The sequence below is a fragment of the Nuphar pumila genome, chromosome 13, assembly GCF_984573655.1.
Source record: "Nuphar pumila chromosome 13, dmNupPumi1.hap1.1, whole genome shotgun sequence".
NCBI lineage: Eukaryota > Viridiplantae > Streptophyta > Magnoliopsida > Nymphaeales > Nymphaeaceae > Nuphar > Nuphar pumila.
Window position 1 is genome coordinate 2,860,354 of NC_143261.1, and position 72,089 is coordinate 2,932,442.

Here is a 72,089-nt window from a genome sequence, read left to right on the forward strand (position 1 = left end):
AAGTCACAAGAGAACCGACACAATCCATAGTGGAATGATGTTGAGTGTCCATCCGCACAAGTGATAGACACTTTGTTTTTCCTAAAAAAAAATGTGTAAACAATGTCAAAATTGCATAAAAAAGCCTTTAGTGGCCACGGACCGCCACTAAACCATCCTTCTAAAATGTCAACATGCGCTAGCCGCCAGAACTGCCGCTAAAACCCAAAAATGCATTTTTGGAGTCATTTCATCGTGATGGCCGTCCATAACACACGATGATGGACAGCCACCGTCGTTGCTTCGTAGCTGAGTACGAATTTCAAAGCGAGGCCTATCAACCAACAACAAAAAAACCACAGCAGTTTCAACCAAAAAAAGCAAGAACAATTTGCCGATATGCACCAAATCCAACTCTCTGTCTACACACTTACACAGCCACAACACCATGCTTCATGCAACTTCCCAAAGAAGAAACAAGCAGAGAAAGAGATTAAATACGTGACCAAAGGGAACGCTGGCGCAGCTGAGAGATGACAAGAAAGGAAGCAAATTAAATAGAAACAAGCAAAGAAACAAAGAGGTTAAGTATGTTACCAAAGGAGGGGACACCAAAACACATTTGAGAAACCAAAGGAAAGAAGAAAGAAAGAGAATCCCGCCCACACCACAGTGTAGGGCAATTCCCTTCGTAACAAGCAAAGCACATCTCTTTCACAGCTCACTTCACACACCACCAACGACAAGAGGAATCCCATCTCCGTAATCCCCTCACCAAAATCCTGGGCAATTCCCACCACCCCCAAGAGAGAGAGAGAGAGAGAGAGAGAGAGAGAGACCAAAACAACAAAAAGGAAGAGAGAGAAGTAGCAGCAGCAAAAAGGGGACGACCCAAATTCGTTACTCCCTTCTCCTCCGTACCCTCCATTCCCCCCTCCCCATCATTTCCTTTTTTTAGAGACAGAGAGAGAGAGAGATGTCTGCTTTTTTAATGGCGAAATAGTGCTTCAGATCGTCTCTCCCCCACTTGGGGGGATCCAAACACGCCGTCTCCGATCTGAAAGGGTCCTTCAATCAGAGAATCTGGCGTTCTCTTGCCTTAAATCCATTGTCAAGATTTGGTCTTTTGACTTCTGATTCCTTTTTCACTCTTCAATTCGTAGAAAGGACTCGAGAAGGAGGAGTGGTCGTTTGGTGGTCTGAGATGGACGAGCTGTCGCGGTACGGGCACAGCCCCGCGCACATGGCGGTGCTCCGGCGGGACCACGCGGCGCTGCGGCGCATCGTGGCAGCGCTGCCGCGGTTGCCTGAGGCCGGGCTGGTGACGACGGAGGAGGAGTCGGCGGCGGCGGAGCTCCGGGCGGACGCGGTCTCGGCGGTGGTGGACGTCCGCGAGGGGATCCCCGGCCGGGAGACGCCGCTGCACGTCTCCGTCCGGCTGGGCGACGCCGTGGCCACCGACATCCTGATGGCGGCCGGCGCCGACTGGAGCCTGCAGAACGAGCGGGGTTGGAGTCCGCTGCAGGAGGCCGTCTGCTCGCGGCAGGACGCCGTCGCGGCGGCGATCGCTCGCCACTACCAACCGCTCGCCTGGGCCAAGTGGTGCCGGCGGCTCCCCCGACTCGTCGCCGCCGCCGGCCGGATGCGCGACTTCTACATGGAGATCTCCTTCCACTTCGAGAGCTCTGTCATCCCCTTCATCAGCCGGATCGCCCCGTCCGACACCTACCGGATCTGGAAGCGCGGCGCCAACCTCCGGGCGGACATGACCCTCGCCGGCTTCGACGGCTTCCGAATCCAGCGGTCGGACCAGAGCTTCATCTTCTTTGGCGAGGGCGATGCCTCCGGCCGGATCCCCGCCGGTGCGCTCATCGTGCTGGCGCACCGCGAGAAGGAGGTCGCCAACGCGCTGGAGGGCGCAGGGGCGCGGCCGAGCGAGGCAGAGGTGGCGCGGGAGGTGGCGCTCATGGCGCAGACCAACATGTACCGGCCGGGGATCGACGTGACGAAAGCGGAGCTCGTGCCGCACCTCAACTGGCGGAGGCAGGACCGGACGGAGACGGTCGGGGCGTGGAAGGCGAGGGTCTACGAGATGCACCACGTCACGGTGAGCGTAAAGTCGAGGAAGGTCCCTGGGGCGATGACGGACGACGAGCTCTTTGCAGCGGCCGAGGAGGAGGATGCCGGTGCCGGCGGCAGGGCGGAGGATCTGCTCACCACGGAGGAGAGGATGCAGCTCGACTCTGCATTGAAGGCGGGTGGGAATTCGGATGAAGAGGAATGGGATGGCGACGGCGGTGCAGCCGCAGGGAGGGAGAGAAAGGGGTGGTTTGGGGGGAACGGCAAGAAATTGGCGGAGGACGGGGATCGGGCGGCGACCGGGAAGAAAGTGGGGAGCACGCCCAAAACGGCAACAATGACGAAGAAGAAGAAGAGTGGTGCTGCTGCTGCTGGTTTGGGTGATGGGAAGAATGAGAGCGAGTACAGAAAGGGGTTGAGGCCGGTGCTTTGGTTGACAGAAGATTTCCCGTTGAAGACGGAGGAGTTGTTACCGTTGCTCGATATCTTGGCTAACAAAGTGAAAGCCGTGAGGAGGTTGAGGGAGCTCTTTACCACCAAATTGCCGCCGGGAACGTTCCCCGTTAAGGTATCCTTCCCTTTTGCCTCTTGTTCTATTTTTTAATCCCTTTTTTTGTTTTCACTTCTTCCATGATCAAATTTGTGGCGTTTGGGTTATTTTCTTGGATTTTTGTTTGGTGAACTGATGATAATGATAATGGGAATCCTGTTGTTACATTGGAACACCATAATTTTGTTATTGAATCACTGTTCATTGGCTTGAAAATACAAATTTAGGAAGTGGGTTCCCAAATGTTTGTAGGTTTGCTTAAATGGCATTGGGAGACCATAATTTTGTTGCCGAACCATTGTGCGCTGGCATGGAAATAGAAATTTGGGAAGTTGGTTCCCAAAACTTTATTGGTTTGCTTAATTTTGGACGAACACTGTTAGATCTAGTGGATGGATTTGGTGTTGAATCCTCTAAATATTGAGGATATGAGATATTGTTGTTGAATTTCTTTCCCCTTTCCCGCCTTCCGTGTATAATGGGGTTAGAAGCTATCTGTTTTGTGTATGCCATGTACTGTACAGATTTTCAAGATATGGGATTTGGTCTTAGCAGAAGTGTTTTTTATTTCTCTTATTATGCATTAAAGTCATCCAAAGTAAGGAACCATCTTTTCTCTTTCCAGTATGATCATTTCAATCATATAGCATAAAGTCTTTGAGAAAGCGCATGAAGAGATGGAACTTCTTAGTTATGATGGGCATGTGTTCCAGTTAAACTATGCTTTCAAAGCCTTACCAGGTTGATTTTGTTTAATGATGTTTTATTGGGCCTTCAAGTTGACACCTTCTTGGTGCTAAATCAAAAAGTATATTGGTCTGATCTTGGAATGATTTTTCTGCCTCTGCTGATGCTGAAGTTGTAGAAATTGTTCAACCGTGTCACCTCTTTCCTGACACGAATTCCTGGGTTGGAAGCTTTAACTGTATTTTGAGTCAGCAGAATCTGGATGGAGAGCGTGAGAAAAATATCGAGAAATGTGTCAAGGTCAACTAAGCCTTGAGACTTGTGTTAAGCATGTTAATTAGAAGAAAGACAAGTAAATTTTTTGTGAGAAGAATCTCATAAGAAGTCACTCAAGTGTGATAGGAAACTGATGCTTTCTTGAATGAGTTTATTGTTAAAATGTAACATGTAATACATATATAATATATATATTAATAAAATAATATATAAATATATTTTTTATTTCTTCTATTTTTTCCTTTTCTTTTATTCTTTCTTTTTATTTTCTAGTTCATTTTGAACTAGTTGGTCAAGATCTAGTTAAATCTTGAACATTTTTATAGTCGTTGGACCTAGTCCAACGGCTACAAATAGAGTCATTGGACTAGGTTCGACGACTCTTAGGATGAGCTCTTCCCACCTCACTCTCCTCTTGTATATATATGGGTGACCACCTCCTTTGTATCTCCATGCTTTTTAAGCATTTCTTGTGAAGAAATAAATATTTATTATTTTAGTGTGTTCTTTCATTTTTACCCTTTTATGGGTTGTGCTTGAGGTGACTCCAATAGATACTCTTTTGAAGGTTTCTCGTGATTTTGTGGAAGACCACCATTTCATTTCATGGTATCAAAGCCTTGTAGAACTTTCGATCTTAAAGATTCTCGTTTCGTTTTCCGTGCTCCCCCCTGCAAAGAGTGTTTATCATCTTGTTCGTGACTCAAGGGATCATTTTAGAGAAGGAATGGACTTTGTTGGAAGCTTGGTTACGAAAGTGTGTGATTGTGCTCATTCATCTCTTCTCTTATCTTTCTCTTTCTCTTCTTTTTCTTCTCTCATCTATTCTTTCTTTTTTACACCCTTGTAAAAGATAGATGACAATGATAAGATCACCATCATACCCATGAAATTAAATGACACCAACTATGTAATGTGGGCTTTAATCATGAAGCAGTACATTTGAGGAAAAGGGTATGGGGTATAGTTGATGGTTCTGATTTGGAACCAAAACTAATTCTCATAAAAGTTGAGAATGACAAAGAAGTACCTCTCATGGAAGGAGAGAAGAACAAGGCATTGGTAACCTATGAGAAAAAGTGGAAAGAATGAAGAATAGGGCACGCCAAAATTATGTCATGGCTAATTAATAGCGTTGACATCAAAAAATGCTCTAGTCTTGTTAAATTTGAGCATGTCGATAAAGCTCGGGAATATCTTAAAAATATATATTCCCTCAAAGATATTGCACATATGTGCAATTTACAAGACAAAGTAACTATTAAAGAATATTATGATTAGTTATCCGAAGTTTGGGAGTAATTGGCTTTTCTTGAGCCAAAATGGTATTGTTTCGAAGATATTGAGCTTCGTCAAAAGCAACTCGATATAGAACATTTTTATCAATTTATAAACGGTTTAAGACCGAAATTTAAGTCGACCAAATCAGCTCTTCTATATCGTAGAAAAGTTTTCTCTATCATTGAAACGATAGAGGAACTAACTATGGAGGAAAACGAACTTAGGAAGAATACTTCAAAAACTGAAGATGACTGTTCTAGCTGTGTCTAGACTGAGTAACTATGTGCACACTTATAGGCCTCCTCACTTTGGTAGACAAGGTGGTGATTTTGACAAAAGAAAAGTCATTTGTCATCATTATCATGAATTGGGGCACTATAGGCCTCAATGTCCTAAGCTCAAGAGAAGATATGAAAAGAAGGTTGCTTCGGTCGGATCAAGATGCACCAGTTTCTATGGCTCAATTGATGAAAATTCTTCAACCTCTTCTTAAGGGAGCATCCACCTTAACTGAAGCCTCAACTAGAGTAGTTGTTTTATCATTCTCCGATCCCAATAACTTTCCTTGGCTCTTTGATTCTAGTGTTTATTTTCATATGACCCCAAATGTCAATAGCTTATCCAAATGTCTTAAAAGTAACTCAAGTGTGTCAAAAGTTTTCACAACTGATGGGACCTCTCTTGAAATAGAAGGAATAGAAAGTTTTGAAAAACTTCTTAAAACAAAAAAAAAAATTTATCCCAGAAGTTAGATATATCCGTAAACTGAATTTAAATATCTTTTCTAATTATGGGTGTAATATCTTCTTCTCTTCTCATGGTTGTTCGGTACAGGATCGTCAGTCAGGGAAGCTGATTGGGGAAGGCCATAGAGAATGATGACTCTATTACATAGATTTTTTGGAATTGCCTAAGAATGTTTTCTGTTATAATGTTTAGAAACTAGAGTTGGACTTATGGTACAAAAGATTTGGTCATCCTCGTATATCTAAAATCCAACATTTTTCAAGTTTAGGAAAATTTTGTAATTCTGAAAGTTTTACTTGTAAAGACTGTATCTTTGGCAAAATAAAAAAATTATCATTTCATGATAGAACTTTTGTTTCCTCTAGACCACTTGAATTAATACATTCGGATGTTTGGAGTCTTGCACCAGTTATTTCAAAAGGCGGATATGCATATTATGTTATTTTTGTCGATGACTATTCTAGGCATAGTTGAATTTACTTCCTTAAGTACAAATATGAGGTTTTTTCACATTTTCCAACATTTCATAAAATGGTTAAAAATAAATTTCAAAATGATATTTTCATTTTTCGCACTGATTGAAGCGGGGGAAATTATGTCCAAAAAATTCAAAGACTCTCAACTTACGTGGCATTACACATCAAAGGTCTTGTCTACATGCATCATAACAAAATGGCCTAGCCGAACGTAAATATCGACACATCATGGAAACTACTAGGACTTTACTAATAGCAAATCAAGTTCAAAAAGAGTTTTGGACGGAAGTTGCCCTAACTGCAACCTATCTTATTAATCGAATGTCATCTTCTTCTTTGAAAAATATAACTCCAATTAAAAAACTGAACTTATATCTTGATTATTCTAGATTAAGAGTCTTTGGATATTAGTGTTTTGTTTTCACTAATAAGAATGATAAACTCTCTCCCCGTGCGATTTTTTGTGCCTTCTTAGAATATGTCAATAATAAAAAAGGTTATAGGTGTTTTGATTTTCAAAATGAAAAATTATATGTATCAAGAAATATATTTTTCCTAGAGAAAGAATGTTTCTTTGAATTCGAAAAACCCCAAGGAAGTCACTGAATATTCCCTTTTAATAGATTTGACTTCAAAATCCTATGAATGAGATCTTGAATGTGACTTTGACAATGATCAAAGTCCTATTGTTGTTGAACACAAAGATGATACTGAAGAGCAAACAAATAGGGACGTTAGTCTACAATATTCAAGACGTAGAGGGTCAAATCTTCCATGTGCATTAGAAAAATATTTCGAAGTACCAACCAGAAGGTCATCTAGAATTTCTAGACCTCCTAAAAAATTTGTCATACAAATCATTTTTACTCGCATACAGGGCAATTATTGCATTAATACAATCATACGTAGAACCGTCATCCTATTTTCAAGCCAAAAACCATATAGAATGGGTAAAAGCCATGAAAACAGAATTGGACACATTAGAAAAGGCTAACACTTGGACCATTCAAGATATTCCTATAGGTAAAAAAACCTATAGGTTGTCGATGGGTCTACAAATTCAAAACCAAGAGTGATGGAACTCTTGAAAGGTATAAAGCCCGATTAGTGGCCAAAGGGTATGCCCAAGAGTATGGTATCGATTATGAAAAAACTTTTGCCCCAGTTGCTCGTATGACCACTATAAGAAGATTAATAGTTGTGGCCTCCATTAGAAAATGGTTCATATTTCAAATGGATGTCAAAAATGCTTTTCTCAATGGAAATCTAGTTGAGGAAGTGTACGTGGAATCCCCATTTGGTATTAGTATCCCTAAGGATTAAGCTCTTCGTTTAGAAAAAGTTTTTTATGGTCTTAAATAGGCATCAAAAGCCTGGTATGATATATTTAGTCATGTTATGATTGATATTGGTTTTCAATCTTGTTTGACTGACACTGCTTTGTTTATTAAGAATTCTGATGCAGGGATTATTCTTCTTCTTCTTTATGTGGATGACATGATCATTACTGAAGGCGACAAACAGAGAGTTGAAAACATTAAAAGCTTCTTAAAACTCATTTTGAAATGACTGATTTAGGTTTATTGAGATATTTCTTAGGAATTGAAGTTACTTATTCCTCTCGAGGGTATTTGATATCTCAATCTAAATTTGTTTTTGATATTGTTTTCAGGTTTAGCCTTACAGATGATAAGAAAGTGGACACTCCAGAAGTTGTCAACGTTAAACTGCGAATTGATGATGGAGAACCTCTCGATGATCCCACTCCTTACAGACAGCTTATCAGAGCACTTTCCTATCTTTCTATTACTAGACTAGACATAGCACACGTTGTACACACAGCTAGTCAGTTTCAGCATGCTCCTACCTTTGTTCATATGGAATCCGTTTTACGTATTATTAGATATATAAAGTCTTTTCTTTCACGAGGTCTTTTTTTGTCTGCTTCATCTTGGTTAGATTTAATTGCCTATACTGATGATGACTGGAGAGGTCATCCCAATAATCGACACTCAATCACTGGGTTTTGTGTTTTCTTAGGTGAATCCTTAATTTTGTGGCAGTGCAAAAAGCAGTAGAAGGTTTCTCTCTCGTCCACTAAAGCTGAATACTGAGCCATGGCAACCACGACCATGAAAATAGTTTGGCTCAGACGTCTGCTTGTTGATATAGGAGTTGAAGCAATACAAGCTTCACAAATGTGTTGTGACAACAAGAGTGCGATCTATATTACAAGCAACAGAACATTTCATGAACGCACCAAACATATTGAGTTGGACTGTCAATATGTCAGAGAGAAATATCTACATGAGACCATTGATCTATCATATGTTACATTAGAGTATCAATTAGCAGACTTCTTCACCAAACCTCTCGTTGCACTCAGATTTCACTTTCTCTTAAACAAACTTTCACTCATTGTACCGTAAGTTTGAGGGAGAGTGTTAAAATATAACATGTAATACATATATAATATATTTTGTATTTCTTTTATTTTTTCCTTCTTTTCTTTTATTCTTTCTTTTTATTTTAGTGTGTTCTAGTTCATTTAGCAGACTTCTTTTATTTTCTAGTTCATTTTGAACTAGTTGGTCTCGTTGGACCTAGTCCAATGGCTACAAATAGAGTCGTTGGACTAGGACCAAAGACTCTTAGGAAGAGCTCTTCCCACCTCACTCTTCTCTTGTATATATATGGGTGACCACCTCCTTTGTATCACAATGCTTTTTAAGTATCTCTTGTGAAGAAATAAACATTTATTATTTTAGTGTGTTCTTTCATTTTTACCTTTTTATGGATTGTGCTTGAGGTGTCTGCAATCGACACTCTTTTGAAGGTTTCTCGTGCTTTTGTGGAAGACCACCATTTCATTTCATTTATGTCCTATCCATATGGAAGGATGTAGAAGACAAATCAGACCAAATTGATCAAGGTTGAATTATCTTGGATGAGTTTGCCCAAATTAAGCCAAAAACTAATCCCATCCAGGTCACTTTGCTGGCTTACCTGGTTTCAAGTGTTGGACTTACAATTAGAGTATTGTAATGTTTACCAATTCCGATCTAATCAGATAAAAAATTAGAAGCTGGAAGGCAGGATATCTGCCTACAGAAAACCTCTGCCTGTGCAGATCTGCTTAGTTTTATATTTCAGTTTCAAACGAACCTTTTTCTTTGTTTCTGTTCTGTATTTTTAGTCAGTGAAATGGACTGGCCTAAAAGTTTGTCTTTAACTTTCTTCCTGCGTTTGAGACCTTTTGCTATTATTCTTCTCCTTGATAAAGTTGTTTCTCTCTCATCCAGTGTGCCTTCAACATAGAGTTGATCTGTGACTTCTTTTCTCTTGTTTGATTGCCTTTTGGCAGAGGGTGTTGGGCACCTAGTACAGTAAGATTTTCATATGCCATTCTCTTTGTTCCTCTCACTTTGTATTTTGTTTACTTTTTGCACCGTGCAATTCGTTCCTATTATTTATGAATTACGATAATTAACTTGTTATCCAATGCTGGTGGCAAGGAAATTGGGTTGTATAGTGTTGGAGATTATTGGAATCCCTTCCGGGTGTATAAAAGACCCAAGGGCCCTGTTAGTGTTGGCTGACTCTTGCTACCTGACTAAAGATATGGATGACTCAAAAAAAAAACTCCTTACTGTTGTAATATGAACTTGTTTTTATATCTTTGAACTGTTACTCTGAAACAGTTTACACAACTGCCACCTTGGGGTTGCTAAATTTTCTAAAGTTTTTTTCTTCTTTTTGATGTATTTCAGGTTGCTATTCCAATTGTACCCACCATTAGAGTTCTTGTCACCTTTACAAAGTTTGAGGAGCTTCAGCCAGTGGAGGAGTTCTCTACTCCTCTCTCCAGCCCTGCTCATTTTCAGGATTCCAAGACAAAGGATTCTGAATCTTCATCTTCATGGATCTCATGGATGAGAGGAAGTCGAGGGCAACCAAACAGCAGTTTGGCATCCACGGAGAGCCAATGGAGAGATGATGTAGATCCGTTTCTCATACCCACGGACTACACTTGGGTAGATGCTAAGGAGAAAAAGCGACGAATGAAAGCGAAGGCCAAGAACAAGAAGGGGAAGAAGCAGGCATCCAGGAATTCCGAGATGCTGCAAGCTAGTGACCTTGAAGATTAAACCCCTGCCTCATGTGCCACAACCATTAGACAGTTTATTTGGCTTTAATTATCAAGAAAGAATTCTGACCAGGAATTATCAAAAAATTGCTCCCCATGTGATATGGTAGAAGATCTGGATCAGTCTTCTGGTGGAGCTTAACTTAGGAGGTGATTCTGCCCCACCATTGCATGGATGCGAACTGATTAGTCATTTTTTTTTGCTGTTCTGCTTTCAAATCCCTCCTATGGATTGATGCCAAAATGCCATATGCCACAGTGGAACTTCTGTCTGATGGCCGTGGTCAATAGCACCCTCCATCTCACGAGATGGACCAACCGTTACACTTCGACTTTACATCATTTTGATATATGAAAGAGTGTAAACCGTTCATCTCAGTCATGATGTATTGCTGGCCATCCATCTGTGATTGTTGCATTTGTTATTTCTAGTGTACGACTACTGTTTGAAACGCCTTCTTCAGTATGTGAAATTTGCAATTCAAATTTGATCTTTCTTCCTGGTTGTTTCAGCTTGGTCATTTCGAAGACTCGTCTTGACAAGAGAATATCATGTAACCTTCTTTTTCTCTCATAAATCGATTTGAAAATTGGATGGACTAAAAGCTGGAAATTACTCTTTTCGTTTTCACATTGGGTACTTTGGGTGAGTAAAAATTATCGCAAAAAGCTGTAACAAAAACATGGGTACGATCCGATATGCGAGTTCTGCAAGTTTCTTTGAAAAGGATGTCATGAATACATGGATTTTTTTCAAATTTTTAATCAATAAAAACTTTTTTTTTGTTTTTATATATAAGGACTCATTTTTTATCATAATAATATTAAAAAGTATTTAAAACTGTTAATAAATATTTAAATAATGTTTGGAAGTGTTAGGATCATGTCAGCGTGTCCAACGCATTACAGGCACTCTAATGCCGTGTCACTGTGACACGTGAAAAGGATTTCTCATTAATGAAGGTTCTTGGAAAAGCATTGTAATTTTTCAAGAAAATATATTACTACATTTATGAAATTCATACCTTTAGATACAGTTGAAAAGCTTAGGGTGATGTTTGGATGATGCACACAACAGCATTGATAGACATGGCCATTAGACAGGGCATGCTTTAAAAAAGAAAAAACTTCCCAACCGGGGGAGGCAGGGCAGCCTTCTCTCACAAAAGGGCATTCTTTGGAGGCCAGATCAGCTGCAATGACATTGCACAACTGCATTGTGCTTCCACACCTGATCACTCTTCATTTGCTGTTGGATCATGTTTTCTCGACGAAAAAAATCAGTGCATTCATAATCATTAATTTTTGGAACGTTGAGAAAACCAGTATACGGTCAGTGATCCAAAAGCCGGCCCCCACTAAATACTTGTAGATCACATCTATGGTGTTAGATCTGAGGGAAAAAAATGTTTACCAAGTCTATTATAAACATAATGACCCTTTTATGTAAACAGCAAATTAGGGAATTTTTCAACTTCAGTTAGTTGCGGGCAACCAGTCTTCTAGGGATGAAACTGTGCACCCTTACAATTTTATTTTCAAGAACTGCTCTCAGTCTCTAAACGAAGCAGATGGCAACTTTGAGAAGCCATTGATGGACATGTCCACCTGCTGATTCAGAGTTCAGACACTGACACTGCTAAGTGCTGAGTTTTGATGCAATTGCAAACAACCAAAAAAAAGATGATGACAGGCTTCACATGGTCCAGTTCAGATGGCAGGCAGAGACTGGGAGCATAGTGACACCACTGTACCACTGTCATCTCAGATGCATCCGCAGACCTGAAGGAGACGTGGCAATGGGTTTTGTATAAGCAATGTCTAGGTAAATCTAAGTCATGGCACCATGATCAGATCGGCATCCAGTCCGGACCAATTCTATAAAATGGATCCAAAGAGATTCTTTTGGTACCATATCAAGACCCATACAACTGCATAAACGGTCTATAGTTAAAAAACAAAATACATAAACTTTTTCCTTCCCTTACTCTTTTTGGTGGGGCCTGGAAGAGAATGATGCGTGCCATGTTGCTTGGGCTTTATGCAAAGGGATGCACAACCCCCACATGCCTAGGGATGGCAGTGGACCCAGGCGGGGGACAAGGTCTCCACCCCCACCCGTCTCAAAATCCGGACCTCCATCCCCGCACGGGTTTGGATTTTAACCTTCATCCCCGTTTCATGTCTTCCATCCCTGGTCCAAACAGGGCGAGACAGGACCCCGTTTCTCCTCGGTCCATTGCCATCCTTAGAAGGATTGGGGACGGGATAGGGCGGGGCAAGGCGGGGATGGGGCAAAGAGTAAGTCCATCCCCACCTTCATCCTTGCACGAGTTTTGATTTTAACCTTCATCCCCGCCTCCATCCTTGTTTCATGTCCTGCATCCCCGGTCCAAACGGGGTGAGGCAGGGTGGGGCCCCGTTTTCCCCCGATTCACTGCCATCCCTACACATGCCTAACTCTCATCGCCCTTCAGCTTGAACACCTTAAGCCAAGGTGCCTAGCCGGTATGCACCCTGGCACTCTATCAGACAAGACAGAGAATGATAACTCCACCAAAACTTTCACCCATACCAGTTTATTTTTGTTCTTATCTAAGAGAGAGAGAGAGAGAGAGAGAGAGAGAGAGAGAGAGAGGTGAAAAAATTATAAAGATGAGGGGAAGAAGGATCTCTTTCTCAGATTTCCCTCTCATCTTCATATACTAGGGATGCAAAAGCACCCTTAATTCAAGGGAACTCCCCTCCCTTCCCCAAATCATCTAACCGCATATGGGCTGGCCTCTAATTGGTAAACCCTTCCCGCTGATCACGGGGGAGTACACCCACCTTCAACCTTGTGGCAAGGGAAAACACCCATGGGTTTCGAACATATAACGTGCTGTCAACTTGGTGACATTCACAAGTCGTTCCTACCAGATGAGCCGAGCCCTAGTTGGCAAAGACACCCTTAATTGACTTGTAAAATCTCTTGAGAAGTAAACAAATATGCCTTAAAGCATAGAAATTAAAGCTTTAATATTGCATTGAGAAAGCAAGACTTATTTGTTATTAGATTGCAGAAGAAAGCGTTAAAAATTACTGAAAAATCAGGCATACACAATAAGCTGACTAGCTTTTTTATGAATAATTTTTTAAAGAGAGGTTTTAAAATTTTATTAACACGTGTCATCTGCTGGTTAAAAATTGACCGATTCAGCTTCTATCCGAGTCTAAATTGGCCGACTCTGAATCGTTTTTTAAAATTGATTCAAATCCGATTCTGAAAGCATTGATATGCCCTTTTTAAACATAATTAGAAACTGGAGGATTGTATTGGACCCATATGGTCACATATTCACTTAAAGTTGGACGAAAGCAACCACATTCTAAGTTTGAGTGGGAGTCAAAGGGCAATTATCAATCAATTTTGACCCTCATGTCAAAGTAAACTTTTTAAGAAACATCTTTCAAGAATCACCTATCTTCTTAAATAAGATAAACTGTCGAGCAAACCTCGACTGTAACATGGTCAAGGATAGGGATGGCAGTGGATCGGGAAAAACATGAATCTGTCTGAACCTGTTCCGGGGCGGAGATCCGTTAATGAAATTGTTAATATATCTTTATTATATTATAAAATAACATTTTAATTATATATATATATATATTAATCCTAAGTTTCTACTTCTTAACCCTAAAAACATATCTTTTTTTTTTCTATTCTCTCCTTCCTCTAACTGCTCTAAAGAAAGACTATTTAAGTCCTGTACTGGACTAAATTGGGGATCCGTTCGAACCAGCCCTATTTGAGGCTGGGATGGAGGATATGGAACGGGGAATGAACCGGAGATGGAGGTGAAAATCAAAACCCACTACAGGAATGGACCGTGGATGAAGGGCAAAATTTTGAAATGGGGCGGGGATGGAGAGCTTGTCCCCCGCACCCGCCTCAGTACCCTTCCATCCCTAGCCAAGGATGGGGTCAATATTAAGATCAAAGCCAAAGCCTAAGCATGGGTAAATGTGATGAACCACTCGTGGCTTGGCTCATGTTAAACTCAGCTCGGCTCTTATAAGCTTGTTAATTAATAATAAATAATATATATAATGTCATAGAACCAAGATAAGTGAAGTGTCTAGCGTGCAAGCAATAAGTTTAGTGTTCAAATCCTACAGATTACAAGTTTGAAACAATTATTAATTTTGTAAATGAGCCAAGTTGAGCTTGGTTTAGTAAGTTTAGAGTCCAAAATTCTATTATTTTGAACACTGAAAAATATACTTTTATCTAAATAAGTTAGCTCGTGCTTGGCTCATTTAACTTGGGCTTTTCATGAGCTCAAGCTCGGCTCAGCTAGACACAAGAAATGAGCCTAGCTTGAACACCTTTTCTTCAGTTCTTTTGGTTTGTTTACCAGCCCTAAGCACGGGGCAAATGCAAATGCATTGGACTAGCGCCCATATGACCTTGCTCTCAGTGTTGACTCTAGCATATACTTTATATACTTCCTTTCATTGTTTACTATGTTTTAGCTTTGTAACTTGGCTTTGAAGGGAAGTCAATTTTCATAACTAATGTTGTAGAGTCAAAATAAAAGTAAACCATGCTTAGCTCACTAAAAAACAGATTGAAAAACACGAACTTTTAAAAAATCTCATCTTATCTCAATATAAATTTCAAAGATAACCCAGTTATTCAATTGCTTTGAAACTAATCCTACATCATTTTTTTCAAGATTTAATTAGATACCTATAATGTTGTAGGTAACTAAACCTATAACATCATAATCCATGTTCTACGTTGAAATATATACAAAAAGTATTTTCTTACTGTTTAAATATCTTTGTGTGTACAAAAAATAACATCCAAAAATATATCCATCGAGAGGTTTTATAACAAAATCATCCTAAACTCCAACACCCCCTTCGAACCTGAGCAAATCCAACATCAAATCCAATAATGTTTTCATGTTGGCAATGAAAGCAACTAAAAGAAAAGATTTTTTTTTCTTGAAATGAAAGAAATTCCTCTTCTTTTTTTTTTAATAACGTAGGAAGAGGATGGTCAAATCTACCTTCAAGAGATCTTTCAAACACGAAAAGACTACTCTTTTTTCGATGGGAAAGCTAGGGATAATCCTAGGGATGGCAGTGGACCAGGGCGGGGGCAGAGGCAGTGGACAGGGGTGGGGGACAAGGTCTCCACCCCCGCCCCGTCTCAAAATCCTGCCTTTCATCCCCGCATGGCTTTTGATTTTAACCTCCATCCCCGCCTCCATCCTCGTTTCATGTCCTCCGTCCCCGGTCCAAACAGTAGGTCCACTGCCATGATCTCTAAAGAAGAATTGAGGATGGGGTGGGGGGAAGCGTAAGTCCATCCACATTTTATGTCCTCCATCCCCGGTTCAAACAGGGCGAGCGGGACCCATTTCCCATGTGGATTCAAACTCGAGATTTTTCAGTTATTATAGTGTCACCTTACCATCTAACTAATCTCATTGAACCTCATGATTGCCTTGTCCTACCAAATAATATAAAAAATTTATAAACAAATAAAAAAGTTTGAACGATCATCTATCATCGACTTGGGGTTGGCATTATGAGTCTTATTTCTCCGTTCCTGTCTAAAACATGTATAAAAAAAATGCATGTAAATATATTGACCTATAAACAATGGCCAGGCTGACTCAGTGTCATTGCCAGGTTGTAGAAATTAAACATTACATGGAAACTAGTCGGTGACCAGATGACTTCAAAAACTTGGCCAGTCATTTTCAGCTGAATCCCTAAAGATGATCACAATTATTGAAGGAATGTCAGCAAATAATTTAATTATTGAGACAATGCACCAAACGATCGAATCTGTCGTATGTGACACATTTGATGTCTACTGCACCTCGACTGCTTGGATATGAACAGCAGAGGGATGGGCGAAGAGAGATGGCAGAAGTGACTTAGTGACCACACATGTGGATGCCTCATCATAGTACTTTTCTGTAGAATAAAGATTTATTTTTCTTTTTATGCTAACCCAGTTTTTAATTATGTCACAATGACACGTGGACACAAGGATGCCTGACGCATGGGTTCAGCTCATAAGTTTGATTTTATTTTTTTTTGGAAAATAAGACACGAGGACACGCACTGGTATCAAAAGGGGCACGACACCAAAATGTTGTATCCCTGTGACATAGGTGTGAACCCAGCCAGCTCTAATGCAAGCCTCTACTGATAAACCCTTGAAGTCCACCGCAACCCCCATCAGTATTCTCAGATCCGGCTTCACAGAAAATGATGCACACCCCAGGTATCAAACTTGTGAGTTATTTCAACCTGGATATATGCTTTTTAAGCTTACCAACCTAGCCAGATGTGCAGAGCACTTGGCAGTGGTGAAACAAAGCAGCTTCAAAGAATAATAGGTGGATAAATAAAAGTGCACAAGAGTCAAGCAGCAACACAAGTAAAAATATGTGGGGATGTGAACTGGTCGGAGTTGAGTTGGATATAATCAGATCTAGGTTAGTCTGACTCGAACTTGGATGCAAAATGCCTGTACTGGACTACCCCGTTCTGATCAAGTTATATGCCCTAATCAGGTACGTATTTACATATAACTGGGTCAGGCTTTGCCTGATCTTAAGTCTGGACTCACGTTCCAATTCGGATCCGGATGCAGAAATACTCCAACAGAATTGGAGTGCAATTAATAACTGGACACTAGCATTAAGGCTGTCAACGGGTCCAATTTTTATCAGGTACCCGACCCCAACCCGAATTCACGGGTATGGGCATGAAAAGTGCCAACCCGAATCCAACCCGTGCAATATGCGGCCAGGTTTGGGTCATTATTTTTGTGGGTACCCAACTCAATCTCGATTTTTTGCCAAGTATTTTATATATATTTAATAAAAATAAATTTCTAAAAATATGCGGGTCTAGGTTTGAGATTCTATTTTCGTGACTCAACAAAACCCAAACCTGGTTATTGGTTATATGGCAGGGCCTGGTTCAACCCTGACCCGAACAGTTAACTGTTTTAACTAGCATACCGAATTCAACTAAATGGATGCAGATTTGGTTAAATATCTGACCCGAACCCAGAACCGTTTACTGCTCTAAGGATATGCCACCTAAAGTGCTTTTGCCACATAGAAAACCGCCAATGAATAAACAAAAAGAAGCTTCATAAGAAAGATAGTGTGACATAGGAAAGCTTTCCCTCCACAACTGAGTTTCAGAAGTATGAAAGACATTATTTCTTTCTTGTTAAGAGGGAAAGTTTTCTGCCCATCATCATGTTCACCTCCACTACAAGAAACCCTTCTCTTTTTCAGAAAAGGCTGTTCCTACTAAACTTTTTTTTTATCTTTGATGACACTGATGACAAGTTTTTACCAACACCTTGACATACATTCAAGTTTGAAAAAACAGTTACCTCAATCGCGCGTGTGCCCTGTCATGTGTGCTACTTTATGTCTTGAGCTTCTTCTTTTTTTCATAGGCAAACTGGGGTTAGGCAGACCCCCACCAGTTACACAGCATACCATTGGGTTTTGAACTTGCAAAATTCAACACATGGTAACTTGCACTAATGGCTCCTACCAAACAAGAGGAGCCCCAGTTGGTCATGTCTTGAACTCTTAGACCTACTCACATCACACTGCTCCTCTAGTCTGAAGAGACTCGGATCATTGAGTTCTGAAGTCTGAACTATACCCTGGGACATGTTTGGCATGGCAAAACAACCACTTATCCAATACGTTGAGAGATTTCCTGGGCTCATTTAAATATGAAAGGTTTTTTACCATATGTAACCTGGGGAAACCACCTCCAGGACTGGAGACATGGTCGCCATTCTGGCAGCATAAAATGCCAGGGCTAGTACCCTCACACCCAGGGCCTATGCTTGCTTCAGCTTAAGCAAGAGGTTAGCGCCTGTGGGAATTGAACCCTAACGGTTGGTCTACCAGCTGAGGTCCGCTCCAACTATGCTAACGGCTTGGGGGTATTTAAAGATGATAGGTTGAAGTTCTATTCAATTGATAAAAATCAGTAGAGTTTCACCACGTCAGTAACAACTGTTATATCCGATCCTCTCACTCAATAATAATGCTACATAAGAAAGTCTGGGAGATTAACCGCCAGGACTTTTCCATTGTCAACCATTCCATCTCTCAGCATTGGACCTGTTTGCCCAGGCTCATAAGAGTGGCATCTCATGTGCGACAATTCTTTGGATTTTGAAAAGAATACATTACATTTATGTCCCTTCCAAGCAAAAGACTACAACAAATTAAGAGAAGCCCACAAAGGCTCTGATCATCTGGAAGGGACTTGTGAATGTCACAAGTTGAAGGGACGTCACAATTTCGAATCCCACAGGTGGCGTCCCTTGCCACAAGGTAAAAACTGGTAGAATGGAGGATCAGCGATCCCTTATATAAAAGGGAATGATAGCACAATCATGAATCAAAGAACTGATGGAAAAGGTCAGTTATCAAGTCCAAGGACCTCCCTCAGATTTGAGATCTAGGAATTCAAACACATCTCAATGAAAGCAAACTCCAATGATCCACCTGCATCAACTACTGGATCAGTTCATGCAGCTTGAGAAAGCTTTCTATATTATGAAGGCGAGAAAACGCTGCAACCTCTGCACAACCTTTTGAATGTCCCGCATATTCTTTTGCCCTACCTTCAATTCCACCCCAGGGCTTCCCCGTGTACTAACAGTAGCATTTATTAATAATATGTGCGCGCGCACGCATATGTATTTATAATATCAAAAGCATATTATCTAGCAAGAAGTTGAATTTGCAGGCATTATTTAGTTACCCTTTCTTATTAATAAACATAATACATATATAATAGATTAGATGTGAAACTGTCTTTTTCAATCAGGAACTATTAGCATTCGTGCAACCGCGCACGCACGCACACACACGTGCACAAAAGGCCAAACCAATTAAAAAAGTATGATCATGGGGATGACTTGTATGTGTGTGTGTGTGTGTGTGTGTGTGTGTGAGAGAGAGAGAGAGAGGGAGAGAGAGAGAGAGCATCACTTCATTCGTAGAAAGAACGTCAGCCAAACAGAAACAAACAATTCGGACCTCATGGCACAAATCAGAGGCCCCACAAGTAACATTTTTTTTCTGCTAGGAAAAGATGGGCGATTACTACAAAGATGGCCCACATTTGAAAAAGAACATGAAATTTCACTAGGGATTACAACATAATGTTCTACCCATAATAAGATGAAGGTGGCTGACCAGGGGGTGGCGCAGAAACAAGGCCAGCATTTAGTTGACGCCCATACGGAGGAACATGTTGCAGAGCCTGATCCACAGGCAGCATCCCATAATTATTGGAATTCAAGTACCCAGGCAGTGGATTGGCAGGACCAGGAACAGGCCCTGAAGATGGATATGAAGCAGCTGGGGAAGGATAAAACGGGGCACCAGGATACATATTTGTAGCATGAGGAAATGGCGGCCTCGCAAACTGCATGTTTGGATCCCATGCCGGCATCTGCCTGTTTGGCATCGGTGCAGGTGATGCAACAGAATATTTGTTTCCCGGATACACCAAAGAGGCCTGAGCGCTTTGAAGGCCAGGAGCCTGCTGCAGTGGCAATAATCCGATTTCTGGAATTGTGTAGTCTCTGCTTCTATCATTATGGGCCTATCAACAGAAATATAGAAACTTCAGCCTTATTTTACCAAACTTGGTTAACCATATGAACCAGAATGACAAAGTTCGAAAGAGTCGTACTTTCCATCTCATTCTGATTATTACAGTTCATTTTCTTTTTCATGGTTACAACTTAAAAAACATTTTATACCTTAACATTGAGATCAGTATGACGAGAGTATGACAGATGAAGCTTACAATAGCCACCATCATAGATGCAGTGTCCTTCCAAAGCCTCTTTTGCAACAGCTGCAGTTGCTATGTCTGCAAGAAAGAAAATTGTGTCAAAAGGCTCATTGAGTTTTGAATAATGAAAAGAGGAAAAACATGGCACTGAAGCCCAACATTAGGGAATTGACTAGAATGGCTGTTTTAATAGCAATCACGTCACATTCTGAGTCAAAGTGGTGCAACTCAAGTACTCAGCTCAGTTAAGTCAGGTCTCCATACTCCGGACTCACACAAACACCAACCTACATGGCAGCTGATGAGATATGTGACTCACAATTAAATGAATCATTAATAATCACTGAACACTAGGATATTAGATTTTTCCTTTTAGTGATAGTGAAGGATACTAGCATTCAAAATCTGTAATTTTGAGAAATTTTGGAAATGCAAGCTTGAAAAACATATAAAATGCAGAATACAATAGGCAACGAAAACCGGCACTTATCCCAAAGTGAAGCAATGAAAAATGCAATGGTTTCAGAAATATCACTATATATTTTTAGTATCATTAGTCGGAACAAGTCACCATAAAAAATCAAGGAAACCATAGATTTGCATTTGTATTCCAAAAAAGAAAATCACGAATCGAACCACCCACTCCATAACCACCCACTCCATCCTGCACCTAAAAACCTTCATGCAATAATTAAAAAACAAATACCAATTAAAGGAAAAACAGCAGCCTAACTTTCTATACAGCTATTCATAAAGTTACCCTACTCAAAAACAACAAAACTAGCCCCCCCCCCCCGATGTAGTGTGCACTCAGCTGGTCATCTCTATCCTGTGGTCAAAGGTGTGCCAAATTTAGGTGGGTGTGCAGGTGGACGGGGCATGCACTGTTAAATTCTATGTCACATGGGTGCGGGTGCGGCACTTTCAAAAAACTTGGGTGCGGCAAATATATATATATATATGTTCAAAAGTTGGACATAAATGACCCTGGGTAAGGTCAACGCACCCAGGGTCAGCTGTCTCATCTCTCCGATGGCTTTGCTCGTTGGGGGTAGGTGTAAAACCCACGATTTTACAAAAAAAAAAATCAGACCCAGACCCAGACCCGGACCCGAACCGAGTTTAAAAAAAATTAACGCCCGTGCAGCCGCAGACCTTCATTTTTTTTCCCTCTGCTGATAAGGGAAACCCCCTTCGGGTTTCCTGATTTGCGTCCTCTCGTGCCCTTTAAATCACGCAAGGGTGAGGGGGAAGCCCTCACCCCTGCGCTCCTCCTCCTCTCCCTCTCGATTGTGCACTCTCTCTCACTCCCGGCGTGCGACCGAACCCCAACGCCGATGATGCCGCTGGCTCTCTCTCAAGTACACATCTCCTTCTTCTCCCCTTATTCTCTTATTCTTCTCTTCTTCTTCTTTTCTTCTTCGTCTCCTTTTGTTTGCCGAATGGCTGACGGATCCCTGTCGTGCCCTCTCCTTTTCTCTCTGTGTTCAGCGGAAGGTTGATGGCCCCCTGCCACGTCCTTCCCCTCTTTCTCTATGTTCGCCGAAAGAAAAGTTGGGAGAATTTTTATTGTCCAAAAATTGGACACAAATGACCCTAGGTGCAATGACCGCACCCAAGGTCCCGTTGACCGCACCGGGTGCCGCACCCACACGTGCACCCATGTCGCGTCGACGCAGCTGCGGCACCCAGTTTGTCGAGTTCCTGTGACATAGGTTAAATTTATATATATAGAGAGAGAGAGAGATGTGCATGTATATTTCTGCACCAAGGCACTAAACAAGCACAAAATGCAAATGCAAATACAAGCGCACAAGATTAAAAAACATAACCGTTATTGAAGGTCAAATGCTTAGAACAAGCATTGAAATTTACAAGAGGAGTGCCAAGGGTCATGTCCAACTAGTTGTTGGACCGGTCCAATGTAGTCAAAAGCGCCGACTAGGCGCCTAATCGGGCTAGGCATTAGGAAACATAAGAATCGGTCAGATTCCTAGGTTTTTTGAATTAGGGTACCGTTTTTGCCGACTAGGCGCCTAGTCGGCGCCAAACCTGACCTCGCTTAGGCATGAGGGAAGTGTTTTTTTTAATACGGTAACAAGAGGGAAGGGTTATAAACTCTCTCTCTCTCTCTCTCTCTCTCTCTCTCTCAAGCCATCACCCGCGCCCTAGCCCGCCGCCTCCAGGAGCGCCATCTCTCACCTTCTTCTTCTCCTCTCTCTCGCCCCTCCTCTGCCTCTTCTTCTTCTTCTTTTCTCCCCCTTCCTCCACCTCTTCTTCTTTTCCTTCTCTCCCCCTTCCTCGGCCTTTCTTCTTTTTCTTCTCCTCTCTTTATCTCTCCCCATTCCACTACCTCTTCTTCTCCCCCCTTCCTCTGCCCCTTCCAAGTCGCTTTTTCTTCTCTCTCTCTCTCTCTCTCTCTCTCTCTCTCTCTCTCTCTCTCTCTCTCTCTCTCTCTCTCCTGCCTTTTCTTCTTCCCCCCTTCTCCCGCCTCTTCTTCTCTCCCCCTTCCTCCGCCTCATCATCTTCTTCTCCTCCCTCTCTCTTTGTCTCTCTTTCTCTCTCCCCCTTCCTCTCCTCTTCTTCTCTCCCTATTTTTTATTGTTGCTCCCTAGTTCTATAATTGTTGTAATTGTTATGTCCCTATTTTTTGTTGTTGCTGATTCTGTGACTGTCCGACTTGACATTTAGGTTTACTTAACTTGTGGGCATTTGTTGCTTGTTTAATTAATATGTTATGTGTGATAATTTACGTAGATATGACATTGAATTGTTATGTATGGATGTGACATTGAATGAATATACATATGTATATTTTATTTAACCTTTTATTTGAAGGTTAATCGGTTGTCTTTTATTTTAGATTTACTAATCGAGCACCAACGACATGGATGTTATTTTAGTATCCTTAAGACTTGATATTATGCTTAAATTATATAACATGTTTACTATGCTTGACGGTAGCAATATCTTAAGGTTCATGCATTCTTTTCATTAATTGTATGTTTGATACATGTTTGTTGTTAGTTTTAGCACTTTATTTTAAGAATTTAGATTATTTTTAAATTATTTGACATTTGTTGATAGTTTGTTTTTCTTATTCAATTATTTTTAATATTTGGGCAGGTTTTGCAATGTTCGACATTTTTTATCTTTTGCTTATTGTTGATTTTATGTTGCATACATGTTTGTTACTAATTTTAGCAATTCATTTGCATATTTTTTATTTTTTAATTAAGGTACCGACTAGTCCGCTTATTCACGTCTAGTCTCAAACTAGTCTTTTTAGGGGCTCACCGATTAGGCACCGCCTAGCGCTTTTGACTATATAGGACCAGTCTACAGCCCAACAGCAATATTATAAAAAATATAAAAAAAGGAAGACAAAAAAATAAGTCGGTCCCTAGAGGACTGGCACCTTTTACATGAAAAATGATTGAAATGGGTATTTCAATTTACACAACACAGAAAACATAAATATATATATTTACAATATAATTTAACGCTACTCCTCAAACTTACGATGTGATCATCAAAAGTTTGCTAAGAAGAGAAAAACCGAGGTGAGGGCAAAGTCTCAATGAAGAAATCCACCAATTTACATTCTAAAGTCACATAAAAAATTCAATAGTTAGTCACAAAAATTGTAATGAAGAGGGGCGGAAGCACCAATAAAGCAAAACACTCTTTAAGAGTAATCACAAGAGCCAAGAACACAAACACTAAAAGTGTATACAAAAAACCCACAAAAGGAGAAATGACTTAAAGTCATAAGTTGGATATCATTGAAGAAAGAAAGAAGAGGGTGAAAACCCAATGCCATTAGAAGGGGAAGCCTCCTCTATTTATAGAGGAGGAAACTAAGAAGAAGGGACCACAAGGGGGCTCCCATCTAGTCGTTGGGAGCCCCAACGGTCATAAATATGACCGTTGGGGCCCCAACGACAAGAAGGGTGGAGCCCCTTGTGGTCTTACAAAAAGTAAAAGGAAAAAGAAAAAAAGGAAAAAGGAAAAATAAAAAGAGAGAGAAAAAGAAGGGAGAGTTTACATGGGGATTTACCAAAATACCCCTATTGGATATTTGGAGAATAATTAAACAAAAAAGAAATATGTATATTTATACATATATGTATATATATACTTATATATACGTATGTATGTATATATAAGTATATGTATATATATATTTATATATACATAATTTAACATGCCCCCTCAAACTTTACGGGGAGAAAACCGAAAGTTCGCTAAGAAGAAACATAAATCGTGGAGTTGGGAGCGCTTTGGTGAAGAAGTCAGCCAGTTGATACTCTGAAGTAACATATGGTAATGTGATAGTCTCTCTGAGATATTCGTCTCGAACATAATGGCAATCAATTTCGATATGCTTGGTCCGCTTGTGAAAAGTATGATTGTTTGCAATGTATATCGCACTTTTGTTATCACAGCAGAGCTTGGTGGGAGAGGAAATAAGGACGCCCATGTCACCAAGGAGACTTCTGAGCCATACGATTTCCAGAGTTGTCATTGCCATGGCGCAATATTCAGTTTCAGTGGATGATAGTGGAACCTTCTGCTGCTTCTTGCATCTCCACAAAACGAGAGATTCACCTAAAAAATGCAAAGACCGGTAGTTGAGATACGATTATTGAGATTTCCTCCCCAGTCAGCATCAGTAAAAGCAGTTAATTCAAGAGATGAGGAAGAGGATAAGAAGAGTCCCTTGGAGATGGTATTTTTGATGTATCGCACAATTCTCATTGCGGCCACCATATGAACCGAAGTAGGTGCTTGCTGAAACTGGCTTGCTGTATGAACCGCACGAGCTATATCTGGACGGGTGATGGATAAATAGGTGAGAGATCCAATTAATTGACGGTAGGGGGTTGGATCCTCAAGAAGAACATCATCCTCAAGTCTCAGTTTTGCATTGATAACTTCGGGAGTCTCAACTTTCTTTTCATCAGATATTTCTGACTTGGTACAAATGTCTGCAGCTAATTTCATTTGAGAAAGGATGTATCCTCGCGAGGAGTAAGCTACTTCAATTCCTAAAAAATATCTCAAGTATCCAAGGTCAGACATATCAAAAGTTTCTTTTAACATACAGTTTATATCATTTACCCCCTTTTTGTCACTCCCAGTGATGATCATATCATCAACATACAATAGAAAAATAACAATGAAATCGCCTGTCTTCTAAACAAAAAGAGCAGTGTCAGTATAGCAAGAAGTAAATCCTAAATTGATTAATACATTATTAAACTTGTCATACCAAGCTTTAGGAGCTTGATTAAGTCCATATAAGGCATTTTTTAATTTTAAAATTTTTTTCTTTAAATTCATACCCGGAGGTGGTTCCATATAAACTTCTTCATTTAAATTTCCATTTAAAAAGGCATTTTTGACATCAAGTTGAAAAATTGGCCATTTTTTAATAGAGGCTATTGCAATAAGAACTCGAACACTAGTCATTCGGGCAACTGGGGCAAAAGTTTCATCATAATCTACCCCATACTCTTGGGCATATCCTTTGGCCACTAACCTAGCCTTATATCTTTCTAATGAGCCATCACTATTAGTTTTTACTTTAAAAACCCATCTACATCCAATGGGTTTCTTGTCATTGGGTAGATCAATGATTCCCCAAGTTTGTGCCATTTTAAGTGCATTAAGTTCAAGTTCCATTGCTTCATTCCAATGAGCATATTGTTTAGCATCATTATAATGAAGATGGTTCATGAAATGAGTGAAGAGCTAGCAGACATACTCAAAAATTTGGAGAAAAAGAATCATAAGATACAAATCTATTTGGTATTTTAGAAATACGATTTGATCTTCTTTGAGAGGATCCTTCAATCGACTCATTTTGAGATAATTTTTCAAGGGCACAAGGTGGATTACTTTCGTTCCTTCTAGAGTAGACTTGTGTTTGTCTTGGTACATTTTCTTCTAAACTTTAGTCATCATTTGGAGGTTCAAAATGATCTTCTATGAGAGATTCACTAGATTCAACATGACCATCTATGACGTTTTCTTGAGATAACAAGTCAAATAAAAAAGAACAATCAATATTTTCATTTGGTTTATGCGAAAAACCATTTTCTTTTTCTAGGAATGTGACATCTTTTGAAATATAAAGTTTGTTTTTGAGTATGTCAAAACATCGATAACCTTTTTGTTTTTCGCCATATCCTAAGAAAATACATTCAATTGCCCTAGGAGAAAGTTTATTATTCTGGTGAGTTAGAACAAAGCATTTACATCCGAAAATTCTTAGTCTTTTATAATCGGGTGACATATTATAAAGTTTTTCAAATGGAGAAAGATTTTTCAAAGAAGATGAAGGGTTCTATTGATAAGATATGTTGAGGTTAGAACCGCTTCGGCCCAAAAGGATTTTGGAATATTTTTTGAAATTAATAAAGTTGTTGTGGTTTCTATTATGTGTCTATGCTTTCTTTCTGCAAGACCATTTTGTTGTGGAGTGTTGGGACAAGAACGTTGATGGCAAATTTCATTTTCTTTCAAATAGATTTGAAATTCATTGGACATGTATTCGCCTCCCGAATCGGATCTCAGAATAGATAGATTTCCTAAAAATTGATTTTTAACCATTGCATTAAAATCTTTAAAGGAGAAAACTTCGGATTTGCGACTTAAGAAGTAAATCCATATAAATCGAGTGAAGTCATCAATAAAGACTACATAGTACAAAAATCCTCCTTTGGATAAAATAGGGGAAGGTCCCCATACATCGGTATGAACAAGTTCAAAAGGTCGAGTCGTGAAATAATTTCTTTGAGGGAATGGAATAGCTTTAGATTTCCCAAAAATGCAATCTTTACAAGTCATGTGTTTGTCTTTACAAGTATTGTCCAAAAAAGAAAAAATAGACATCTTTACAAAATTTGGATGACCAAGTCTCCCATGCCAAATTCCAATACTTTTGTCTTTTATAAGATTGCAAAATGACTTTGGTGGTAGAGTCAAAAAGTCCATAAAATAAAGATCACCCCTTCTATGGCCTTGCCCAATCAGCTTCTCTGACCGGAGATCCTGCACGATGCAATCTTTATGTGAGAAAGAGACTTGGCATCCATGATCGGTGATTTGGGAAACGGAAAAAAGATTTAGATTAATTTTTGGAACGATTCTTACTTTAGGAACGAAAAATTTTGAGAAGTTTTAAAATCAAGTGTTCCAATACTTTCAATTTTTAAAGATGTCCCATCGACCGTTGAAACATAAGAAGATATGGGTTCGAAAAAAACATTAGAAAGAGAGTTTTTATGAGATGTCATATGAAAAGAAGCACCGGAGTCTAGTATCCACATACCTGGAGGTGATGAAGAATAGGCGATGGCGGCTCCGGATGTTGAAGATGAAGAAGTCTTGAGAAGATGTTGGAGAACTTCGGAGATATGATTAAGAGTTTCTTTGATATCTCCCTCTTTGGCACTTTCTTCTTCCTTCTTTGGAGAATTTTCTTCAACCGCGGCCACTTTTCCCTTAAGTTTTGGGCAAACCGGTCTAATGTGTCCCAGTTCATTACAATAGTGACAAATTACTCCCTTTCTAGATCCATTATTTTTGTTAAAGTGGGGAGGTCTATATGCTTTTACATTTGAACTGGGCCTAGTAACAGCCAAAACTTGATCACTCTTAATACTTAGGCCAAGTCGAGTTTCTTCTTGGCATACTTCGACAAGGGCGTCTTCAATGGGTAAGGCTTTACTTCTATGAAGAAGGGATGCTCTAACTTGTTCAAATTCCGGTCGAAGACCATGAAGAAATTGAAAAAAATGCTCATTTTCAATTTGCTCCCTTCTCAACTCAATATCTTCCGGAGCCACCCATTTAGGATCAAGAAGAACAAGCTCATCCCAAAGAGGGGCTAAAGAGCTAAAGTAGTCACGGACACTCATATCCGCTTGTCTAGTGGAACGGATTTTTTCTTGACAAAAAAATTGTCTAGCAAGATCCTCTTGGGTATACATACCCTTAAGAAAGAACCATGCCTCATTGGCTCTTCTAAATTTAGCAATGTTGGCACAATTTTTGAGGTCCACATTGTTCATAAACCATGCCAAAATTTTGGCATGGTTACTTTCCCAATCCTCAACTTTGGATTGATGGTCATCGATAGCTTTGATGCGCTCATCGCCATCTAAAGCTTTTTTAACTTCATTTTCGATTTTAGTGAGAACAAGAGAGGGTTCGGGAGTAGTTCCCATAACAAAACCCCAAAGTTTCTTACCTCTTAGATGATTTTCCATAACGGAGGCCCACATAAGATAATTGGATCCATTGAGCTTAAAAGAAAGCTCAACTTTAGAATCGTGTTCCATAGGTACTCAATAGTCTTCCTTTCTTCAAAAGCTTGAGAGGCACACATCCCAAGAAAAAAAGAGAAGCCCGATCACCAACCTTGCTTTGATACCATGTAATGAAGAGGAGCGGAAGCACCAATAAAGCAAAACACTCTTTAAGAGTGATCACAAGAGCCAAGAACACAAACACTAAAAGTGTATACAAAAAACCCACAAAAGGAGAAATGACTTAAAGTCATAAGTTGGATATTATTGAAGAAAGAAAGAAGAGGGTGAAAACCCAATGCCATTACAAAAGGAAGCCTCCTCTATTTATAGAGGAGGAAGCTAAGAAGAAGGGACCACGAGGGGGCTCCCATCTGGGCGTTGGGGCCCCAACGACAAGAAGGGTGGGGCCCCTTGTGGTCTTACAAAAAGTAAAAGGAAAAAGAAAAAAAAAGAAAAAGGAAAAATAAAAAGAGAGAGAAAAGGAGAGGGGAGAGTTTATATGGGAATTTACCAAAATACCCCTATTGGATATTTGGAGAATAATAAAAAAAAAGAAATATGTATATATACTTATATATATATATATATATATATATATATACGTATGTATATATATAAGTATATGTATATATATATATTTATATATACATAATTTAACAAAAAATTCCTCTAGGATATAGTGGCAGTTGATCTCTATTTCAAGTATGGAAGGTGAGATTGCTTGCAACATAGATAACACTCTTATTGTCACGGCACATCTTCGAAGGACTAAAGATGACTAAGGCTATATCTTTGATAAGACTCCTCAACCAGATGATCTCTATATTTGTTGTCATGGATCAATATTCAACTTCGGTGGATGATAGAGAAACATGTTGCTTCTTACATCTTCAAGAAATAAGAGTCTCCTAAAAATATACACAAATCAATAATTGAGACTCATCATTAAGATTACCGCCCCAATCAATTAAATCTAAATAAGATGATAGAAATATCCATTTGGTTATAGAATTCTTGATATATCTAACAATTCGCAAAACAACACTCATATGCACAGTAGATGGTGCATGTTGAAACTAAGTGTTGCATGAGCAATGTTTGGTCTAGTGATGGATAAGTAGGTCAAGAATCCAATTAGTTGTTGGTATGCGATTGGATTTTCAAGGGAAAACCCATCTTCCAATCTTAATTTTGAATCTACAACCTCGGCCATGTCAACCTTCTTATCATCAAAAATTTCAAATTTAGCAATAATATCTACAACCAGCTTTGTTTGAGACAAGATATATCCTTGAAGCGAATAAGCAACTTAAATAACTAAAAAATATCTTAGATAACCAAGGTCAGACATATCAAAATGATTCTTAAGAATGTCTTTAATTTCATAAACTCTTTTTTTGTAACTCCTTAATAATCATATCATCAACGTATAATAAGAGAACAATGATGTTAGTACATGTATCTTTGACAAAAATAGCATTATCAGAATAACAAGATTTATAACCCAAGTTTATCATAACTTTACTAAACCTATCATATCAAGCTTTGGGGGGCTTTTTTAAGCTCATACAAAGCTTTTCTTAATCGAAGAACTTTTTTTTTCGATCTCAAGATCGAGAGGAGAAACCATGCACACTTCCTTATTTAGGTCACCATTAAAAAAAAGTATTTGTGACATCATGTTGGCAAATGAGCCACTTCTTAATTGATGCCAAGGCAATGAAGGTTCTAACACTAGCCATACGAGCTACTAGAGCCTAACCTTTAACTACTAACCTAGCCTTGTATCTTTATAAATATTCATCCCCTTTGGCTTTGACTTTATATACTCACCTACAACCTAAAAACCTTTTTCCAAAAAGGTATCGATTGAATTTTCACTTCATAATGGATGCTAAGGCAATGAGGGTTCTAACCATGGTTGCCAGTCGAGGAAGCGGGAGTGGGAAGCGATACGGAAAACGGGATCAGGAAGTGTGGGCCGACTTAGAAGCGAATCATGAATCGTCTCGAAAGCGAGGGGGAAGCAAAACAATAAAAAAAATTATAAAAAAAAAAAGAGGAAAGCGTGGGGGAAGCCCGCTTCCCAGAAAAGGGACACTTCCCCACGCGTTTCGGAAGCGCGACGTTTCGCGCTTCCGAAATGTGTATCGGGTAAGCGCGCTTCCCCTACTACATAGGCGCTTCCAGTAACTCTGGTTCTAACACTAGTCATACGAGTTACGAGTAGTCTATCACATACTCTTAAGCATGACCTTTAACTACTAACCTAGTCTTTTCCCTAAAGGTATCAATTGAATTTTCTAAATCTTGGCTTTCTTGAGGTCTTCTAGTTCTAGATCCATGGCATCAATCCATTCGAGAATATCTTTAGCTTTATTGTAGGTTGAGGGTTCATGAAATGAGTGTGATAAACATAACGCAAGCTCTATATCTAGGAGAAACGGTTCCATAGGACACAAACCCTTCGGAAAGTCTAGAGACCGTACTAGATTTCCTAACATTAGTTCCACCTGTGTTTTGGTTTTGATTATATCTATCAAGTGCACATTGAGGGTTTTCAATAGTTCTTCTAGAATAAACTTGCACATCATGATTTCGAGTATCATTCATGGGAACACCCGAAGCATCAATATGCATATCATCATGTATAATTTCATCAAAAGCCTTTTTAGGCAACAAGTCAAATAAAAATGAATACTCAATATCATCCTTAGGCTTATCACTATCAAAACCATTTTTATTTTCAAGAAAATTTGCATTTCTTGAAATATATAATGTCATTTTTATATCATAACATTGATACCCTTTTTTAATATTGGCATAACCAAAAAACACATATTCAAGGGCTTTGGAGGATAATTTATCCATTTTTTCAATAAGTACAAAGCATTTACATCCAAAAACCATAATCTACTTCAATCTGGAAAAGCTTGATAAATATTTTCTATTGGAGACACATTTTCAAGAGAGGATAAGGGCGTCCAGTTGACAAGATATACAACACTTAAGGCACCTTCAACATAAAAAAAAATAGAATATTTTTTTATATAAGTGAATTCACCCTACAATATGGGGTCCAAAAGCCAAAATAAGTGATTCTTTTTAGCCCCGTAGAAAACCGTACATGCAGTTTTTATGCATTGCATACGGCTCTGCAATGGAATCTGCTAACCTATCCATGTTCAATCATCGAGATTGAGAGGTTCAATGCAATTGCAAATGGTCTGACACTAGATAAATGAATATCTCCTCTAGATGAAAGATCTTCTTTGAAAAGTAGTTTGACCCCATCCGCTAGAGCTTGAAGAATCCCCATCGGATACAGAAATAATGAGAAAATCAAATTTCATTGCCAATTGCTCCTATCAAAAGACTACGAATTTGAGCCATAACATGTCCTCGTAGTTTCAATGATATGGTGGTGTTTTCTCTTGGCTAATCTATTTTGTTGAGGGATATTTAGACAAGATCTTTTATGTGAAATCTCATTTTCTTTCAAATAATTTTTAAAATCATTAGACAAATATTTGTAAGAAAGTGGTGGTGTTCCACCAAAGCACTGGAACCAACCAAACAAGTGTCTAGAAAGACACTTCACACAAGACCCGTAAAAGGGTAAAAATGGAGAACACAAGTAAAAAAGGAATTTTTATTAAAATGTGAAATGCTTAAAAAGCATTTTCTACAAGTGTTGTACAATGGGGAATGCACCCCTATTTATAATAGAGAGGAGGAGAGCTCATAAGGAGCTCTCCCTCTAGCCGTTGGAGCTAATCCAATAGCTAGATTTCTAGTCGTTGGACTAGCTCCAACGGCTAGAATTTGGTCAAGTTCCAACCGGAACTTAACCAAAACCCTAACTATCTTGTTCCATTTGAACTAGATAGTTAACAACAACAACAACAACAACAACTACTACGCCTTCATCCCAAAACAATTGGGGTCAGCGATATGAACCAAAAAAGAAATTCATTTTGGGTCTTCCACATGAATCCTTTTCCTCCAATCATTTCTATCCAACGCCATGTCCTCGGTGAGGTTCAAAGCATTCATATCCTTTCCTATCATCTCCATCCAAGTCTTCCTAGGCCTACCCCGACCTCTTTTAACTAATATATTTTCCCATTTCTCCAACCTTCTAACTGGAGCATCATTAGGCCTTCGCCGAATATGTCCAAACCACCGTAAACGATTCTCTCGCATCTTATTTTCAATGGGTGCAACACCTACCTTCTTACGTATCTCTTCGTTCCGAATCTTATCTTTTATTGTATTTCCACACAAATCTTATCTTTTATTGAACTAGATAGTTAAAATACAAAAAATAAGAAAAATAAGGAAAAAATAAAAAATACAAAAAAAATATTTTACATCAAACTTACGGTACAATGAGTGAAAGTTTGTTTAAGAGAAAGTGAAATTCTGCAAGAGGCTTGGTGAAGAAGTTTGTTAACTGGTATTCTGATGTAACATATGACAAATCAATGGTTTCATTCAAGTACTCCTCTCTGACACAGTGACAATCAATTTCAATGTGTTTGGTGCGTTCATAGAACATCCGGTTGCTTGCAGTGTAGATTGCACTCTTGTTGTCACAACACATTCGTGAAGCATGTGTTGTTGAAGCTCCCATGTCCGCAAGAAGACGACGGAGCCATACGACCTCCATTGTGGTGGTTGTCATGGCTCGATATTCGGCCTCAGTAGAGGATAGAAAAGCCTTTTGTTGCTTTTTGCACCTCCATGATATGAAAGATTCACCTAAAAACACACAGAAACCAGTGATTGAGTGCCTATTATTAGGATCACCACCCCAATCAGCATCAATATAAGCAATTAAATCCAGTGATAGTGAAGCAGACAAGAAGAGTCCTCATGAAAGAGAAGTTTTTAAATATCTAATAATACGTAAAATTGTTCTCATGTGAACAGAGGTCGGAGCATGTTGAAATTGGCTGGTTGTGTGTACGGTATGCGCAATGTCTGACCTAGTGATGGAAAGATAGGAGAGTGCTCCAACAAGTTGTCTGAAGGGGGTAGGATCGTCGAGACGCTCTCCATCATCAATTTTCATTTTAGCATTGACTATTTTAGGAGTGTCCACAGTCTTTTCATCTGTAATGTCAAACCTGGAAACAATATCAAAAGCAAATTTAGATTGAGATATCAAATATCGTCGAGGAGAATAAGCAACTTATATTCCTAAAAAATATCTCAAAAATCCTAAATCAGGCATTTCAAAATAAGTTTCAAGAAGAGCTTTGATATCTGTCACTCCCTGTTTGTCGTCACCAGTGATGATCATATCGTCCACATATAAGAGAGGAATGATGATACCTGCATCAGATTTCTTAACAAACAAAGCAGTGTCAGTTAAACAAGAATGAAATCCAATATCTGTCATAACATGACTAAAGCTATCATACCAGGCTTTCGGTGCTTATTTGAGACTATAGAGAGCATTCTCAAGATAAAGAGTTTTACCTGTGGGAATACAAATACCAGGTGGAGGATCCATGTATACTTCTTCAACAAGCCTCTCATTTAAGAAAGCGTTTTTAACATCTATTTGAAAAATATGTCAGCTTTTAACAGAGGTCAAGGCGATCAGGGTTCTGACAGTAGTCATACAGGCTACAGGAGCGAAAGTTTCTTCGAAGTCAATGCCATACTTTTGAACATAACCTTTGGCAACGAGTCGTGTTTTCTATCTTTCTAGGGTCCTATCACTTTTGGTTTTGACTTTATAAACCCATCTACAGCCTATAAGTTTCTTTCCACGATGAAGGTCTTGAATGAATCAAGTCTTGGCCTTTTCTAAAGCATCCAATTCAACTTTCATAGCTTCAACCCATTCTTTATAATTTTTGGCTTCAGAGTAGGAGGAAGGTTCAACATAGGATGGGATTAATGCTAAAGCAGCCCTATATGATGGTGAAAATGAGTCATAAGAAACAAATTTGTCGAGAGATCTAGAAATTCTAGAAGTCTGTCGAGGAGGAACTTCGAAGAACCTTTGTAACGCACATAGAGGATGCAGTTCTCCAACTCTTCGTCTTGTATACTGCAATCCAGCATCCCTACTGGTTTGGCCTCTGCTATCAGTGTCAGGAACAACGGGGCTTTGATCATTGTCAAAGTTACATTTGAAATCCTCTTCACCAAATTTCAAAGTTAAATCAATTAGAAAGGAATATTCAGTAATATCCTTGGGTTTTCGCTCTCAAAAGCATTCTCTTTTTCTAAAAAAGACACATTTCTTGATACATAAAATTTGACATTTTGAATATCATAGCACTTGTAACATTTTTTATTCTCATCATATCCAAAAAAGGCACATGGGATTGCTCTAGGGGAGAATTTATCATTTTTGTCTATAAATACAAAACATTTGCAACAAAAAACTCTCAACCTAGAGTAGTTCAGTGTTAAATCATAAAGTTTCTCAATTGAAGAAATATTTTTCAAAGAAGAGGACGGCATTCTATTGATGAGAAAGGTGGCAGTTAGGACTGCTTCAGCCCAAAACCCTTTTGAAACTTGACTTGCAATTAACAAAGTCTGAGTGGTTTCCATAATATAGTGGTGCTTGCGTTCAGCAAGACCATTTTTGTTAAGGTGTGTGTGGGCATGATCGTTGATGAGTAATGCCATGTAGATTAGGATAATTTTTAAATTCTCCAGACAAAAATTCTTTCCCTGAATCGATGAAAAAATGGCAATATTACTTTAAAATTTATTAATAATCATTTTATGAAATATTTGAACAAGAATAAAAACCACAGATTTATGCTTTAAAAAATAAGTCCAAGTGTGTCTAGAAAAATCATCAACAAAGATGACATAATACTCATAGCCGCCTTTAGAAATAACTGGTGCAGGTCCCCAAACATCCGAATGCACTAACTCAAAAGGTTTTATAGAGACAAAGGTTTTACTATAAAAATGTAATCTTTTCATTTTACCAAGAATGCAGTCTGTACAAGCAAAATTTTCAGATTTACAAAGTTTTCCCAAACTTGGGAAGAATTGAATTTTAGACATATGAGGATGGCCAAGTCTTTTGTGCCATAATTCTATCTCCAATTTCTGAACATTTAGACAAAAAACATTCTTTGGTAATTCCAAAAAGTCCATGTAATATAGTCATCCTTCTCTATGGCCTTCCCCGATCAGCTTCTCTGACTGACGATCCTGTACCCAGCAACCATCAGAAGAGAATGATATATTGCATCCATAATAAGAAATTTGTGAAACAGATAGAAGATTCAAATTTAATTTTGGGATATATCTAACATTGGGAATACAAAAACATTGATAATTTTCAAAACATCATATTCATTTTATTTCAAGAGATGTTTCATTTGCTGTGAAAACTTTTAATATACTTGAGTTATTTTTAAGACATTCGGATAAGCATTTGTCATTTGGGGCCATATGAAATGAAGCACAAGAATCTAAAAGCCAAGGAAAATTACCTGAACCGAAAATAGATGCAACTGCCACTCCAGTAGAAGCTTCAGTTGAAGATGATACCCCTTTGAGAAGAGGTTGGAGGATCTCCATCAGTTGAGCCATTGAAACAGGCGCATCTTGATCTTTTGGCTCGACTTCAACGGTGGCAACCTTTTTTTCATCCCTCTTTAGTTTAGGGAATTGAAGCCTGTAGTACCCGGGTTCATGACAGTGGTGGCAAATGACTTTCCTCTTGTCGAACTCACCATTTTGCCTTCCAAAGTGAAGCGGCCTGTAAGTGCGAGTATGATTCCCAGGCCTAGACACTGCTAGGACGGAATCATCATCAGCTTTAGGGGTGTGTTTCCGGAGACGATTTTCTTCCATTGTCAATTCTTTAATAGTTTCCACAATAGTGGAAACTTTTTCACGGTGAAAGAGGGTCAATTTGGTGGACTCAAATTTCGGCCTTAACCTAGTTATAAACGGGTAGAAATGTTTAGCATCGAGCTCCTTTTGGCGAAGCTCGATATCCTCGGCACAATGCCATTTTGGTTCCAAAAGAGATAGTTCTTCCCAGAGTTTGGATAACCCATTGTAATATTCTCGAATTGATTTGTCGCCTTGGGTCATCATCCCAACCTTCTCTTGAAGATTGCACGCATGTGCAATATCTTTAAGGGAATACATATTTTTAAGGTATTCTCATGCCTTATCGGCATGTTCAAACTTGGCAAGACTAGAACATTTTTTAATGTCAATACTATTGATAAGCCATGATATTATTTCTGCATGTCACATTCTCCACTCTTTCCATTTCATAGGAGGCTAAAGCCTTGATTTTCTCTTCCTCTGATAATGGGACCTCCTTATCTCCCTCTTTCTTGGTAAGGGATAGTTTAGGTTCCGAATCAGAACCATCCATGATTCCCCATAAGCCTTTACCCCATATGTGGTGTTTCATGATTGAAGCCCGCGTTACATAGTTTGTGTCACTTAATTTCATGGGGATGATGGTGACTTTATCATTGTCATCCATCGTTAACAAGAGGTGAAAAAAAAAAGAAAAAATGTGAGGGAAAGAGATATAATACAATGATGTTGAAGCCCTTCAAATGATATGATTTGTAGCCGATAATGAAGTGATGAAACACTTCTCTCCAAGTGACGAAACACTTTTGCAAGAACAAGGTGATAACACACCTTTTGCACAAGGGGCACAAAAACCGAGGCAGACTTTCTCTGAGATCTAATAATCTTGCGGCTTTGATACCATGTAAGAAAGTGGTAGTGTTCCACCAAAGCACTTGAACCAACCAAACAAGTGTCTAGAAAGACACTTCACACAAGACCCGTAAAAAGGTAAAAATGGAAAATATAAATCAAAAAGGAATTTTTATTAAAATATGAAATGCTTAAAAAGCATTTTCCACAAGTGTTGTACAACGGGGAATGCACCCTTGTTTATAATAGAGAGGAGAGGAGAGCTCATAAGGAGCTCTCCCTCTAGCCGTTGGACCTAATCCAACGGCCAAATTTCTAGCCATTGGACTAGCCCCAACGGCTAGAGTTTGGTCAAGTTCCAACCGAAACTTGACCAAAACCCTAACTATCTAGTTCCATTTGAACTAGATAGTTAAAATACAAAAAATGAGAAAAATAAGGAATAAATAAAAATATAAAATATAAAAAAATATTTTACATTTTAACAATATTCACCCCAGAATATGATTGAAAAATGACAATATTAGTTTGAAATTGATTTTGCATAATTTTATGAAATTCTTTGAAGTATGAAAAAAACTTCAGATTTGTGCCTAACGAAATAGATACAAGTATACCTAGTATAATCATCAATAAATACAACATAATAAGAAAACCCTCCTTTTGACATGACTAGAACCGGTCCACATACATCTGAATGCACAAGTTCAAATTGTTTGGTAGAGACAAAAGTTATAGAGACAAAAGGGTTCTTCTTCATTTTCCAAGAATACATTTATTATGTATAAATTCTTTAACACGAGTTTTTCAAAAAAAGAAAAAGTCAATTTAGATACATTGGGATGGCCTAAACTTTGATGTCATAAAAAATTGTTTTTTTCCTTAAGAAAACTACAAAAAGAAACTTTAGGAAGATGAAAAATCATGTAATAGAGATTTTCCATCATATAGCTTTCCCCAATCAGCTTTCCTGAATAGCGATCATGCACCCAACATTTGTTTGATGTGAAAGAAACTTCGAAGCCATAATCAGAAATTTGTGATACCGAAAACAAATTTAGATTGAGTTTTGGCACGACTATAACTTTAGAGACTTGAAAAACTCATCTTTTGAAGTATTTGTGAAATTTCCAATACTTTTTATTTTTAAAGTGGTTCCATCATCCGTAGAAACGCAAGAATTATAAGTGGTTTTGTGCATTCGAATAAGAGGGATTCTAAAGGAGTCATGTGAAAGGAAGCATTGAGTTGAGAATCCAAGAGAGCGAACCTGGAGGAGAGGAAGTGGATACGGCTGCACCGAAAGTGGAAGTGGAGGATGTTTTAAGGAATAATTGTAATGCTTTTGTTAGATGATTAATGGAATCCTTAAGATCACCTCCTTCAACATCTCGCTTTTTGGGTGTTTCTTCAACGGTTGCTACCTTCTTTTTTACCTTAAGGCACTCCAGTTTGATGTGTCTCAGCTCTTGGCAAAAGTGGCAAATAATCTTTCTTGCACCTATGTTATTTTTTGAAAAATGAAAGGTTTGTATGCTCTAACATTGTTTTTGGGTCTTGACACGGCAAGAACCTCCTCATTTCCCTTAGACATGCTAAGTCTATTGGTACACCTCTCCAAGAGCATCATCAGGAGAGGTTCCAGTGGTCCTATGCAAAATGTTGGACCTAACTTACTCAAATTTGGGTCTTAACCTGAATAAAAAGGTAAACAAATGCTCCTTATCAAGTTTCTTTGGCCTTATTTCAATAGAGGAGTCTTCCCACTTAGGCTCAAGCAACGATAACTCATAACAAAAAGATGAGAGACTCTTATCTCCTTGCTTGGTGGTTCAAGTTTTCTCGTGGAAAAAATATTGTCGTGCCCAATCTATTTGCACGAACATGTTCTTTAAAAAAATCCAAGTCTCATGTGCCCTTTGAATTTAACTATGCTTGCGACAATCTTTGTTCCATGCTATTTAGGAACCAAGAAAGAATTTGGGCATAATTGGATTCCCAATATTCGAATTTATCATTGTATTTGGTGATTGCTTTCTCCTGTTCTTTTTCATTAAGAGCTTTGATTGGATCATCAACCTTTTTGGTAAGTATGAGTTGTGATTCAGATATAGAACCACTCACATACCCCCAGAACTTTTTGCCAATGAGATAATAATTGAAGTTGTTTAGCTTGAATGCAACCTCTGTCATGGATTCCTTTTCGCCTATCTTGATTTGAGAAACCAGGCTTGTGACGATCCTCTTTTAGCAATCATGAACTTTGGAGAAGCTTTACACAATCCCAAAAGTCTTAGGCTCTGATAGCATGTAAGAAAATAAGCGGAAAGTGAAAAATACAAGTACACAAGCACAAATACAAGCCCACTAAGGGACAACACAAGGGACCAGGCACCATACAAGCACAAAGTTCAAATACAAGCTTGAAAGAGTCAAGAGAGAGCAAAACAAGATTAAAAATAACTATTATTGAAGGGCAAATGCTTAGAACAAGCATTGAAAAATACAAGAGAGGGAGTGCCTTTAAATAGGCACTCCAAAATACAAGGGGCTGGTCCAACAGCTATATTACAAAAAATATAAAAAAAATGGAAACAGAAAAAAACAAGGAAACAAAAAAATAAGTCAGTCCTTAGAGGACTGACACCTATTACATGAGAAATGACTAAAATACCCCAAATGGGTATTTCAGTTTACACAACATAGAAAACAAATATATATATATATATATATATATATATATATATATATATATATATATATATATATATAATTTAGCATGCACACCCAAACACAACCTTGATTGAAAAGGAAGAAGGTTCCACCAGGCTCATAGTAAGCAAAGCAGAAAATAGCAGAAGAAAATGCTCCTCTTGCTCTGATCTATAATACCTATCTGGTGCTGCTGGTCAATCAAACGGCAATAGAAGAACAGTTGCCTCACCTAAGAGTTAAGAGTTCACAGAAAAACTTTAAGAACTTGATTAGAAAGTACAATGGATTGACAAGAAGAACCAATAGCTTAATTCTTTGCTGAGATCTTTCGATGATGGCCGCTCGGATCCTTTTGTATGTCAACTTGTTGCATCATCAAAGCTGAGGAAAACACATAGGATGAATAACTTGTATTGATATGACTAGAATGAAAACTCAGTAGGACCACAATGCCAATTAGGAGAAAGGGTAGAGAACAGATGAAAAAAGAGGGGGGTGTAAGGAATGAATCACATAATCCAGGAATCCAAATTACTAGAAGAGACGATAGAGAATGGTTGCTTCTGACTATGGTTTTAGATCCACCAGCCAAAATCAACAATGCTACAAAGGTTAGTGGTATGGTATGTCAGATTGCAGCGCTCATACAAATAGAACTGAACGATTCTTTGGCATAAGTGATTAGATCCTTCTATTTCCACATTCCATATGCATAATTGGTTCCACATCAGCTTCAAAGATGTATCCAAACAACATTATATTTGAAAAAATATTGAAGCAAAAGGAGGAATACAAATACAAACCACGAATGTCATACCAAATATTTAAAATAAAAAATTAAAGACAGAGATATAAAGTAAAAGTTAAAATTACACAAGAAATGAAGACCAGTAACCAACCACATTATTCTTTGGGGATTATATAGAAATAAAAGATGTCAAGATTTTCAGCAATGTTGTGAAAAGTGTAACGCTCCACCAAAAACTAAAGTGAGGCGTAAAGCGTAAAGCGTAAGCCTAAAAAAAATTTAAAAAAAAACTTAAAACAAGCCTTTAAAAATATCTACAAATACAAATAAATAAATTAATCAACAAAATTAACAAGATTTCAGGCTTTTACAGAAAATAACTAATCAACAAATGCTTTCACAGAAAAATAAAAATTCAACTAATAAAAAATCAGAAAAATAAAAAGAGGAAGAAGAAGAATGGAGGAATAACAGGGGAGAAGAAGTGAAGAAACAGTGAGGGAAGAAGAGGAAAGTGGAAGGGAGGAAGAATGGGGGAGAAGAAGAACAACAACAGAAGAGGGGAGAAGAGGCAGAGGAAGAAATTGTGGGGAAGAAGAGGCAGAGGAAAGAGAGGAGAAAAATGAAGAGGAGAGAAAGAAGAGAGAGGAAGAAGAGATGAGAGTGAGAGCAGCGAGAGAGGGGAACCTCCTCCTCCTCCTCCTCCTCCTCCTCCTCCTCCTCCTCCTCCTCCTCCTCCTTCTTCCGTGTACACGAGAGAGTGAGAGACGACCAACGAGAGATGAGATACGAGAGAGAGAGAGGATTGAGCAGCGCGAGAGGGAAAGAAGAGAGGGCCCGACCCTAATGGGTCAAATGGGGGCTTTGACACCCATTTGACCTAAATTAAATGAGGCACACGTCTCAGGGTAAGGCATGCCTCGCCCTGAGGCGTGCGTTTCATAGTGAATGAGGTGTGCACTGTGGCCTCCGTGCCTTGTTTAAGGCTGCCTCAAGGCACAGAGGGCCGCACCTCGAGGCGAGATGCGCCTTGAGACGTGTTTTTAACAACATTGATTTCCAGTCAAACTCAAATGTTTCAATTAATTATCCAAGTTACAGTTCATCAGACAGCAAATATTTGCCCCTTATTGTCAATAATCGCTGTTAAAATTAAAAGTCAAACTGATGCAGGCCGGATAACTGGTGAAGCAAAACATCATATACATAGGATATCTACATAAACTGTGTGAAATGAAAAAAGAGAAAAGCAAAACAAAGGTGATTTAATAACTAAATGTACCAGGATATTGAATTAATGCCTGCATTCCACCATTCTTTTCAAAAATTGCAATCTTTTGTACGGTGCCAAATGCAGAGAAAACCTAAATTCAGTATAGAGGCTGCACGTCAAGTCAAAGCAGACTTCATTTGAATAAATCAAGTCACAACACACTCCATAGAAATTACCGTGTGAAGAACATCAACAGTCACTGCATATTGCATATTTTCAATAGAGGCAAGAAGCACATTACTCTCCGGCTCCTTTCTCTTTCCATCAGGACCTACAACAGGCTGAACAATTTGACATATATAAGAATAATATACATCCAACCAGAACACAACAAAATAGAAAAGAAATAAAAGCACACCTGCATAGTCCCCTCAATGGCAGATGGGTTCACTGGAAGGTATGGATTTGTGTAATCCCTTCAGATTCATGCAAAATGTGACTATATCATTAATAATCAGAAACTAATGTCATTCTGAAAATAATAGAATCACAGACTCATACAAGCAAATAAATGCTAAATAATTTGTAATGACATGGATGATGAGTTGCAGAAGAATTTGGCACAGTTTCACATTGAACCAATATTATTTCCCTTGATTCAAAATACCTAATGTCTAGAAAATTCATGGCTTATTGGTAAGTATATATTCCTTCTGGAGTAAACCGGCAAAACAACATGGCAACGCTACATTTATGATCAAGAAAAGTCTCTTCAACATATCCCCCCCCCCTGCCCCGCCCCCATTCAAACTAATTACAAGAGAATTAAGAAGCAGAACAATAAAATTCGATGGCACATAAACATCTTATACCTGCTCCGATGGGATTGAAACTTGATATTTAAATCAGTATGTGCAGAAAATGAGATGCGCAAATGGCATGAACTAACATGCTCTGGAAGCAGATACCTGAAATTTTTAAATTCACCGAGACACATGAGAAATCTGCGCAATCAAATATGCAATAACCATAAAAAGGTCCAAACTTTTGAGTGTTTTCACCTAGGGATGCTTCTTCCATCCAAGGCATTTCGAGCCGAAGAGGCTGTCTCAGAATCACTAAATTGAATCAAAGCCTGAGACAATAAGTTGAGTAAGCAGGCAAGACAGAGCCTGAGAAAATGAGTAAACAGATAAGATATTCATGCACTGGCATGAAATTTTAACCAAAAATACCTGGAAACCAGCAGCCTTCTCAAAGGTGGCAATTTTGTGTACAAACCCAAAAGCAGAGAACACCTGCAACATTATCCAAATATCCTTATTTTACGTCAAAGAAAGCTGAAATAGATCATCAGAAACTTCAAGTGTCCCTGATGCATATTAGATAAAGATAAATAATCAACAAGACATGTTTAAGTGCAGAAGAGCACCTGCCAGGTAAGACCACGGCATTCATCTTAACACCAGAGGCATCATAATAGTGCAATACACTTAAAAAAGCAATATGATGCATGGGATCTTATATAAACACTGCCTCCAAACAAAACAAAGTAAATGAGAAAAGCAAAGCAGTAAAGCAAGCAAACATAGAAAATGTGCACATGAGCTTCCCATTATCAGAACAACATCAAACAAAGGGGAAAAAAGGCAAAAAAGTGTAGCTCTACACACCACGAATGGTGAAGCAGGAATCTCTACATAATAGATTAAGTGAAAAAATATATGGAGGATAAATGTGTAACTTTTATATGCCAATGAGATAGATACAAAACAGGGAAAAAACATATATATCTGAGATAAAAAAAAGTTCAAAGATTTAACCTCAAAAACAGCTTCCTTACAGGTCGATATGGTCCTACATCTCGAATTAAGCATTGTGAATGGAGGGCGGTTAGAAAAAAATAAATTAAGTAAACATGCAAGGCTGTAAGTTTTAAGAGTACAATGACTAAAAGAATGAGATAGCAAAACAAACATGTCATTCTCCAATGCGGAAGTCTGACAACGAAGATTTCTCCATGACAAAATGGACCTGCTGATCCATGCAGAATGTCAACCAGAAGTCAAAGACCAAGTAAAACAGCATTTGCTCTACAAAATGTTTAGAGCAAAAGAAATTCTCTCACACTGCTTCTTTTACATGTTGAAAGTGGATCTAGAGTTACTACCATATCATTTATATGCATAACCATAGCATAAACAAGACCTACAGAGTTAGTTTTATGCATCCAAATAAAAGGTGCGGCCCATTCCAACTTACTAAGTGAATGACATCTATGCTGACATCTCCGGCTTCTACACCCTCAATAGACACCAGCAAGACATTTCCAGAAACATCACCAGAGCTCTTACTGTTGATGATCTCTTGCCTATTTGAATACTGAATATATACAGCTTTACCTCGCACCTGTGCTGGCTCAGATGAGGAAGCATAATATGAAACCATTGAAATTGCCTGATTCAGGTCCATCTGCAATTGGTACACAAATCAACCTCAAGTAACCCCTCAAAACTAATACATAATTCAGTTCAGCAGACAAATAAAAGTCTCAATGTAATTCCCTTTCTAATGTCTACAACAATTTGACCATTAGTACATAGAAGTTCTTTAACATGTATCCCAATAAGAAATTTTCATAGAAAAAAGTTTTTGGTCAAATCAAATATGTATCCAATGAAATGCTTTATAGAATTATGGTAGTAGTTGGACTTGTCAGAAATAATCAGTAGCAAATCAACACAATGAATCCCGTACTCACCAAACCCAGGCATCCTGTATTTCAAGCAAAAGGTCTCATATATAAAAAAGTCATATATAACAAACACAAATACAAATAAATAAAAGAAATAGTAGGTTAACAACAAGCAATATTAAGAACACCTCAGGTAAACACTGCCTATTAAATGAAAGAAAGCTAACAGAAATGCTCGACACCTGGTATCAATGAGTTTACCTCCCTAAATATATGTCCAGAAGAACAATCCAGACATCATTCTCATACCAACCAAACCAAGAGACAACAAGGTAAAATCAATGGTTAACTTCAAGCATCTGACATTACCTCAACCTACACAACTGATGATACCCAGCACAAACAAGATCATGGAAAAATGATGAGGAGGCACTATATAAATCCATTAGAAGGCAGCAACAAGCCCTTGAAGGACCAATCCAAAAGACGCCCAAATAAGACCTCTATTTTTTGCACATACAACAATATCAAAATGTACTTGAAGTTGAAATGTTATACTCATGCTATATTTCCTTCAGAAATGTTTGGAAATTTGTAAAACAGAGCTGATGCAACTAATTACAGATTTTATGTGCATTGCTTATATGTGTTAATTCCCATATTCATTCCAACCCAAGTGTATTGGAATCAAACCATACTGAGGATTTTATCTTGTTAGACAATTACTTCTTTAGATTGACAACAATTGACAATGGAGAAAAACATACAATATGCAAATAAAAAGATGTATTACCTAATCTTGTAAAAGGAGAAGCAGGATTAGTCAGGAGTGAGGAACACTACTATTGCTACTTATATGAAGGCCCTTATTTTTTCAATGTTCACAATCATATCGTTGGTTGAAATAATCCCTATTCAACATTAAAAATATATATATTTGATCTTGACAAATTTCTTTTAGGAATTTATTGAATTTTTTCATGCACAAGTATAAAATATTTTAAAACCAATATTTAATTAGGAAGCTTTATGTTTTGATACCCAATCCTATGATGTACCACTGTAATTATAAATAACTGAGTGCAAGACCACTATTGAGATTCTATGTACCCATTTTTTCAGAATATCACTTGGCACAACCATAACAATCACGGATCAAGGACACGGAGGCATGTGTAAGATTTTGTTTTTAACTGTGAAACATGTACCAAGTGTACCCTCAGGCTCTTTGCTACCTCAATGACCACTGTCATCTTGAGGACGTAATATTTTTTAATTCTTTAGCAAGAAAATGTGTGAATAGGTACAAACAAGACTGACGTTGTGAAGAGCTTTAATAGTAGACTTGGAAACAGAGAGCAGTGGGTGCAGAGTGAAAGAGATATTGGCATCTTTTACAGCTTCCACAAATTAAAATGTGTTTGGACTCCTAAAGAAGAGCATCAAGTTGCCATTAATCTTGCAAAATTAGGAGAACTTAGTTTTGATAAATGCTTGAAGGATAAACCACCAGATTGGTTTCCTTCAAATATGTAGATTATGAGTTTTGAATCAGATCTTGTAATCTGGTCAGGGCTGCCCTAACCCCAACTTGTCTATTTAAAAGAAAAAAGAAAAAATATTAACCGGAAAGGCTGTGGTTGAGAGAAAACACATCACTGATGTCAAATAACGTTTTAAATAACCATAAGCATAATGCATCAGGGACACGGAATATTTGAGATTTTCTTGGACTGTGATATTGTTGCAAAATGTATACATAGTAGGGAATTCGAGACACTTTGCCACCTTGATTTGACTTGTAGGCTTGTAGCCTAAGTGAAGAAAACAAACATGTTAGGTGCCTGACACATTGTTACCAGAATAAGAAGCTGGTGTGAGAAGCGATGCACAAAAAGTTAGGTGAGATTTGAGAAGCTAAAAAAGCCTGGGTGAATGAAGTATGAAATATTTAGGAAGCACAAAGGGAATAGGGTAAGAAACAACAACAGAGATGAGTATGAAACAACATGAAAATGCAGTTAAAACTTGTGTTTTTAGTCCAATAAGTTTGAAGTGTTTTTTTATGGAAAATGTTCATTATAGATCTTATAGTGAAAATATAATTTCTAAAAGAGAACGTGCAATTGTTTACAACTGAAGGAACATTTTCAATATCAAGGAAGTTCATTTTCATACTAAGAGAAGCAAGCTTTCCATTTTTTAGAAATGAACTTCCCACAGAGCTTCAAAAGCGTGAAATAAGTGTGAAATTTCACGCTCCCAAAGTGAGCTACCACGGTTTTCAGAAGCTTCGCATATCTTAAACACCACAAAAAAACTGCGAAATGTGTTTTTTTATGGCTGTCCCAAGCAAATGGAAATATTTTCTTGTGGAAGTTTTCTAGACATGCTAAATTACGGTGGTTCTCTTGCATGCATATTATTTGCAAATTGAGAAGCATCCCACAATGAGGCCACTTAGAAAGGTTCTCCCTATGGGTCTTCCAATGTCTACAATTGTAGCCTTCTAAGCACCAAGTTCTCTGATCTAAATATTCATCTAGACCAAACGAGATTTCAGAACTTTCTACAACAAAAACGTTTGCTAAAAAAACACGTAGTAATTTGGCTAAATAAATTTAAAAAAAAAAACAAAAAAAGAAAGAATCTCACGAATTCAACGAAGGCTTGGTTGTGGTTTGCACCGACATTACACTTTGTATTGACGATCTTCCCAAACGGTTTGCACAGTTCGATAAGCTCTTCCTCAGTACACTCCCACGGGAGATTCCGAAGATGCAAAACTTTAGAAGGCGTCTGTGTGTAACGGAATTGAGGTTGTGACGAAGCAGAAGCCATGTTGACTCCCAAACGGAACAAGCCTAAAAAGAACAGGTTTAAACCAATGAATTCTGAATTTAATTCATCATTGCAGGTACAAAGAACTCAACCAAACAGATAATAAATAACAAAATCAACGGCAAAATTTTACGATAAGAGAAATACGAGCAAGTTGTGTAGTTGAATTTCGAGGATGCCTATGGAAACACGACTAAAGCGTATCTACACAAACGAGGATTAGTTATCCAACCCTAAACATAACTCAAGATCAACCGAACGCGACTCTCATACGGTCATACCACCGAAACTACAATCAACGAATATCTGACAACAGGGATTCGCGATCAGAGAGAGAGAGAGAGAGACGGTCCTGATCTTGAATCAAGATGCCAGAATTCAGCGTGCCCAAAATCCAGGTTAGGTCACGCCAACGCCGATACTAAAGGAGGGAGGCGGATGCGAGGATCTCGCTACAATTCGGCGTGCCCTAACACCGATTTGAGAGAGAGAGAGAGAGCTATCTGCATGCGCTGCAATTGTATTAAGGCTAGGGTTCGAGCATGCGACGGCGAACGAGAGAGAGAGAGAGAGAGAGAGTACACCTCTGAACCCGCCGGAGAAAGAGAGGAGCAGTGGTGACGGTGGTCGTCTCACAGAAATTAGGGTTTTGAGTTGGAGGATGAGAAGCTCGGCCCGCGAAACGAAGACAAAGGATGTCCCCTCGTTTTCTTATAAAGGGCCACAAACGGGTCGGGTCCTAGTAGGGTCCAGCCTTCACGATATCCGAACTTAGCCGAACGTTGTTGGTTAACCCATCCGTGTCTTGGCCTTGGGCCTTAATCCTTACGTCAATCCAACTTTCCCATTCTTATTCTTCTTTCTTTTCTTTTTTTTATTTGTTTTTAAAGGCAGACCATACCAGTTATACGGACAAATATAACTCATGTTAGTACTTTTAGGCCGTATCGGACAATTGTGAAAAAGAGAAGTCCAAAGATAAGATTCATGGACAAGTAACCATCTAACATTTATAATTACAGGATCCATAAAATAATGTGCCCTTAGGATATATCGGGAGAAAGCCGAGCCCAGCCCAGCCCAGCCCAGCCTTGCCGTGTTTGGGCCGAGGATAAAGGGCATGAAACGGGGATGAAGGTTAAAATCCATCTCCGTGAGGGGATGGAGGCAGGGATGGACTTATGTTGTCTCCCGCCCCGCCTCATCCCCATCTCAATCTTTGACTTGCCCTGCCCCGTCCAATCTCATCCCCAATCTTTCTAAGGGATGACACTAGATCGAGAGAAAATGAAGTCTCGTCTTGCCTCGCACCCGTTTGGATCGGGGATGGAGGACATGAAACAAAAATGAAGGTGGGGGTAAAGGTTAAAATCCATCTTGTGTAGGGATGAAGGTTCAAATTTTGAGATGGGGAGGGGTGGAGACCTTGTCCCCCTCCCCCACCTCGGTCCATTGCCATCCCTAGGTATGTTTGATAACTTGTCTAGGGTTAAACGAAATGAACAAAAAAAATAGAACAGATCATTGGTTTTGTTGGTTTCATAACAACTATTCCAACTCTATTGTTTAGACCATACTCAAATGCTATGTTTCAAATGGTTGTTGTTTGATGACAATGTGTAGACAACTTAGACAATCATGGATAATGGGTGGAATTACTTTGTTTTTTGAATGTGTGACCCGATCTGTCCATCATTTTACATGTTTTGAAAAATCTATTATAGTTTTTTGCCTTAATATTAATTCAATTACGAAATTATATATAAAATCATAAATTTTTGTCCTAAATATATATTTGAAATTGGATTTTTGCCTCAAATATGGATCTCAAATGAGATTTTTGCCTCGAATATGGATTTTTGGTTCTTAAGTTGGATTTTTGCCCCAAATATAGATCTTGAATTGAATTTTTAGCCCAAATATGGATATTTACCTCAAATATGAATCTCGAATTGGATATTTATCTTGAATATGTATTTTTGCCTCGAATATGGATCGTAAATTGGATTTTTGCCCTTAATATATGTTATGCTCTCTCTCTCTATCTTCTTTGGAGAATGGGCAGGTATAATGTATTATGATCCGATCTTAAACAAGTTCTGATGAAGTCCAGGAATCGCTTTCGGAGTTTAAAACAAAAGTTTATCAAAGGAAGTTAAAGAAGACATAGTTTGCTTTGCTTTCAGTATTTCAACAAATAAATATTACTTATGTCTCTTTATGGCGAGACATAGTTTCCATAATTACTTAAGATTTGCACATTGATTTGTTTAACATTTTCCTATGTAAGTGACACTATAACGTCTCGAGTTTTTAAAACCTTAAAAAATGCGTAAATTTTTTTAAAAAAAAATCAAATAAAGAGTGGGAACAACTTTTGGCTTCCAGTTTTAAACCTCAAGCATGTCATATTTCATAAACCACAATAAGAGCAACAATAAATTTATACCAATATTATATACAGGGGCGTAGCTAGGATTCATGTGAGGGGGGGGCAAAGAAGGGTGTAGAAAAAAAAATTATTTGTGTGATAGTCGGGGGTTCGGGGGCAGCGCCCCCGAAAAAAAAAATTGAGATAAAATAAAAAATGGCTACAATTATTAATAAAAATCTATTTCATATGGATAAATCAAACTATTTGTTGCAGTAAGGGCTGGGCTAGGACTGGGCTGGGCTAAAAAATGGATAAAAATCTATTTCATATGGAATCAGAGCAGGGCTAGGACTGGGCTTTTAAAAAAAAAAAAATTAACTAGTTTGGGGAGGCAGGACTGGGCTACAGCCCAGTCCTGCCCCCCCCCTAGCTACGCCCCTGATTATATACATAGTCTTTTCATAAGGTTTAGAAATTAAAATATTTAAGATTAAATTGAAAATGAATCCTAAATTAATTTTGAGATTTTAGAAATCTGGATATCTGAACCTGTAATTCCAACATCTACTGTAATATTGTCTACTCCATATATGAACCTAAAATTCCCATAAAACAGGGTCAGACTTATAACAACCAGGTAAGTTATTAATCAAAATCATACAATTCAGATATTAAGCACGATTTAAGTAAAATTAAAAATCAAAATGCATATATCCAAAAACAATTATGCAAATTAAAACAATGACAATTTAAAATAATTTATGACATGATTATGTGTGATAATAACAAGGCATATTTTCATATCAAATTTTGTGAAAGAAAAGGTTAATGTTTCGATATTTAATCATCCTTTTGGCGCGGTAAAGGACACTCACATCTTAGACTAAGCATTATAGGGGTATATTATTCTAATGTGAATTACCCAGATACCTGGCTGAACTGGGCTCCCAAGCAAACAGTCAATGACTAAGAAGATTTTTGCAAATTATGAGCAAACAAGAGAATCGAATGAATCCACTAGCTGCGACAGTCTGAGACCCGTTGGCTTTGGCCTCCTCAACCCGAGTGATAGAAGGCCCCAAAGAATCTATCGTTCCCAAAAATCATCATCATAACAATGTCACTCATGTCTGTACCACTACCCCTTCTAGGATAGGCTAAACCTGAATGGGCTCGAAGGGTTCTTTTATAGGACTTTTAACATTTTCAAAAATATGCTCAATAGATAAAACATTTTTTTTAAATAAAAATTAGGGTCATATGTACTCAGCCCATCCAAAATTTACTCTGTAAAAATGAGTACTCGCTTGTGAAGGCGAAAATTAAGTTTGTGTGTAGACATGACTCATACAACAAATGGGTGTCTTATTGCACCTTTTTTATTTAGAAAGTCTACACAACAAAATATTTCAAAAGTCAATATACTACACAAAATACTTCTTTTTATCAAAATCAAAATTATCAAAGTCTTGACCATAGTACTTATCAAAATTTGATTCAAACTCATAAGATTTGAAATCTTGTCATTTAAAACAGGTATTTAATTCATGCCGATATTAAAATATGCATTTGATCATAAATTAGATTTAAATAATAATACATGCATCAAAAATATTTCTAATATAGAAATTATAAGATTTTGATATAATAACTTACCTTGATTTTTTATAGAACGAGGAAGAATAGGATAAAGCGCTCGTGCTTTCATTTAATCTAATAAAATTTATTATATTATATAATGTTTCTATATTGAATTTTGGGCAGTATTTTTTCTATAAATTTAAAAAAAAAGAGCGAGAGAGGGATTATCAGGGAGAGAGGGAGAGTATCGAGGGGTCGCCTGTGCGTAAAAGGAGAACCCCCCTCCTTGTTTAATTAAATAGAAAACACGGGAAGGGTTTTGGGTTCGGATCCGGGTTGGATCCAACCAAGATCCGAAAGTTTTTTTTTAATTTAATGGGTTTTACAAAAATGATAAAAAATATTATTTTACTAGTATGGCCGAATCTGGTTCATGTAGTTCTTATCGGGGCCAGGTATACTTTCTCTTATAGTGAATCCAATTAAACTCGGGTCTGGACCCGATACCGTACCCGATAATAGAGGCTAGGTCTGGTTCTACCTGGGTCCCAACCAAACCCGACCCGTTGCCTAACTGGAATTGATGCATTGGTAATTTGGTGCAAAACAAGCTTGCCTTATAATAAATCTCAAAGTTTTTTTTTATAATGTCACCCTTTTTTTTTACCTTTTTATTTTGGGGTATTTATGGATATTTTCAAATGTAACCCACATGGACATAAATATAAAGAAAGTTCCCTGATTTCAAGGAAAAAATATCTATTTGCCCTTTGAAGTCCACATGGATGCCTCAGACTTTGCCATTGGCAGAGTTATTATGCAAGATGGTCATCTGATCGCATATGAGAGCCGCAAGCTGAAAGATGCAGAGAGACGTTACACAGTGCATGAACGTGAGATGACCGCCATTGTGTATTGCCTCAGGACTTGGCGGCACTACCTCTTGGGTGTTGAGTTCGTCGTCAAGACGGACAATGTGGCCACGAGCTATTTTCAGACGCAGAAAAAGTTGACGCCTAAACAAGCTCGATGGCAGATGTTTTTAGCTGATTTTGACTTTGCCTTGGAGTACAAGGTTGAAAAGACCAATGTTATGGCAGATGCTCTGAGTCGTAGGGCTGAACTGGCAGCTGCGCGCGCAGAGCCTTTTGAAGTGCACTTGTAGGGCGCATTGCTGAGCCACATCCGTGAAGGTACATAGTAGGATCCGATTGCACAACACCTTGTTTCTCTGGCACAGGCAAAGAAGACTCAGTGATTTTGGCTATAGGATGACCTCCTTGTAACAAAAGGGGGACGCATCTTCATACCGCGGTGGGGAAGCCTTTGCCGAGAATTACTTAAGGAGTGTCATGATACACTATGGGTCGGCCATCCTGGTCAGGAGCGGACCTTAGCACTCCTTGAGCACGGCTACTATTGGCCGCATATGAGAGACGATGTTGAGGGGTATGTGCGGACATGCCTTATCTGCCAGCAAGATAAGGGGACAAACTAGAAAGCTGTTGGTCTCTTTGAGTCTCTACCAATTTCAGAACATCCTTCGGATAGCATCTCCATGGACTTTATTGTTAGTCTGCCAAAGGTAGAGGGCTTTAGTTCTATTTTGGTTATGATGGATCATTTCTCAAATTATGCCACCTTCATCTTAGCTTCTAAGGAGTGCCATGCAGAGAAGACTGCAGAGTTGTTCATAAAACATGTGGTGAAGCACTGGGGCATACCAAAGTGCATTGTGAGTGATCATGATACTCGCTTCACGGGTAAGTTCTGGCGTGAAGTATTTCGGCTACTTGGCTCTGATTTGTAGTTTTCAACAAGCTTCCATCAGCAGACAGATGAACAGACATAGCGCATCAACGGGATACTTGAGCAGTACCTTAGGCACTTTGTTAGTGCCAATCAGAAAAATTGAGTGAAGCTCCTTGATGTGACACAGTTTTGTTATAATCTGCAGAAAAGCGAGTCTTCAGGCCACAACCCATTTGAGATAGCCACGGGGCAGCAACTACTGACCTCGCACACTCTTGCCACACAAGAAAAGAGAAGGCCATTATTCGCCTATCAGTTTGTTTGCGACTGACACGAGCAGAATGAGTTGGCAAAGGCATTCTTACACAAGGCGGAAAAAAGACTGAAGAAGTTGGCGGACAAGCATCGTCGGCTCGCAGGGTTCCAAGTTGGGGACCAAGTGTTGGTGAAGCTATATCCTGGTCGTACATGCATCTTCCACGGGCAACACCGTGGACTGCTCAAAAAGTATGAAGGACCCTTCACCATCACAAAGAAGGTGGGCAAGTTGGCATACAAGCTGGACTTGTCCCCAGACTTCAAGGTGCACCCGGTGTTTCACATGTGCAACCTCAAGCAGTTTTATCTGGATGATGGAGACCCGAAACATAGTGTGCCACAACGCGCTCTCATCATGTAGAAGGACCCGACAACACAACGGGCTGAAAAGCACCTCAGTCAGATCCTTTGCCACAAGGTTAACTACTTGGGAGAGGCAAAGAAATACTTCGTGTAGTGAGAGGAAAGAACAGAACCAACGTGAGAGCCTGCATTCTGAATGAACAGCCACTACCTGGCTGAAGTCAGAGCTTACCACGAAACATATGGCGCCGAGGACGGTGCATGATTTTAAGGGGGGAGCATGTTCTCTTGCGACTTACATTGTACAGTTGCGCTTAGAGTCGGTTTTGTTTTTGTTGAGTCTGATGTAAGTTGCCCGGTTCAGGTGAATCAATACTCCGAAAGGGCAGCCCGTATACTTGAATTGTAATAGCCTGCGGGCAAAATTGTGAATGAAGTAAATGCGTTGAGCTTTCTTTTGTTCACTCTCATTGTGATTGCTTCTTGTGATTGCAATTTCTCTCCCTCTATTCTCTCTTGCTCTCTTGCACTCTGATTACAAGCTTTCGCGATCGGCAAGTGAGCTGACAAGTAGAATTACGGCGGTGAGAAAGGACCATCGCGTCGTGCTGGCCCATTGAAGGAAATAGGCCCGTGACAGGGGGAGTCGAATGAAAATATCATAATAATATGGACGCAGTGGATGGCATTCCGTGCGTCCACCACATCTTACGTTTGTTAAAAACAAGCATGTACGTTTGAGGCTTTTCGTCTCGCGAGATGCACAGGACGCGCCATCAAAAATATTCTTAAGGTAAGGGAAAACCTTTAATCACCGATTACCCATTAGAAGGGTGAAAAGATCAGGTGCAATATGATTGCATAAATATTTGTGCATTAAACATCTGATTACCCTTCATCTTAAGACTGGGCATGTAGGTATGGGACCTCAAACCTGATGGAGGGAGATTGGGGCTTAATGCACATTTTTTGTGCAAACATATTGCACCTAATCTGACCGTTTAGAAGGCCTCCTTTTTTTTAGGAGAGTTAAAAGGCCTCCTGTTAGTAAAACCCTTTGAAGTCACCCAGATTCAATATTGGCAATAGACAAACCCCATTTGCCCATAGCCAGGTAATTATAACCATAGTTTAAAAACTTGCTGGGTTGACTCAGCCCAGATCGCCTAGTCACTGGGTCAAAAAACAGGTGTGACCCGGCTTGAACAAAACTCGACCAGTCATGGATTGACTCGGCCCGAGTCATGGGCGAGTCATGCATAAATATATGTATATAATATATTGTATATATAATTGCATATATTATATGAATTATAATATAAAAAATATGTATATTATATATAAAATATAAATAATATATACATTTATTTATATATTTTATATAAAAAATAAAGTTAACATGACCCAGCTGAATCACAAGTCACTCAAGGACGAGCCTAGTAGAACAATGATCATAACTCTACAAGTAGTCCAACCTTGCTCTTGCTCTTGAACCATGTCTAAAGATTGAGGAGTTTACCAATGTTGTCAGTATCCGTATCGGCCTTGAATTTGGCTACCTATTCAGTTATATTGACCGATACCATACTCAACTGAATTGTTCTTGACCTCAAAATAATAAAAAATTATTATATGTTAACCACGTGAAACTGTGTTAAAATCATTAAAATAATTTTAAAATTATATAAAAATTTTGTTTTTGCTATTATTATATATTTATTAAAAAATAGCCAATTCAGGCTTGCTGTCGTATGAATTTCTGCCGATGCTTACAGGCCGATACGCACCGATACTGATAACATTGGATTGTCCATCGTGTGGTCATTAAAGAAGAGAGGATGACGTCAGAGGCGCTTGGATGTCGTTCATCTTAAAAATGAACGGCACGCATCAAAACAGTGCATATACTGATATGCTCATTCTCTGCCCTGATCCCATCTCATTAAAAAAGTGATAGCTAGATTTTTCAAAATATCACGCAAAATATAGGGATGAACATCAATCTCTGAGACAGAGTTATCAAAATCAATCTGAACCAACTGATTCAATTCAGATTGAATAAGCCCCTTAGCAAGATGAAACAGGGGTCAGATTCACAGTGACAAAAGTTAAAAACGGCAAAATATCAGCATTCAAAAACTCAGGAGATTTTGAATTTTTAATTTTTAATTTTTCATAAATCTTGCATTTTTTTCAGCAAAATCTCGGCAATAAAAAACAAATTAAAATGTAAAAATATTTTTATAAGAAAATATAAATAAAATACATTTAAAAATAAAAATCTCAGGGGTTTTCATGATAAATATTTGTTAAAAATGTAAATCTTACGATATTTGTCACGCTTTGAATATCACGTGAAAATTTGCCATTTTAAACTTTCAAGCAATTTCTCGCAAAATTATAGCAAGATTTTTATAAATCTCACGATATTTGTCAGAGAGGTCAGATTAGCCATCTCAAAAAATTGGCAGATTTTTTGCCAGAGCAGTTCACTTGGAAGCATGGTGACAAACATTTTTTCGAAAAAATCTCGTTTTTCAAAAACTTGTGAGAAATTGAAAAATTTTCATAAATCTCACATTTATTTTGGCAAAATCTTGGCAATAAAAATACATTAAAAAATATTTTTATAATTGAATATTAATAAAAATATTTAAAAATAAAAATACATGTTTTTTTCATGATAAATAGTCGTTTAAAACATAAATATCACATTTAAAGCATGGTATATATATATATTCTATTTTGTTGAATTATTTATGCAGCCGATACTTTGATGACAAAAAACTTGAGAAAAAAAAATCTCATGAGATATTGAATGCCATTATTTCTCCGTTTAGAATTTTGACACTATAAACTCATAATAAGCAAGTATATTTTAGGGCAGTTTCATAACATCACACACCCACCTTCAAACCCATCGTGCTGATATTACAAAAGTTGGAGCTCACCAATCATCACAATTTTAGGTGATGTTCAATGATACCCCAACCCAAATACAACCAATTCATTGATAGTCAATGGGTGATCTATGATTCTACAGTTTGGCAATTAACCTTCTTAGCTAAGAATTTTAGCACAAAGAATAAATGTCTTTCTAAGAAGCTATTATCATTTAAAAAAAAAGATCATGTTAAAACTACGTTTCAATCTAATGAAACATGAGCATGATCTAGGGATGGCAGTGGACCGGGGCAGATGCGGAGGACAAGGACTCCACCTCCGCCTGTCTCAAAATTTTGCCCTCCATCCATGCCTTCATCTCTGCATGGGTTTTGATTTTAACCTTCATTTTCGTCTTCATCCTCATTTCATGTCCTTTTATCTCTGGTCCAAACGGGGTGAAAAAGGGTCCCATTTTTCTCCAATCCACTGTCATCTCTAAAGAAAAAGGTTGAACCATCAAAATATATTTTAATTATTTTACTAACAGGGATCGGAGACAGGGCGGGATGAGAGAACACGTAAGTTCATTCCCACATCCATCACCGCACGGGTTTTGATGTTAACCTTTATCCCCGCTTTCATCGCTTTTTCATGTCCTCCATCCTCGGTCCAAATGGGGCGAGGCGGGGTGGAGCCCCGTTTTCCTCCTGTTCACTGCCATCCTTTGCACGAAATCAAATTTGAAAATGTTACTAAATTTTTAATTATGTTTTTGTTGGACTTGAATCATCATTATCTTAACATATTTGTTTATGGTTAGTTTTCATATTTGTGTATATTGTTTTCTCATTGGGATAATAAACATGTATAACTATATGATGTCTGAGATTGAATAAAATGAAAAAAGAGAAGGGGTGTGACTTTTTTTCTAGTGAACGCATGCCTTTGACTGAATCACATGAATACATTATTGTCACTCTCTTTCCTTATTATTTTATTTAATTTATATATCTTAACATATTTGTTTATGGTTAGTTTTCATATTTGTGTATATTGTTTTCTTGTCTCATTGGGATAATAAATACGTATAACTATATGATGTCTGAGATTGAATAAAATGAAAAAAAGAGAAGGGGTTGTGACTTTTTTTCTAGTGAACGCATGCCTTTGACTGAATCACATGAATACATTACTGTCTCTTTCCTTATTATTTAATTTAATTTATATATCTTAACATATTTGTTTATGGTTTAGATTGAATAAAATGAAAAAAGAGAAGGTTAAAATCAAAACTCGTGCAGGGGTGGAGGCAGGGATGAACTTACGCTTTCCCGTCCCCACCCCGATCCACTGCCATCCCTAACAGGAGGGTTGTGATCATGTTAAGTGGGTGCGCTTGGGGTGCATGTATGCATACATGTGAAGCCTATATGATACTTTTTTTTTTTTTAGTAGGCAAGCTGGGGTTAGTCAGGCCCCTACCAGATATCTCTTAAGCCCCATTGTGGCAGAATGTTTGGAACTTGGGCCGTCAGCTTGACACAGGACCCTGCTTACCACACAGGATACCACCTCGGTGGTATGCTATTTGTTTTTTTTGGGTTAGCTAGGTGAAGGGATTCCAATAATCGACGCACATTGACAGGCTTTCGATTGATAAATCCTTGAGGTCCTCCCCTATCCACTAAGGAGTATACCCAACTATTCCTTCGTGGGTTTTGAGTTCTTGATGTCTTTGTCAACTTGATGATCTTCACAAGTTTTCACATGATACTGTTTAGTACAGCGAGACTTTTAGCGCTTTAAAAGGTTAGATCTTGATAATTTTTTAGACCTTTTTTTTTTATATTTACACTGAGAAACCACCCTCAGGATGAGAGACCTAGCTGTGCTGGCTCTGCCTGCCATACTAAGCAATTCGTGAGACTGGATCAATCAAATTGATGTCTCCCCTGATTATATTTGGTGCTTACCCAACAAACTTCAGTTAAAGATAGCTCAGAATATTGGTGGTTCACGTAAACATGCAATTGCGTTCTCTCCAGAACCACGTTTGATGTGATCACTAAAAAGATGTGAATGTTAAAAAGGACTGAAATTGAGATGCTAAATGTGAACTCCAAGTTCTTTCCAACTGAACTGATTGACGTTGTCTGCTTTTTAAATAACAAGCACCTTTTGTTTCGCATGAAGCTGTTTTATCTATTAAGGAACTTAAACCTGTCAACCAATTGCCTTCATTTAAATTAGAAAGGAGCGATTCCTTGTTTTTTGGGCTTGGTATTTCAAAACTTGATCTTCATGCACTCACCTATCTCAATAGGCAACAATAATCCTTTCTTTGGGAGCCCACGTTGGGGGAGGAGATGAGGGGGTAATGAGAGTGGAGAAGAAAATGGAAGCATTTGTGCCTCCGTCCCCAATTCATGTTGTAACGCTTCAAAATTCAGACTTATAACTTTTTGTGAAAAGTTTGAAATCTTTGTAATCATTCATTTATCAGAGTTTTAAAATAGTCATTCAGCGAAAAATACTGTTCGAAATAGCAAGTCAATGGACCTTGGGCGCATTACAATGCAAACTTTCTTTCACAAACATATTTGGAACACTATACATTTAAAAAATCAAATAGATTATAAAAATACAACTTTTAAGAAAGACTTATACAACTGAGAGAAATTTTAAGAAAACCTTTATACAAATTTATCGAATTGTCTTCAGGAACGAAACGTCAGAAAAAAAGTCTCATCTTGATCTTATCACGTCATCGTAGTTTGAAATATCACATGCCCATAAAATGGGTCAGTCTCACAAAAAACTGATAGGAGTGCAAAAAGATAATGAAGAACAAAAATCTATAAATAAGCAGAGTAAACAGTTATAAGAGTAACAAAGCTAACCATGCATGCCATCAATCACAAACAGTAAGTAAAGTAAAGCAAGTGATTGTGCTCCAGAATAAGTAACATCACCAAAAAGTACATCTGACCGAAGTGTGAGCAAGTTAGATTTTTGTTTGTTGTATTAACTAGCCATTGTGGGTACACACAAGGCATAAAACTTAGACACAACCGAGATCGATCCGGAAGACTATTATGCTATATATTTTATGATACCCCGAATGACTGACTGAGTCCACTCCTAAGAGGATGGTTAGAAACCAAGAGATGATTCTCCAAAGGCACTCGTTCAAATAATGCATCCAACTTCTGCAGAAGTCTATACCAAAAGCTACCTTTTGTATCTCATTTTCCCTAATTCTGATGACTAGGGAAGCTGGGTATTTTGCCCGTAATAGTCATTAATGACCTGTCCATTAAAGTTTTTGTATCATTCATCCTCTCTCTTGATGAATTATGTCGAACAGGCACGACGAAGGTTTCTTAACCGTTATTCTGTTCTACATGGTCTGGTCCATTAGACCCACTCGAGCATCTTTCCTATGAAGGCGCATAGTCGCCATTTTGTGAATGCTAATAATTATGATAATTGCACGTCATGAGGTTCATCAACCTCCCGTACTACTCATCATAGTGCAACCCAACGTCATGGTCCAAAGACGGGACTACGATGATAGGCAATGGTTACTTAAAGGCACTCCTACAAAACAAGTTCAAGCATCTCTACCTTCTCGAGATCTAAAATCCTCACAAGATGATATTTTTTCATGATCAAGGGACCGGTAACCCGTTTCGCATCTTATAAAAAAAGAGCAAACATTGATACACGTGATTGCGAGCTTTGCAAGGTTTTGCCCTAAAAGAAACGCAAAGGCAAAAACCTCACAACCTGCGAGATAGCTCAAACCAAGATAAGTGCATGTAGATACCAACAACAGTGCATTGAGAGCAAATAAGACAACAAACATAAATATAAGCAAAAAAAATGCTGAAACAGAAGAATGAAAGTATAAGAAAGGAAAAGACAGAAAAATAAAAGCATGAGTACATAAAGCGTGAAGGCAACAGAAAAGAAAAGACATAAAGAAAATAAATGACTGAAAATAAAAGCCTGAGCACATAAAGTGCGACGACAACATGACAAGAAAAGTGAAAGAAAGTAAAAATGACAAGCATTGCAAAACTGCGTCTTTGAGTTAAAAGACGTATGTATATATTTTTACACATATAAATATATATTTGTCCTTTGCTTTCCAATTTTATTATCTTTTCTTATTTTAGCTTTTGTCTGTTCATAGTCCTTTTTATGCAACTTTCCCCTACCTTAGGAGTTGCGAGTCCTCGTCTGCCTGCGGCGTAGGTAAGTATGGGCTCGGCCATGGGGCACGAGTGGCTTCATCGTGCAACCTTGGATGCTTAAAGGTATTAGTATAAACATATCTCGAAAAAAGAAAGGGGATTGGTAAATCCTGCAATGGGTTCGGATCAGGCCCTAAATCGACTGTTGCGAAGGCAGACAAAAGGGGGTTCTGGGATTCTACTTTCTGCCTGCGGTCTGCAAACTGCAGGAGCAGAGGCAAGAATCCGGGCTTAGCAAAGAATGGCAGAAGTAGGGGAACCCGCTTTTGCCTGCCGAAATGCAGAGACAGGGGTAGGGACTCCGCTCTCTGCCTGTAGGCTGTAGAGGTGGGGGCATGGGCCCCACCCAACAGAGGGTGGCAAAATAAGGGGAAGAGGGCCCCTACTCTTTGCTTACAAAGCAACAGAGAAAGGGGCACAACCCCTGCCTGTCATGAAGGTGGAAGAAGTAGGGAGCTCTGCTCCCGGCCTGATAGACAATAGAGGCAGGGGGCCTAGCCCCTACCATATGGGCAGAGGAAGGGAGACTCGCTCCCTACCTGCCTGAGTTGTAGAGGCAGAGGGGCCAGCCCCTGCTAAACACGAGAAGACAAAGGCAGATGGAAGGGGGCTTTGCCCCTGCCCGATGCAAAGCGAAGAGGCAGGGAGGAAGCCCCTGCCTGCCAAAGACCAAAAATGGCAGAGGGCTTCGCCTCTGCCTGACGGAAAATTAAATATGGAGAGGTAGGGAAGAAGCCCCTGCCTAACAAAAACCAAAAAAGAGGACAAGCAGGGGCATCACCCCTACCTACTGACAGGAAGAGAGAGGAAAGGCAGGGGTGAAGCCCCTGTCTGAAGGCCGAAAAAACAGAAGAGGACGAAGAGAAAGAAGACAGATGAGAGGTGAAAGCCTTTGCCTGAAGGCCAGCATCGAAGCTATCTTAGCAAAACAGAAAAGACAAGAGGAGAAAGGGTAAATCGTTACCTGAGGGTCGACGAGGTTTCTGACATGATGGTCGACGATCGGGGTTGGAGGTTGGCGATGACGGAGGTGTCGATCAAAGGAGGGGTCTAGCAAAGGGGTTGCTAGACTAAGGTGGCCACTAGTGACGACGATCATTGGTGGTGATGGCTGGGGTGCACCGCAGAGAGCGAGAGACGGTGCAAGGAGGGTAACAGTGGGTTTCGAGGGTATGGCAAAGGAGGCGGTGGGTTGCCAAAAACACTCAAAGGGGGAGTGGGGGGAAGGATGTCACAGGAAAGACAGAGCGACGAGGGGCTTTGTCCCTCTTCGGCTTGGCTTTTGTCTTTAAGATGCAAGCCCGAACCTTCTCGAAGAACCCTAATTGGGTCTGGGTCGGGCTCAAGTCTTGTCCGAGTCCGATACGTCAGACTCGGATTGTAACGTCCCAACTTTTTATAGTAAAAATTTTGGAGTAAATTTTTTTTTTATAAATAGCGGAAGTGTGAAAACACAAGTCGGGTGCATTATAGGATGAAACAGAGAAGTACAAAAAGCATACCATTAATTAAAGCATTAATGTCATTAATTACATCTCATAACAGAAATGTAAATCTACTAATCAGAGTTCAAACAGGAAACACTGAAAAACTGAGATCTCTTGACTACGACCATACGCGACGCCCACGATGCTCCGATTTAGTTGCTACCTGAAAAAAAAATTAAAGCAGAAGGGTCAGACTCCCCTGTCTACGTAAGAAGCATTATATTTATATGTGGTGCTCAGTGTCCTGTGTACAAATATATGCAGCATCTGCAGATATAACCAGCATGAAAATTTATCTCATTCTAAGAAAATGATTATGCTTTCTAATTCATGATATAGTGCAAAAGTTAACTGAACTAAAAATACACTAGCAGAAGCTGTAGATTCCACAAGTTTTACGAAAGTCATATCAACAGTATAAAATTCTTCAGAAATAAGTTTCCAGTCTACTTAAATCATTTAATGATTATCTTACTCTTACCCTGTGGGTACGCACAGGCATAGACCTCGTAGCGGACCGAGACCATACGGGGGTCTATTATTTAATAACCCGTATGACTAGCCATACGGATATCCAAAGGGGACGGTCAGTGACCGAGACAGAACTCCCTAGTGGCTAGAACGAGAATTATGATGCACCCTTGACACGTCTGTAGAAGACTTGGATCTACTGCCAACGACGCATTGGTAGTCCTGATCCCCTAACTTCGTGGACCGGAGAAATTGGTGAGACGCCTAGCTCTCACGAAAACAAGAATGTAAACGAAGCTTGTACCACCTACCCTCTCCAAGGTAGACCATGGGTCCAGTAACATACACCATCTTTCAGGTATACCCAGAGTCCGAAGAATGCGGTAACATACACCGTCTTTCAGGTGTACCCAGAATCTTGAAGGTTTTATGTTTTATGTTTCATTTCACATTTTCTGTATAACCATGTACAATCCATCGCACCACAAGGGGTTCAGTATCATACACCATCTTTCAGGCGTACCAAAAGCCTCACATTTTTATGATTTTGCATGCACTTTTATTCTTAGTCTATTTTTCGGTGCAAGTCATCGCACGAGAGGGGATTTTCCAAAAACCTGAACCCACAACTGGGTTCGAACACATGGTATGTCTCTTATCATTTGAAGTGCCTCATAAGCATTAACCATATATATATATATATATATATATATATATATATATATATATATATATATATATATATATATATATATATATATATATATATTTCAAATTTCGGCTCGACCCAAAGTCCATATTTGAACCTTTGTCTTTCTGAGTTAGGGCGTACGCATTCGTACTCCCGAGCTATGCCATCCACGTGGCATGGTTTGCTTCATATACTTCTTCTTTAGAATCACTGAAATCTCGTGAAATTGTATCATGTCATTATTTTATTTTATTTTTTTCTAATATATATATATATATATATATTTATTTATATATTCTAGGGTGTACATATCGTAATCGACTAACGATGTCGTCCATGTGGCATGGCTCACGAGATATATTTTCTTTCATAAATGCTCTTACCTTAGACTTGTGGACTCGTAGCAAGTCCTTTTATTATTATTATTGTTGTTGTTTTACCCTGCACTTAGTGTATTTTTCAACTGGGCTCGGACTGCAACGAGCCTTTGACATGTCATGGCCTCATGGCTGCCATCACCAAGTCATGCCATCACCTTCGTGTACAACCCGCCGCCAACTACCTGACAAAGAGCCAGACTCCCCACAAAGAGGGTGCAGTTATAAATCCAAACCGAGTAGGGGTTCAGACAAACCCTAGCTGATTAAAATACTTCAATTTATCATTTGCTCAAAAAAAATTTTTTTTGTACCCCTGTGTGCAAATTTCCGATTCACACATACATGGCCAATCTGCATTCACCAATGCATTGGCAGATTTGCGTTCATAACAAATTTATATATACTACAGTATGACTGTCATGATTTCAATAACAATTTCTTGTTCATTGTAGATTTACATGTGTTGCAGTATGATTGTCAAAATTTCCCACAGTGGATTCATGTTCGCAGCGAGTTTGCCTATGTCACAGTATGACTGTTGCATATGCAAAGGCTGAGATGTGATCCCAGCAATCTATGCATATACTGCTATAATACACTCACGAATAGAAGCTACAAGTTCACAAGCATGGCCATTCCAAAAAAACAAAAACTTGGCTGATGGAACAATCAATAAAGCACTAGCATACATTGTTATACATTGGGTCAAAACGTCAAATAAAATATGAATAATGGAGTGTGTCATTCAAGTCATCAGTTATCTACTACTTTACATAAAGGAATGTGTTGTGGAAATCATATTTTTTTTCTACATGACGTATTGATATTTAGATAATTTCAAAGTGTTGTGTAGGGATCATACCTAGTCTTTCATATGTCTAGATACATAGTTCAGAAAATATCTTTCTGATCATCTACATTCTGAATCGATACGTGTGCCTTTACACAGTTACTTGAATTTAGCATAAATCCATGACCTATGTATTGGTGTATGCATACTAAAAAAAACAATCTGCAACCTACTTCTCGAAAACCAATAGAAATGTCAGATAGATCGGTGACCAACATTCTTTTTCTTTGTAATGTTAAATACTTGCTTCGCAGAGCAGAAGCACATGCATACAATATAGTACCCCTCACGAGCAGTTTGTGTATCCTTTTGACATCCACGTATGTACTAACATATAATTCAGCCATGGGTAGGTTAACCGAATGCATTAGAAAACTAACCCTTTTTTTTTTCTTTTATAACTACTCAATCATGCTCAGCAAGCTCAACTCAACTAGCAATGTCTTTTTTTTAGCTACATGTGATTAACAGGGTTGATATATATACGTGAGATCAAATTTGGTTACTATGGGTGTGTAGTCATTATGCCATTAAGAATCATGTGCTCAATAGCGTGTATATGATACTTAGCATGTAAGAGCTTAACTATGAAATAAATCTGGAACTATTCTATTCATCCAATCAACATTCTAGATTCAATCATTCTTCTAGCCTGTATGTAATGTTAAAACAGAAGAATCACGACAATGTGGTGATTGATGGTGCTCCTTTCTAATGGGGTCGGACAGCCCACACCCAATCAAGCTTCTTGACGTCGACCACCTCCCATGTCGTGGGTGCTGCCCACGCCCACATTGACAGCACTGCAACATATTTGTGTTGCAGGGCATCAAACACAAGCATATAAAGTAAAACACTCCTTACCTCGTTAGAAGCTCCGACTGACAACGATGGTGGTTTCTTCTTCACGTTGGAGCCCACAATGTTGCCAATGGAGTCCAGTCGTACAACAATAGAGATCCACACGACCAGCAATGGAGGTCGACCCTCACAATGGAAGAGGAGGAATAGGAAACGTTGAGAGAGAGAGAGAGAGAGAGAGAGAGAGAGAGAGAGAGAGAGAGAGAGAGAGAGAGAGAGAGAGAGAGAGAGAGATGGGTAGTCTCGTGTGGTTCCCCATCATAACTTTCTCATTTAATTCCCCCCCTTCTTAGGGGAGTTTCAAATTCTCAACTCTCAAACCCCCATCCCACATTTTTTGGTGGGTGTAAGCATTTCCTAAATTGCCCCCTTTACCTTCAGCAAAAGTTTCTCTAACTACCTTTATTGGTTGCTTTAGTGGTACCCCCACCTCATTTGGGGGGATTTCCCATGTTTCTTGGAAAAGAGGAAGCAAAAAGGCCAACTCCCACACATTTATTGTGGGAGAGGGTCTAGAAAGTAGGGGTTTAACTCACCCACGATTTTCCCTTTCCTTATTTTTTTTCCACCAAAGTAAAAATCTCACTTTTCTTGTGCAAAAAGAAAAAACCATACACAGGGGGTTTTGAACCAGGGTCATCCACCAAAGGGGCAACGAACCCCACCACTTATGCTATGTTGTTTTTCGTTGCCTAGTATGTGGATGAAATTGTATTTAACCCTATCCATTTTGTTCCAGATTTCATGAAAAAAATAATGCTTTTCACTTCTACGTGGGCGCCGTAGGGTTTTGAACTCGGGTTGTAGCTCCACACAACCATGTGTCCTACCACTACCCCATACCATCACTTATTGTTTACTTTTGCAAGAAAATTCTTTTTATGTCATATTGGGACGTTTTTCTTTGTTGTGGATTTCTTCTGTTTTCACGTGGATTTTTTTCTCCTGTTTGTTTCTAACTTGCACTCTCCTACCTTAAATCTATTTCGGATCTCACGCTATTAACCCGAGACAATCGTGTTTCCTATTAGGCCCCGTGAGTCGAGTCGGATTATCGGATCTTGCCAAGATCCGGATCCAAATACCACATTCGAGGGTTTATTACCAGTTTCGTTCTAGAAGCCTCAAGTCATCAAGATTGTATTGCATAGCATAAAATCTTACTATTTCACAGAAATGCTCCACTTTTATTTATTTATAATTTCATAAATTTCACGGGTTTTACATTCTTCCCCTCTAAAAAAAAATTCCGTCCACGAAAATTTGTAATACATATCAATCAAACAATTGAGGGTACTTGTCCTTCATTGCTGCTTTTGGTTTCCCCGTGCATTCTTCTAGGCCATGATGTCTCCATCTCACTTTGACTAATGGAATAATCTTGTTTCGCATCACCGGCTCACTACGATCTATGATTTTGATCGGTTTCTCCTCTACGGTCAGATCTTCTTGCACACTAATGTCGTCAAACTGAATCACGTGTGACAGATCTTGAATGTATTTTCTCAACATCGATACGTAAAATACATCATAAATCTTGGCAAGTTGAGATGGTAGCTCAACTCGATAAGCAGTTTCGCCGATCCGCTCCAATATCAGGAAAGGTCCGACATATCTAGGACTCAACTTCCCCTTTTTTCCGAATCTGAAAATGCTCTTGGTCGGCGATACCTTGACAAACACTGCATCACCCACTTCAAAACTAAGCTCTCTGTATCGCTGATCCGCATAGCTTTTTTGTCGACTCTGTGCTGCTCTAAGTCGATCTCGTATCTTCTGTATCTATTCCGTGTAATGTTAAAGTACCATTGGTGACTCAATTGCTCTTTCGCGAACTTTGTCCCAATGTACCAGAGATCTGCAAGGTCGCCCATATAATGCTTCAAAATGCACCATACCGATACTCGCGTGGTAGCTATTGTTATAAGCGAACTCTGCTAGTACCACGTGAGCATCCCATTCTCCTTTGCAATCCAGCATACAGACACGTAACATGTCTTCCAGTGTCTGTATGGTCCTTTCTGACTGTCCGTCGGTTTGTGGATGAAAGGCAGTGCTGAACTTCAACTTAGTTCCCAATGCCTTTTGTAACTGCCCCCACAGTCATGAGGTAAACCGAGGGTCTCTGTCGGATATGATAGAGATTGACACCCCATGTAATTGTACTATCTCCTGGATATACAGGCTGGTCAAGCTCTCAAGTGACTGATTCTTCCTCATCGGTAGGAAATGTGTTGACTTAGTGAGTCGGTCAACCACTATCCAAATGGAGTCATGGTTCTTTCGGGTTCGCGGTAACCCCATCACGAAATCCATCGTGATATGTTCCCATTTCCATTGAGGATTTTCCATCAACTACATTGTTCTTCCCGGCCTTTAGTGCTCAATTTTGATTTGTTGACACGTCAAGCACTTTGCAACGTATCTCCCAACATCACGTTTCATTCCATTCCACCAGTACCTGAGTTGTAGATCTTTAAACATCTTGGTACTGCCCGGGTGAATAGTATACTTGCTCTTATGTGCCTCTTCCAATAACTCTTCTCTGGGTCGCTCGACACCCATAGCCGATCCTTAAACCATATACTTCCATCATCTTTACGCTGGAAAATAGTGTGTTCTTGCAATGCCAATGCCTCAATCTTCCCGTACTGCGAGTCTTCTTTTTGCTTAATCATGATCCGCTCTCGCAGTTCTGATCGTACCGTCAGGCTAGACAGCCTAAGTATGCCTTGATCGTCGAAGAAAGGTCTCCATTCTGTGAATTCAGAAATCATCTTCCATCCAAGACTTACTAAGCTAGAAAGATTTCTCACAGCCTTGCGACTAAGGGCATCAGCAACAACATTTGCTTTCTTGGGATGGTACGAGATTGTAAATTCGTAGTCCGTGATGAACTCGAGCCACCTTCTTTGTCGCATAATAAGTTTCTTCTGAGAAAACTGATACTTCAAGCTCTTGTGATCCGTGAAGACTTCGAATTTCTCCCCATATAGATAATGTCTCCAAACCTTCAAAGCAAAAACCACGGCCGCCAACTCCAGGTCGTGAGTGGGGTAATTCCTCTCATGAATCTTCAGTTGTCGTGATGCATAGGCAGTGACCTTGCCATGTTGCATCAATACACAACCCAGTCCAGTACCAGAAGCGTCTGTGTACACCATGAATTCTCTGTTTCCAGATGGTAAGGCTGGCACTGGAGCTGTGGTAAGTTTAGCTTTAAGAGTTTGAAAGCTTTCTTCACTTTTCTCATTCCATTCAAACTTTACCCCTTTTCGTAGAAGCTTGGTCATTGACATAGCGATTCATGAGAAGTCTTGGATAAATCGCCTATAGTAGCCAGCTAATCTTAAGAAGCTTCAGATTTCGCTGATATTCTTTAGTTGTGACCAATTCATCACAGCTTCAACTTTGGCAGGATCTACTGAAACTCCGTCTTTCGAGATCACATGTCCAAGGAACATGACTTCTTAAAGCCAGAATTCGCATTTCGAGAACTTGGCGTATAATTGATGTGTTCGGAGGGTTTCTAAGATGATTTTCAAATATTCTTTGTGTTCCTTATATCAGTATGTCATCGATGAAGATGATGACAAAGGAGTCTAAGTATGGCCTGAATACCCAATTCATCAGGTCCATGAATGCCACCGGAGCATTCGTGAGTCCAAATGGCATCACCACAAACTCAAAATGCCCATATCTGGTTCGAAATGCTGACTTTGGGATATCTTAATCTTTTTTTCTCAACTGGTGATAACCTGACCTCAAATCAATCTTAGAAAAGACTTTTGCTCTTTTCAGTTGATCGAATAGGTCCTCAATACGGGGTAGAGGATATTTGTTCTTCACAGTTTCTTGGTTCAACATTCTATAGCCTATGCATAGTCTCATAGACCCGTCCTACTTTTTCACGAACAGGACCGGTGCTCCCCATAGAGATGTGCTCGGTCGTACAAAACCACGCTCGATTAGCTCCTGCAACTGCTTCTTTAATTCTTCCAACTCTGCTGGTGCCATCCGATAGGGTGCTCTTGATATTGGCTTCGTACCTGGCATCAGTTCTATCCCGAACTCGACTTACCGCTGAGAAGGAAGTCCTGGAAGTTCCTCTGGAAATACATCGGCAAAATCGCGGACAATTTCCAAATCTTCAAGTGGAGTTAGTTTTGTTTCACCTCCAATCATACTAACTAGAAAAACCATGTCTCCACGGCGGAGGTATTTTTGGGCCGTGAGAGTTGAAACAATTCTCTTTTGAATACCTGGTCTTGCCAGACGAAAAACAACCTCTGGCATACTAGGTCGGGACAAGATGACCTTCCCTTCCCTACAAAGGATTCTCGCGTAGTATTCAAATAGCCAGTCCATGCCTAATATGACATCATACTCGGTCATATCGAGTAATACTAAATTAGCAGGTAGGTTGAGATTCCCTAATATGATCTCTACTTCTGGCATATAGTTCACACAGATTTCATTGAGCCCTATGAGGTTGTATACCACTAATTCATGGTTCAGTGATTCTTTGGGATTACAAAGTTATTTTGCAAAATTAACAGATATAAAGGGATGCGAAGCTCCACAATAAAATAAAACAAGGGTAGCTTGGCCCGAAACACGCATGATTCCTTGCACAAGGTCCCCCTTCCCCAGTTGGTCAACTGTAGTGGCATACATGTATCCTGCTACGCATTGTAGGGCCGTCTGTGGCTGTGGTGGCGGCGCACAGTGCTGTTGAGGCTGTTGTCCTCCATTGCCACGTCGTGCATCATCGTCTTGCTTCTTCTGATACTCCTTGATATAATGTCTTATTTTTCCACAGTAGAGACACCCTCCTGTCTCACGAGGACATTGTTGCCTGGGGTGAAAGCGATTGCACTTCTAACACCTTTGATTCTGTCCTGGCCTGAGTTTGGTGCCATTCTCGTGTCGTGACATCTTGTTATGAGGGTGGAATCGCCTCCCACCAAACTTCTTCTTGAATTCATGTTTTTAAACTCTGATTTTGTCCTTCTGTGACCTTTGTCCCTCCTTCCAGTCGTCATCAAGGAGACTCGCCACCTGTGTGTCCGGGACAAACAGGAATAATCCATTACAATCTAAGGGTTAACGGTACCTTATAAACTTTTATGCAACTTATGACGCGAAGAGAAATGATCTTTTACATGAATAGCCTCCTCGAGGTTCTTGGGCCCTCGAGTGTATAGACGGTTCCTCAGGCCCGTCTTCAAGCCTCGAGCAAACTTCATTGCCCGATCCTCGTCCGATGTGTACACATTCGGACAATATCGTTCTAAACTGTGGAACTTAGTGATATAATCGGAGAGGGGCATCTCGCCCTGTTGCAGATCCAAGAATTCTTGCATCTTCTTTGCCCTCTCGTGCTTCAAAAAATAGGTAGTGTTGAAGACTTCTACAAACTCCGTCCAAAATACAGGACCATCCTGGAACTTGACTGCCCTGGTGGTTTCCCACCATTTTTCGGCATGGTCCTTAAGACGATATGTCCCAAAGTCTACCCGACGCTCCTGGAGCACTTCTAGTACACGAAAGATACATTCAATCTCCCGGATCCAACTCTCAGCGGCTTCTAGATCCGTCTTTCCAGAGAAAGCAGGAGGATCTATGTCCATGAATTTCTTGTAGGACATAGTCCCACCACTTGTACTCTTCTCATGGGCCACCTGGTGCAGATTGTCACCCATCTGCTGCATTGTCGTAGCTTGCTAACCTACTACCTCGGCAAGGTTATATAACGTTTTCATAATATCGTTGCAGCGGTTTTCCCAAGCCATTTATTTGAGCAATTAAAATTCATTATAATCTTAGCTATAATTTTGTGAAATAATTATACATACTCATGTGGTTTTATCTCTACATTACAAAAGCAACATTTTTACATACTTATAGAGTCATCGTGGTCGCTAGAAGAGCCAATATCTCAAATTATTCAGTCCTGCTATGATACCAAAGTTGTAACACCCCAACTTTTTATAGTAAAAATTTTGGAGTAAATTTTTTTTTAGCGGAAGTGCGAAAACATAAGTCCGGTGTATTACAGGATGAAACAGAGAAGTACTAAAAGCATACCATTAATTAAAGCATTAATGTCATTAATTACATCTCATAACAGAAATGTAAATCTACTAATCAGAGTTCAAACATGAAACACTGAAAAACTAAGATCTCTTGACTACGACCATACACGACGCCCACGATGCTCCGATTTAGTTGCTACCTGAAAAAAAATTTAAAGCAGAAGGGTCAGACTTCCCTGTCTGCGTAAGAAGCATTATATTTATATGTGGTGTTCAGTGTGTTGTGTACAAATATGTGCAGCATCTGCAGATATAACCAGCATGGAAATTTATCTCATTCTAAGAAAATGATTATGCTTTTTAATTCATGATACAGTGCAAAAGTTAACTGAACTAAAAATACACTAGGAAAAGCTGTAGATTCCACAAGTTTTACGAAAGTCATATCAACAGTACACAATTTTTCAGAAATAAGTTTTCAGTCTACTTAAATCATTTAATGATTATCTTACTCTTACCTTGTGGGTACACACATGC

At 39.0% G+C, this 72,089-nt stretch overlaps 3 protein-coding genes across 4 annotated transcripts; 1 reads left to right on the forward strand and 2 right to left on the reverse strand.

Annotated features, from left to right (window-relative positions):
• Positions 1-632: 632 nt before the first annotated feature.
• LOC149817511 (uncharacterized) lies at positions 633-10,723 on the forward strand. The gene is made up of 2 exons (XM_089984185.1): positions 633-2,626; positions 9,846-10,723. Exons 1-2 carry the CDS (start codon positions 1,184-1,186, stop codon positions 10,221-10,223), a joined length of 1,821 nt encoding a protein of 606 aa, XP_089840311.1. The 5' UTR covers positions 633-1,183; the 3' UTR covers positions 10,224-10,723.
• Positions 10,724-19,282: 8,559 nt separating this feature from the next.
• LOC149817512 (polypyrimidine tract-binding protein homolog 1-like) lies at positions 19,283-47,979 on the reverse strand. Of its 2 annotated transcripts, none has more exons than XM_089985090.1 (11): positions 47,886-47,979; positions 47,116-47,324; positions 44,028-44,237; positions 43,001-43,063; positions 42,827-42,900; positions 42,638-42,733; positions 42,184-42,241; positions 42,002-42,106; positions 41,835-41,916; positions 20,052-20,164; positions 19,283-19,891 (listed from the first exon to the last, which is right to left on the reverse strand). In XM_089985090.1, exons 2-11 carry the CDS (start codon positions 47,299-47,301, stop codon positions 19,451-19,453), a joined length of 1,428 nt encoding a protein of 475 aa, XP_089841216.1. In that variant the 5' UTR covers positions 47,302-47,324; positions 47,886-47,979; the 3' UTR covers positions 19,283-19,450. The 2 variants fall into 2 exon arrangements, with proteins under 2 accessions (XP_089841216.1, XP_089841217.1); XM_089985091.1 differs by having other exon boundaries at positions 19,753-19,891; positions 20,099-20,164.
• Positions 47,980-70,631: 22,652 nt separating this feature from the next.
• LOC149817513 (uncharacterized) lies at positions 70,632-71,147 on the reverse strand. Its single transcript, XM_089985430.1, has one exon. The coding sequence runs from the start codon at positions 71,145-71,147 to the stop codon at positions 70,632-70,634; it is 516 nt and encodes a 171-aa protein (XP_089841556.1).
• Between the last annotated feature and the right edge of the window lie 942 nt (positions 71,148-72,089).

Coding starts and splice junctions, on each gene's coding strand:
- LOC149817511 (XM_089984185.1), top strand. CDS start 1,184: ATGGACGAGCTGTCGCGGTACGGGCACAGCCCCGCGCACATGGCGGTG. Junction 2,627..9,845: donor CGGGAACGTTCCCCGTTAAG/GTATCCTTCCCT, acceptor GATGTATTTCAG/GTTGCTATTCCAATTGTACC.
- LOC149817512 (XM_089985090.1), bottom strand. CDS start 47,301: ATGGCTTCTGCTTCGTCACAACCTCAATTCCGTTACACACAGACGCCT. Junction 42,901..43,000: donor AGAAGGCTGCTGGTTTCCAG/GTATTTTTGGTT, acceptor TTATTGTCTCAG/GCTTTGATTCAATTTAGTGA. Junction 42,734..42,826: donor GATGGAAGAAGCATCCCTAG/GTGAAAACACTC, acceptor TAAAAATTTCAG/GTATCTGCTTCCAGAGCATG.
- LOC149817513 (XM_089985430.1), bottom strand. CDS start 71,147: ATGGACATAGATCCTCCTGCTTTCTCTGGAAAGACGGATCTAGAAGCC.